At 39.0% G+C, this 68336-nt stretch overlaps 15 non-coding genes across 15 annotated transcripts; all 15 read left to right on the top strand.

Annotated features, from left to right (window-relative positions):
* Window positions 1-3035: 3035 nt before the first annotated feature.
* Window positions 3036-3117, top strand: TRNAS-GCU (transfer RNA serine (anticodon GCU)). Its single transcript has one exon. It is a non-coding gene; the product is annotated as a tRNA-Ser (tRNA).
* Window positions 3118-4642: 1525 nt separating this feature from the next.
* Window positions 4643-4724, top strand: TRNAS-GCU (transfer RNA serine (anticodon GCU)). Its single transcript has one exon. It is a non-coding gene; the product is annotated as a tRNA-Ser (tRNA).
* An 8700-nt stretch (window positions 4725-13424) lies between these two features.
* Window positions 13425-13506, top strand: TRNAS-GCU (transfer RNA serine (anticodon GCU)). Its single transcript has one exon. It is a non-coding gene; the product is annotated as a tRNA-Ser (tRNA).
* Window positions 13507-16780: 3274 nt separating this feature from the next.
* On the top strand, window positions 16781-16862 carry TRNAS-GCU (transfer RNA serine (anticodon GCU)). The gene has a single exon. It is a non-coding gene; the product is annotated as a tRNA-Ser (tRNA).
* A 599-nt stretch (window positions 16863-17461) lies between these two features.
* Window positions 17462-17543, top strand: TRNAS-GCU (transfer RNA serine (anticodon GCU)). Its single transcript has one exon. It is a non-coding gene; the product is annotated as a tRNA-Ser (tRNA).
* Window positions 17544-20571: 3028 nt separating this feature from the next.
* On the top strand, window positions 20572-20653 carry TRNAS-GCU (transfer RNA serine (anticodon GCU)). The gene has a single exon. It is a non-coding gene; the product is annotated as a tRNA-Ser (tRNA).
* Window positions 20654-21252: 599 nt separating this feature from the next.
* TRNAS-GCU (transfer RNA serine (anticodon GCU)) lies at window positions 21253-21334 on the top strand. Its single transcript has one exon. It is a non-coding gene; the product is annotated as a tRNA-Ser (tRNA).
* A 5162-nt stretch (window positions 21335-26496) lies between these two features.
* TRNAS-GCU (transfer RNA serine (anticodon GCU)) lies at window positions 26497-26578 on the top strand. Its single transcript has one exon. It is a non-coding gene; the product is annotated as a tRNA-Ser (tRNA).
* A 599-nt stretch (window positions 26579-27177) lies between these two features.
* TRNAS-GCU (transfer RNA serine (anticodon GCU)) lies at window positions 27178-27259 on the top strand. The gene has a single exon. It is a non-coding gene; the product is annotated as a tRNA-Ser (tRNA).
* Window positions 27260-29992: 2733 nt separating this feature from the next.
* On the top strand, window positions 29993-30074 carry TRNAS-GCU (transfer RNA serine (anticodon GCU)). Its single transcript has one exon. It is a non-coding gene; the product is annotated as a tRNA-Ser (tRNA).
* Window positions 30075-38927: 8853 nt separating this feature from the next.
* On the top strand, window positions 38928-39009 carry TRNAS-GCU (transfer RNA serine (anticodon GCU)). The gene has a single exon. It is a non-coding gene; the product is annotated as a tRNA-Ser (tRNA).
* Window positions 39010-42566: 3557 nt separating this feature from the next.
* On the top strand, window positions 42567-42648 carry TRNAS-GCU (transfer RNA serine (anticodon GCU)). The gene has a single exon. It is a non-coding gene; the product is annotated as a tRNA-Ser (tRNA).
* A 1771-nt stretch (window positions 42649-44419) lies between these two features.
* TRNAS-GCU (transfer RNA serine (anticodon GCU)) lies at window positions 44420-44501 on the top strand. The gene has a single exon. It is a non-coding gene; the product is annotated as a tRNA-Ser (tRNA).
* Window positions 44502-45732: 1231 nt separating this feature from the next.
* Window positions 45733-45814, top strand: TRNAS-GCU (transfer RNA serine (anticodon GCU)). Its single transcript has one exon. It is a non-coding gene; the product is annotated as a tRNA-Ser (tRNA).
* Window positions 45815-51502: 5688 nt separating this feature from the next.
* TRNAS-GCU (transfer RNA serine (anticodon GCU)) lies at window positions 51503-51584 on the top strand. Its single transcript has one exon. It is a non-coding gene; the product is annotated as a tRNA-Ser (tRNA).
* Window positions 51585-68336: the final 16752 nt, after the last annotated feature.

Here is a 68336-nt window from a genome sequence, read left to right on the forward strand (position 1 = left end):
TCTTCGTCGACTTTTCTACAAAACTCTGTTCCTCAGAGAACTTTGTAAACTCACGTTACTGTCTGTGTTAGTCAACTGTCATTTATTTGCAAGGATATTTTAATGGAGGGTCCAGGGAATTTTTACACCATAAATAGGCACAGAGTCGCATTCATGGCAGTTCCACAAGTTGGAAATAAGCACCATTTTTCCCATTGATACCTATAGCATAACAATAATGCTTGTCTTCAAACAACTTATTCAAACAAAAATTCACATTATTATCATCCCCAATCTGTAACTGTAAAAATAACGCAAATTAGAGCTCAAATCAAAATTATTTTGATTGAGTCCAGAAAACAAGAGCACACCCTGTCTTTTCCTCACCTCGGCAAAGAGAACCAATTTGCCCTGACACTTGACGGCAAAATCGACAGGAAAAAAGCACACATTTTTCCCCCCGATGTGTAGTGCATAACACTAAGGCTTGTCTTAAAAACAACTAACACAAACAAAAATTCACATTATTATCATCCCCAATCTGTAACTGTAAAAATAACACAAATTAGAGATACGGCCACCGTGCACTTCACCGACTGCGTCTAACAGCATGCGTGCGCCACTGTCAGACGAGGTGACCGAGTGGTTAAGGCGATGGACTGCTAATCCATTGTGCTCTGCACGCATCGGTTCGAATCCCATCTTCGTCGACTTTTCTACAAAACTCTGTTCCTCAGAGAACTTTGTAAACTCACGTTACTGTCTGTGTTAGTCAACCGTCATTTATTTGCAAGGCTATTTTAATGGAGGTTCCAGGGAATTTTTACACCATAAATAGGCACAGAGTCGCATTCATGGCAGTTCCACAAGTTGGAAATAAGCACCATTTTTCCCATTGATACCTATAGCATAACAATAATGCTTGTCTTAAAAACAACTTATTCAAACAAAAATTCACATTATTATCATCCCCAATCTGTAACTGTAAAAATAACGCAAATTAGAACTCAAATCAAAATTATTTTGATTGAGTCCAGAAAACAAGAGCACACCCTGTCTTTTCCTCACCTCGGCAAAGAGAACCAATTTGCCCTGACACTTGACGGCAAAATCGACAGGAAAAAAGCACACATTTTTCCCCCCGATGTGTAGTGCATAACACTAAGGCTTGTCTTAAAAACAACTAACACAAACAAAAATTCACATTATTATCATCCCCAATCTGTAACTGTAAAAATAACACAAATTAGAGATACGGCCACCGTGCACTTCACCGACTGCGTCTAACAGCATGCGTGCGCCACTGTCAGACGAGGTGACCGAGTGGTTAAGGCGATGGACTGCTAATCCATTGTGCTCTGCACGCATCGGTTCGAATCCCATCTTCGTCGACTTTTCTACAAAACTCTGTTCCTCAGAGAACTTTGTAAACTCACGTTACTGTCTGTGTTAGTCAACTGTCATTTATTTGCAAGGATATTTTAATGGAGGGTCCAGGGAATTTTTACACCATAAATAGGCACAGAGTCGCATTCATGGCAGTTCCACAAGTTGGAAATAAGCACCATTTTTCCCATTGATACCTATAGCATAACAATAATGCTTGTCTTCAAACAACTTATTCAAACAAAAATTCACATTATTATCATCCCCAATCTGTAACTGTAAAAATAACGCAAATTAGAGCTCAAATCAAAATTATTTTGATTGAGTCCAGAAAACAAGAGCACACCCTGTCTTTTCCTCACCTCGGCAAAGAGAACCAATTTGCCCTGACACTTGACGGCAAAATCGACAGGAAAAAAGCACACATTTTTCCCCCCGATGTGTAGTGCATAACACTAAGGCTTGTCTTAAAAACAACTAACACAAACAAAAATTCACATTATTATCATCCCCAATCTGTAACTGTAAAAATAACACAAATTAGAGATACGGCCACCGTGCACTTCACCGACTGCGTCTAACAGCATGCGTGCGCCACTGTCAGACGAGGTGACCGAGTGGTTAAGGCGATGGACTGCTAATCCATTGTGCTCTGCACGCATCGGTTCGAATCCCATCTTCGTCGACTTTTCTACAAAACTCTGTTCCTCAGAGAACTTTGTAAACTCACGTTACTGTCTGTGTTAGTCAACCGTCATTTATTTGCAAGGCTATTTTAATGGAGGTTCCAGGGAATTTTTACACCATAAATAGGCACAGAGTCGCATTCATGGCAGTTCCACAAGTTGGAAATAAGCACCATTTTTCCCATTGATACCTATAGCATAACAATAATGCTTGTCTTAAAAACAACTTATTCAAACAAAAATTCACATTATTATCATCCCCAATCTGTAACTGTAAAAATAACGCAAATTAGAACTCAAATCAAAATTATTTTGATTGAGTCCAGAAAACAAGAGCACACCCTGTCTTTTCCTCACCTCTGCAAAGAGAATCCCATCTTCGTCGACTTTTCTACAAAACTCTGTTCCTCAGAGAACTTTGTAAACTCACGTTACTGTCTGTGTTAGTCAACCGTCATTTATTTGCAAGGCTATTTTAATGGAGGGTCCAGGGAATTTTTACACCATAAATAGGCACAGAGTCGCATTCATGGCAGTTCCACAAGTTGGAAATAAGCACCATTTTTCCCATTGATACCTATAGCATAACAATAATGCTTGTCTTAAAAACAACTTATTCAAACAAAAATTCACATTATTATCATCCCCAATCTGTAACTGTAAAAATAACGCAAATTAGAGCTCAAATCAAAATTATTTTGATTGAGTCCAGAAAACAAGAGCACACCCTGTCTTTTCCTCACCTCGGCAAAGAGAACCAATTTGCCCTGACACTTGACGGCAAAATCGACAGGAAAAAAGCACACATTTTTCCCCCCGATGTGTAGTGCATAACACTAAGGCTTGTCTTAAAAACAACTAACACAAACAAAAATTCACATTATTATCATCCCCAATCTGTAACTGTAAAAATAACACAAATTAGAGATACGGCCACCGTGCACTTCACCGACTGCGTCTAACAGCATGCGTGCGCCACTGTCAGACGAGGTGGCCGAGTGGTTAAGGCGATGGACTGCTAATCCATTGTGCTCTGCACGCATGGGTTCGAATCCCATCTTCGTCGACTTTTCTACAAAACTCTGTTCCTCAGAGAACTTTGTAAACTCACGTTACTGTCTGTGTTAGTCAACTGTCATTTATTTGCAAGGCTATTTTAATGGAGGGTCCAGGGAATTTTTACACCATAAATAGGCACAGAGTCACATTCATGGCAGTTCCACAAGTTGGAAATAAGCACCATTTTTCCCATTGATACCTATAGCATAACAATAATGCTTGTCTTAAAAACAACTTATTCAAACAAAAATTCACATTATTATCATCCCCAATTTTTAACTGTAAAAATAATGCAAATTAGAGCTCAAATCAAAATTATTTTGATTGAGTCCAGAAAACAAGAGCACACCATGTCTTTTCCTCACCTCGGCAAAGAGAACCAATTTGCCCTGACACTTGACGGCAAAATCGACAGGAAAAAAGCACACATTTTCCCCCCCGATGTGTAGTGCATAACACTAAGGCTTGTCTTAAAAACAACTAACACAAACAAAAATTCACATTATTATCATCCCCAATCTGTAACTGTAAAAATAACGCAAATTAGAGCTCAAATCAAAATTATTTTGATTTAGTCCAGAAAACAAGAGCACACCCTGTCTTTTCCTCACCTCGGCAAAGAGAACCAATTTGCCCTGACACTTGACGGCAAAATCGACAGGAAAAAAGCACACATTTTTCCCCCCGATGTGTAGTGCATAACACTAAGGCTTGTCTTAAAAACAACTAACACAAACAAAAATTCACATTATTATCATCCCCAATCTGTAACTGTAAAAATAACACAAATTAGAGATACGGCCACCGTGCACTTCACCGACTGCGTCAAACAGCATGCGTGCGCCACTGTTAGACGAGGTGGCCGAGTGGTTAAGGCGATGGACTGCTAATCCATTATTCTCTGCACGCATGGGTTCGAATCCCATCTTCGTCGACTTTTCTACAAAACTCTGTTCCTCAGAGAACTTTGTAAACTCACGTTACTGTCTGTGTTAGTCAACCGTCATTTATTTGCAAGGCTATTTTAATGGAGGGTCCAGGGAATTTTTACACCATAAATAGGCACAGAGTCGCATTCATGGCAGTTCCACAAGTTGGAAATAAGCACCATTTTTCCCATTGATACCTATAGCATAACAATAATGCTTGTCTTAAAACAACTTATTCAAACAAAAATTCACATTATTATCATCCCCAATCTGTAACTGTAAAAATAACGCAAATTAGAGCTCAAATCAAAATTATTTTGATTGAGTCCAGAAAACAAGAGCACACCCTGTCTTTTCCTCACCTCGGCAAAGAGAACCAATTTGCCCTGACACTTGACGGCAAAATCGACAGGAAAAAAGCACACATTTTTCCCCCCGATGTGTAGTGCATAACACTAAGGCTTGTCTTAAAAACAACTAACACAAACAAAAATTCACATTATTATCATCCCCAATCTGTAACTGTAAAAATAACACAAATTAGAGATACGGCCACCGTGCACTTCACCGACTGCGTCTAACAGCATGCGTGCGCCACTGTCAGACGAGGTGGCCGAGTGGTTAAGGCGATGGACTGCTAATCCATTGTGCTCTGCACGCATGGGTTCGAATCCCATCTTCGTCGACTTTTCTACAAAACTCTGTTCCTCAGAGAACTTTGTAAATTCACGTTACTGTCTGTGTTAGTCAACTGTCATTTATTTGCAAGGCTATTTTAATGGAGGGTCCAGGGAATTTTTACACCATAAATAGGCACAGAGTCGCATTCATGGCAGTTCCACAAGTTGGAAATAAGCACCATTTTTCCCATTGATACCTATAGCATAACAATAATGCTTGTCTTAAAAACAACTTATTCAAACAAAAATTCACATTATTATCATCCCCAATCTGTAACTGTAAAAATAACGCAAATTAGAGCTCAAATCAAAATTATTTTGATTGAGTCCAGAAAACAAGAGCACACCATGTCTTTTCCTCACCTCGGCAAAGAGAACCAATTTGCCCTGACACTTGACGGCAAAATCGACAGGAAAAAAGCACACATTTTTCCCCCCGATGTGTAGTGCATAACACTAAGGCTTGTCTTAAAAACAACTAACACAAACAAAAATTCACATTATTATCATCCCCAATCTGTAACTGTAAAAATAACACAAATTAGAGATACGGCCACCGTGCACTTCACCGACTGCGTCTAACAGCATGCGTGCGCCGGTGACCGAGTGGTTAAGGCGATGGACTGCTAATCCATTGTGCTCTGCACGCATCGGTTCGAATCCCATCTTCGTCGACTTTTCTACAAAACTCTGTTCCTCAGAGAACTTTGTAAACTCACGTTACTGTCTGTGTTAGTCAACCGTCATTTATTTGCAAGGCTATTTTAATGGAGGGTCCAGGGAATTTTTACACCATAAATAGGCACAGAGTCGCATTCATGGCAGTTCCACAAGTTGGAAATAAGCACCATTTTTCCCATTGATACCAATAGCATAACAATAATGCTTGTCTTAAAAACAACTTATTCAAACAAAAATTCACATTATTATCATCCCCAATCTGTAACTGTAAAAATAACGCAAATTAGAGCTCAAATCAAAATTATTTTGATTGAGTCCAGAAAACAAGAGCACACCCTGTCTTTTCCTCACCTCGTCAAAGAGAACCAATTTGCCCTGACACTTGACGGCAAAATCGACAGGAAAAAAGCACACATTTTTCCCCCCGATGTGTAGTGCATAACACTAAGGCTTGTCTTAAAAACAACTAACACAAACAAAAATTCACATTATTATCATCCCCAATCTGTAACTGTAAAAATAACACAAATTAGAGATACGGCCACCGTGCACTTCACCGACTGCGTCTAACAGCATGCGTGCGCCACTGTCAGACGAGGTGACCGAGTGGTTAAGGCGATGGACTGCTAATCCATTGTGCTCTGCACGCATCGGTTCGAATCCCATCTTCGTCGACTTTTCTACAAAACTCTGTTCCTCAGAGAACTTTGTAAACTCACGTTACTGTCTGTGTTAGTCAACTGTCATTTATTTGCAAGGCTATTTTAATGGAGGGTCCAGGGAATTTTTACACCATAAATAGGCACAGAGTCGCATTCATGGCAGTTCCACAAGTTGGAAATAAGCACCATTTTTCCCATTGATACCTATAGCATAACAATAATGCTTGTCTTAAAAACAACTTATTCAAACAAAAATTCACATTATTATCATCCCCAATCTGTAACTGTAAAAATAACGCAAATTAGAGCTCAAATCAAAATTATTTTGATTGAGTCCAGAAAACAAGAGCACACCCTGTCTTTTCCTCACCTCGGCAAAGAGAACCAATTTGCCCTGACACTTGACGGCAAAATCGACAGGAAAAAAGCACACATTTTTCCCCCCGATGTGTAGTGCATAACACTAAGGCTTGTCTTAAAAACAACTAACACAAACAAAAATTCACATTATTATCATCCCCAATCTGTAACTGTAAAAATAACACAAATTAGAGATACGGCCACCGTGCACTTCACCGACTGCGTCTAACAGCATGCGTGCGCTACTGTCAGCCGAGGTGACCGAGTGGTTAAGGCGATGGACTGCTAATCCATTGTGCTCTGCACGCATCGGTTCGAATCCCATCTTCGTCGACTTTTCTACAAAACTCTGTTCCTCAGAGAACTTTGTAAACTCACGTTACTGTCTGTGTTAGTCAACTGTCATTTATTTGCAAGGCTATTTTAATGGAGGGTCCAGGGAATTTTTACACCATAAATAGGCACAGAGTCGCATTCATGGCAGTTCCACAAGTTGGAAATAAGCACCATTTTTCCCATTGATACCTATAGCATAACAATAATGCTTGTCTTCAAACAACTTATTCAAACAAAAATTCACATTATTATCATCCCCAATCTGTAACTGTAAAAATAACGCAAATTAGAGCTCAAATCAAAATTATTTTGATTGAGTCCAGAAAACAAGAGCACACCCTGTCTTTTCCTCACCTCGGCAAAGAGAACCAATTTGCCCTGACACTTGACGGCAAAATCGACAGGAAAAAAGCACACATTTTTCCCCCCGATGTGTAGTGCATAACACTAAGGCTTGTCTTAAAAACAACTAACACAAACAAAAATTCACATTATTATCATCCCCAATCTGTAACTGTAAAAATAACACAAATTAGAGATACGGCCACCGTGCACTTCACCGACTGCGTCTAACAGCATGCGTGCGCCACTGTCAGACGAGGTGACCGAGTGGTTAAGGCGATGGACTGCTAATCCATTGTGCTCTGCACGCATCGGTTCGAATCCCATCTTCGTCGACTTTTCTACAAAACTCTGTTCCTCAGAGAACTTTGTAAACTCACGTTACTGTCTGTGTTAGTCAACTGTCATTTATTTGCAAGGATATTTTAATGGAGGGTCCAGGGAATTTTTACACCATAAATAGGCACAGAGTCGCATTCATGGCAGTTCCACAAGTTGGAAATAAGCACCATTTTTCCCATTGATACCTATAGCATAACAATAATGCTTGTCTTCAAACAACTTATTCAAACAAAAATTCACATTATTATCATCCCCAATCTGTAACTGTAAAAATAACGCAAATTAGAGCTCAAATCAAAATTATTTTGATTGAGTCCAGAAAACAAGAGCACACCCTGTCTTTTCCTCACCTCGGCAAAGAGAACCAATTTGCCCTGACACTTGACGGCAAAATCGACAGGAAAAAAGCACACATTTTTCCCCCCGATGTGTAGTGCATAACACTAAGGCTTGTCTTAAAAACAACTAACACAAACAAAAATTCACATTATTATCATCCCCAATCTGTAACTGTAAAAATAACACAAATTAGAGATACGGCCACCGTGCACTTCACCGACTGCGTCTAACAGCATGCGTGCGCCACTGTCAGACGAGGTGACCGAGTGGTTAAGGCGATGGACTGCTAATCCATTGTGCTCTGCACGCATCGGTTCGAATCCCATCTTCGTCGACTTTTCTACAAAACTCTGTTCCTCAGAGAACTTTGTAAACTCACGTTACTGTCTGTGTTAGTCAACTGTCATTTATTTGCAAGGATATTTTAATGGAGGGTCCAGGGAATTTTTACACCATAAATAGGCACAGAGTCGCATTCATGGCAGTTCCACAAGTTGGAAATAAGCACCATTTTTCCCATTGATACCTATAGCATAACAATAATGCTTGTCTTAAAAACAACTTATTCAAACAAAAATTCACATTATTATCATCCCCAATCTGTAACTGTAAAAATAACGCAAATTAGAGCTCAAATCAAAATTATTTTGATTGAGTCCAGAAAACAAGAGCACACCCTGTCTTTTCCTCACCTCGGCAAAGAGAACCAATTTGCCCTGACACTTGACGGCAAAATCGACAGGAAAAAAGCACACATTTTTCCCCCCGATGTGTAGTGCATAACACTAAGGCTTGTCTTAAAAACAACTAACACAAACAAAAATTCACATTATTATCATCCCCAATCTGTAACTGTAAAAATAACACAAATTAGAGATACGGCCACCGTGCACTTCACCGACTGCGTCTAACAGCATGCGTGCGCCACTGTCAGACGAGGTGACCGAGTGGTTAAGGCGATGGACTGCTAATCCATTGTGCTCTGCACGCATCGGTTCGAATCCCATCTTCGTCGACTTTTCTACAAAACTCTGTTCCTCAGAGAACTTTGTAAACTCACGTTACTGTCTGTGTTAGTCAACTGTCATTTATTTGCAAGGATATTTTAATGGAGGGTCCAGGGAATTTTTACACCATAAATAGGCACAGAGTCGCATTCATGGCAGTTCCACAAGTTGGAAATAAGCACCATTTTTCCCATTGATACCTATAGCATAACAATAATGCTTGTCTTAAAAACAACTTATTCAAACAAAAATTCACATTATTATCATCCCCAATCTGTAACTGTAAAAATAACGCAAATTAGAGCTCAAATCAAAATTATTTTGATTGAGTCCAGAAAACAAGAGCACACCCTGTCTTTTCCTCACCTCGGCAAAGAGAACCAATTTGCCCTGACACTTGACGGCAAAATCGACAGGAAAAAAGCACACATTTTTCCCCCCGATGTGTAGTGCATAACACTAAGGCTTGTCTTAAAAACAACTAACACAAACAAAAATTCACATTATTATCATCCCCAATCTGTAACTGTAAAAATAACACAAATTAGAGATACGGCCACCGTGCACTTCACCGACTGCGTCTAACAGCATGCGTGCGCCACTGTCAGACGAGGTGGCCGAGGCGATGGACTGCTAATCCATTGTGCTCTGCACGCATGGGTTCGAATCCCATCTTCGTCGACTTTTCTACAAAACTCTGTTCCTCAGAGAACTTTGTAAACTCACGTTACTGTCTGTGTTAGTCAACTGTCATTTATTTGCAAGGCTATTTTAATGGAGGGTCCAGGGAATTTTTACACCATAAATAGGCACAGAGTCGCATTCATGGCAGTTCCACAAGTTGGAAATAAGCACCATTTTTCCCATTGATACCTATAGCATAACAATAATGCTTGTCTTAAAAACAACTTATTCAAACAAAAATTCACATTATTATCATCCCCAATCTGTAACTGTAAAAATAACGCAAATTAGAGCTTTAATCAAAATTATTTTGATTGAGTCCAGAAAACAAGAGCACACCATGTCTTTTCCTCACCTCGGCAAAGAGAACCAATTTGCCCTGACACTTGACGGCAAAATCGACAGGAAAAAAGCACACATTTTTCCCCCCGATGTGTAGTGCATAACACTAAGACTTGTCTTAAAACAACTTATTCAAACAAAAATTCACATTATTATCATCCCCAATCTGTAACTGTAAAAATAACGCAAATTAGAGCTCAAATCAAAATTATTTTGATTGAGTCCAGAAAACAAGAGCACACCCTGTCTTTTCCTCACCTCGGCAAAGAGAACCAATTTGCCCTGACACTTGACGGCAAAATCGACAGGAAAAAAGCACACATTTTTCCCTCTGATGTGTAGTGCATAACACTAAGGCTTGTCTTAAAAACAACTAACACAAACAAAAATTCACATTATTATCATCCCCAATCTGTAACTGTAAAAATAACACAAGTTAGAGATACGGCCACCGTGCACTTCACCGACTGCGTCTAACAGCATGCGTGCGCCACTGTCAGACGAGGTGACCGAGTGGTTAAGGCGATGGACTGCTAATCCATTGTGCTCTGCACGCATCGGTTCGAATCCCATCTTCGTCGACTTTTCTACAAAACTCTGTTCCTCAGAGAACTTTGTAAACTCACGTTACTGTCTGTGTTAGTCAACTGTCATTTATTTGCAAGGCTATTTTAATGGAGGGTCCAGGGAATTTTTACACCATAAATAGGCACAGAGTCGCATTCATGGCAGTTCCACAAGTTGGAAATAAGCACCATTTTTCCCATTGATACCTATAGCATAACAATAATGCTTGTCTTAAAAACAACTTATTCAAACAAAAATTCACATTATTATCATCCCCAATCTGTAACTGTAAAAATAACGCAAATTAGAGCTCAAATCAAAATTATTTTGATTGAGTCCAGAAAACAAGAGCACACCCTGTCTTTTCCTCACCTCGTCAAAGAGAACCAATTTGCCCTGACACTTGATGGCAAAATCGACAGGAAAAAAGCACACATTTTTTCCCCCGATGTGTAGTGCATAACTCTAAGGCTTGTCTTAAAAACAACTAACACAAACAAAAATTCACATTATTATCATCCCCAATCTGTAACTGTAAAAATAACACAAATTAGAGATACGGCCACCGTGCACTTCACCGACTGCGTCTAACAGCATGCGTGCGCCATTGTCAGACGAGGTGGCCGAGTAGTTAAGGCGATGGACTGCTAATCCATTGTGCTCTGCATGCATGGGTTAAAATCCCAACTTCGTCGACTTTTCTACAAAACTCTGTTCTTCAGAGAACTTTGTAAACTCACGTTACTGTCTGTGTTAGTCAACCGTCATTTATTTGCAAGGCTATTTTAATGGAGGGTCCAGGGAATTTTTACACCATAAATAGGCACAGAGTCGCATTCATGGCAGTTCCACAAGTTGGAAAAAAGCACCATTTTTCCCATTGATACCTATAGCATAACAATAATGCTTGTTTTAAAAACAACTTATTCAAACAAAAATTCACATTATTATCATCCCCAATTTTTAATTGTAAAAATAATGCAAATTAGAGCTCAAATCAAAATTATTTTGATTGAGTCCAGAAAACAAGAGCACACCCTGTCTTTTCCTCACCTCGGCAAAGAGAATCCCATCTTCGTCGACTTTTCTACAAAACTCTGTTCCTCAGAGAACTTTGTAAACTCACGTTACTGTCTGTGTTAGTCAACCGTCATTTATTTGCAAGGCTATTTTAATGGAGGGTCCAGGGAATTTTTACACCATAAATAGGCACAGAGTCGCATTCATGGCAGTTCCACAAGTTGGAAATAAGCACCATTTTTCCCATTGATACCTATAGCATAACAATAATGCTTGTCTTAAAAACAACTTATTCAAACAAAAATTCACATTATTATCATCCCCAATCTGTAACTGTAAAAATAACGCAAATTAGAGCTCAAATCAAAATTATTTTGATTGAGTCCAGAAAACAAGAGCACACCCTGTCTTTTCCTCACCTCGGCAAAGAGAACCAATTTGCCCTGACACTTGACGGCAAAATCGACAGGAAAAAAAGCACACATTTTCCCGCCCGATGTGTAGTGCATAACACTAAGGCTTGTCTTAAAAACAACTAACACAAACAAAAATTCACATTATTATCATCCCCAATCTGTAACTGTAAAAATAACACAAATTAGAGATACGGCCACCGTGCACTTCACCGACTGCGTCTAACAGCATGCGTGCGCCACTGTCAGACGAGGTGGCCGAGTGGTTAAGGCGATGGACTGCTAATCCATTGTGCTCTGCACGCATCGGTTCGAATCCCATCTTTGTCGACTTTTCTACAAAACTCTGTTCCTCAGAGAACTTTGTAAACTCACGTTACTGTCTGTGTTAGTCAACTGTCATTTATTTGCAAGGCTATTTTAATGGAGGGTCCAAGGAATTTTTACACCATAAATAGGCACAGAGTCGCATTCATGGCAGTTCCACAAGTTGGAAATAAGCACCATTTTTCCCATTGATACCTATAGCATAACAATAATGCTTGTCTTAAAAACAACTTATTCAAACAAAAATTCACATTATTATCATCCCCAATCTGTAACTGTAAAAATAACGCAAATTAGAGCTCAAATCAAAATTATTTTGATTGAGTCCAGAAAACAAGAGCACACCCTGTCTTTTCCTCACCTCGTCAAAGAGAACCAATTTGCCCTGACACTTGATGGCAAAATCGACAGGAAAAAAGCACACATTTTTCCCCCCGATGTGTAGTGCATAACACTAAGGCTTGTCTTAAAAACAACTAACACAAACAAAAATTCACATTATTATCATCCCCAATCTGTAACTGTAAAAATAACACAAATTAGAGATACGGCCACCGTGCACTTCACCGACTGCGTCTAACAGCATGCGTGCGCCATTGTCAGACGAGGTGGCCGAGTGGTTAAGGCGATGGACTGCTAATCCATTGTGCTCTGCATGCATGGGTTAGAATCCCAACTTCGTCGACTTTTCTACAAAACTCTGTTCTTCAGAGAACTTTGTAAACTCACGTTACTGTCTGTGTTAGTCAACCGTCATTTATTTGCAAGGCTATTTTAATGGAGGTTCCAGGGAATTTTTACACCATAAATAGGCACAGAGTCGCATTCATGGCAGTTCCACAAGTTGGAAATAAGCACCATTTTTCCCATTGATACTTATAGCATAACAATAATGCTTGTCTTAAAAACAACTTATTCAAACAAAAATTCACATTATTATCATCCCCAATCTGTAAATGTAAAAATAACGCAAATTAGAGCTCAAATCAAAATTATTTTGATTGAGTCCAGAAAACAAGAGCACACCCTGTCTTTTCCTCACCTCGGCAAAGAGAACCAATTTGCCCTGACACTTGACGGCAAAATCGACAGGAAAAAAGCACACATTTTTCCCCCCGATGTGTAGTGCATAACACTAAGGCTTGTCTTAAAAACAACTAACACAAACAAAAATTCACATTATTATCATCCCCAATCTGTAACTGTAAAAATAACACAAATTAGAGATACGGCCACCGTGCACTTCACCGACTGCGTCAAACAGCATGCGTGCGCCACTGTTAGACGAGGTGGCCGAGTGGTTAAGGCGATGGACTGCTAATCCATTGTGCTCTGCACGCATGGGTTCGAATCCCATCTTCGTCGACTTTTCTACAAAACTCTGTTCCTCAGAGAACTTTGTAAACTCACGTTACTGTCTGTGTTAGTCAACTGTCATTTATTTGCAAGGCTATTTTAATGGAGGGTCCAGGGAATTTTTACACCATAAATAGGCACAGAGTCGCATTCATGGCAGTTCCACAAGTTGGAAATAAGCACCATTTTTCCCATTGATACCTATAGCATAACAATAATGATTGTCTTAAAAACAACTTATTCAAACAAAAATTCACATTATTATCATCCCCAATTTTTAACTGTAAAAATAATGCAAATTAGAGCTCAAATCAAAATTATTTTGATTGAGTCCAGAAAACAAGAGCACACCATGTCTTTTCCTCACCTCGGCAAAGAGAACCAATTTGCCCTGACACTTGACGGCAAAATCGACAGGAAAAAAGCACACATTTTCCCCCCCGATGTGTAGTGCATAACACTAAGGCTTGTCTTAAAAACAACTAACACAAACAAAAATTCACATTATTATCATCCCCAATCTGTAACTGTAAAAATAACGCAAATTAGAGCTCAAATCAAAATTATTTTGATTGAGTCCAGAAAACAAGAGCACACCCTGTCTTTTCCTCACCTCGGCAAAGAGAACCAATTTGCCCTGACACTTGACGGCAAAATCGACAGGAAAAAAGCACACATTTTTCCCCCCGATGTGTAGTGCATAACACTAAGGCTTGTCTTAAAAACAACTAACACAAACAAAAATTCACATTATTATCATCCCCAATCTGTAACTGTAAAAATAACACAAATTAGAGATACGGCCACCGTGCACTTCACCGACTGCGTCAAACAGCATGCGTGCGCCACTGTTAGACGAGGTGGGCGAGTGGTTAAGGCGATGGACTGCTAATCCATTGTGCTCTGCACGCATGGGTTCGAATCCCATCTTCGTCGACTTTTCTACAAAACTCTGTTCCTCAGAGAACTTTGTAAACTCACGTTACTGTCTGTGTTAGTCAACCGTCATTTATTTGCAAGGCTATCTTAATGGAGGTTCCAGGGAATTTTTACACCATAAATAGGCACAGAGTCGCATTCATGGCAGTTCCACAAGTTGGAAATAAGCACCATTTTTCCCATTGATACCTATAGCATAACAATAATGCTTGTCTTAAAAACAACTTATTCAAACAAAAATTCACATTATTATCATCCCCAATCTGTAACTGTAAAAATAACGCAAATTAGAGCTCAAATCAAAATTATTTTGATTGAGTCCAGAAAACAAGAGCACACCCTGTCTTTTCCTCACCTCGGCAAAGAGAACCAATTTGCCCTGACACTTGACGGCAAAATCGACAGGAAAAAAGCACACATTTTTCCCCCCGATGTGTAGTGCATAACACTAAGGCTTGTCTTAAAAACAACTAACACAAACAAAAATTCACATTATTATCATCCCCAATCTGTAACTGTAAAAATAACACAAATTAGAGATACGGCCACCGTGCACTTCACCGACTGCGTCTAACAGCATGCGTGCGCCATTGTCAGACGAGGTGGCCGAGTAGTTAAGGCGATGGACTGCTAATCCATTGTGCTCTGCATGCATGGGTTAAAATCCCAACTTCGTCGACTTTTCTACAAAACTCTGTTCTTCAGAGAACTTTGTAAACTCACGTTACTGTCTGTGTTAGTCAACCGTCATTTATTTGCAAGGCTATTTTAATGGAGGGTCCAGGGAATTTTTACACCATAAATAGGCACAGAGTCGCATTCATGGCAGTTCCACAAGTTGGAAAAAAGCACCATTTTTCCCATTGATACCTATAGCATAACAATAATGCTTGTTTTAAAAACAACTTATTCAAACAAAAATTCACATTATTATCATCCCCAATTTTTAACTGTAAAAATAATGCAAATTAGAGCTCAAATCAAAATTATTTTGATTGAGTCCAGAAAACAAGAGCACACCCTGTCTTTTCCTCACCTCGGCAAAGAGAATCCCATCTTCGTCGACTTTTCTACAAAACTCTGTTCCTCAGAGAACTTTGTAAACTCACGTTACTGTCTGTGTTAGTCAACCGTCATTTATTTGCAAGGCTATTTTAATGGAGGGTCCAGGGAATTTTTACACCATAAATAGGCACAGAGTCGCATTCATGGCAGTTCCACAAGTTGGAAATAAGCACCATTTTTCCCATTGATACCTATAGCATAACAATAATGCTTGTCTTAAAAACAACTTATTCAAACAAAAATTCACATTATTATCATCCCCAATCTGTAACTGTAAAAATAACGCAAATTAGAGCTCAAATCAAAATTATTTTGATTGAGTCCAGAAAACAAGAGCACACCCTGTCTTTTCCTCACCTCGGCAAAGAGAACCAATTTGCCCTGACACTTGATGGCAAAATCGACAGGAAAAAAGCACACATTTTTCCCCCCGATGTGTAGTGCATAACACTAAGGCTTGTCTTAAAAACAACTAACACAAACAAAAATTCACATTATTATCATCCCCAATCTGTAACTGTAAAAATAACACAAATTAGAGATACGGCCACCGTGCACTTCACCGACTGCGTCTAACAGCATGCGTGCGCCACTGTCAGACGAGGTGGCCGAGTGGTTAAGGCGATGGACTGCTAATCCATTGTGCTCTGCACGCATCGGTTCGAATCCCATCTTCGTCGACTTTTCTACAAAACTCTGTTCCTCAGAGAACTTTGTAAACTCACGTTACTGTCTGTGTTAGTCAACTGTCATTTATTTGCAAGGCTATTTTAATGGAGGTTCCAGGGAATTTTTACACCATAAATAGGCACAGAGTCGCATTCATGGCAGTTCCACAAGTTGGAAATAAGCACCATTTTTCCCATTGATACCTATAGCATAACAATAATGCTTGTCTTAAATACAACTTATTCAAACAAAAATTCACATTATTATCATCCCCAATCTGTAACTGTAAAAATAACGCAAATTAGAGCTCAAATCAAAATTATTTTGATTGAGTCCAGAAAACAAGAGCACACCCTGTCTTTTCCTCACCTCGTCAAAGAGAACCAATTTGCCCTGACACTTGACGGCAAAATCGACAGGAAAAAAGCACACATTTTTTCCCCCGATGTGTAGTGCATAACACTAAGGCTTGTCTTAAAAACAACTAACACAAACAAAAATTCACATTATTATCATCCCCAATCTGTAACTGTAAAAATAACACAAATTAGAGATACGGCCACCGTGCACTTCACCGACTGCGTCAAACAGCATGCGTGTGCCACTGTTAGACGAGGTGGCCGAGTGGTTAAGGCGATGGACTGCTAATCCATTGTGCTCTGCACGCATGGGTTCGAATCCCATCTTCGTCGACTTTTCTACAAAACTCTGTTCCTCAGAGAACTTTGTAAACTCACGTTACTGTCTGTGTTAGTCAACCGTCATTTATTTGCAAGGCTATTTTAATGGAGGTTCCAGGGAATTTTTACACCATAAATAGGCACAGAGTCGCATTCATGGCAGTTCCACAAGTTGGAAATAAGCACCATTTTTCCCATTGATACCTATAGCATAACAATAATGCTTGTCTTAAAAACAACTTATTCAAACAAAAATTCACATTATTATCATCCCCAATCTGTAACTGTAAAAATAACGCAAATTAGAGCTCAAATCAAAATTATTTTGATTGAGTCCAGAAAACAAGAGCACACCCTGTCTTTTCCTCACCTCGGCAAAGAGAACCAATTTGCCCTGACACTTGACGGCAAAATCGACAGGAAAAAAGCACACATTTTTCCCCCCGATGTGTAGTGCATAACACTAAGGCTTGTCTTAAAAACAACTAACACAAACAAAAATTCACATTATTATCATCCCCAATCTGTAACTGTAAAAATAACACAAATTAGAGATACGGCCACCGTGCACTTCACCGACTGCGTCAAACAGCATGCGTGTGCCACTGTTAGACGAGGTGGCCGAGTGGTTAAGGCGATGGACTGCTAATCCATTGTGCTCTGCACGCATGGGTTCGAATCCCATCTTCGTCGACTTTTCTACAAAACTCTGTTCCTCAGAGAACTTTGTAAACTCACGTTACTGTCTGTGTTAGTCAACCGTCATTTATTTGCAAGGCTATTTTAATGGAGGGTCCAGGGAGTTTTTACACCATAAATAGGCACAGAGTCGCATTCATGGCAGTTCCACAAGTTGGAAATAAGCACCATTTTTCCCATTGATACCTATAGCATAACAATAATGCTTGTCTTAAATACAACTTATTCAAACAAAAATTCACATTATTATCATCCCCAATCTGTAACTGTAAAAATAACGCAAATTAGAGCTCAAATCAAAATTATTTTGATTGAGTCCAGAAAACAAGAGCACACCCTGTCTTTTCCTCACCTCGTCAAAGAGAACCAATTTGCCCTGACACTTGACGGCAAAATCGACAGGAAAAAAGCACACATTTTTTCCCCCGATGTGTAGTGCATAACACTAAGGCTTGTCTTAAAAACAACTAACACAAACAAAAATTCACATTATTATCATCCCCAATCTGTAACTGTAAAAATAACACAAATTAGAGATACGGCCACCGTGCACTTCACCGACTGCGTCTAACAGCATGCGTGCGCCATTGTCAGACGAGGTGGCCGAGTAGTTAAGGCGATGGACTGCTAATCCATTGTGCTCTGCATGCATGGGTTAGAATCCCAACTTCGTCGACTTTTCTACAAAACTCTGTTCTTCAGAGAACTTTGTAAACTCACGTTACTGTCTGTGTTAGTCAACCGTCATTTATTTGCAAGGCTATTTTAATGGAGGGTCCAGGGAATTTTTACACCATAAATAGGCACAGAGTCGCATTCATGGCAGTTCCACAAGTTGGAAAAAAGCACCATTTTTCCCATTGATACCTATAGCATAACAATAATGCTTGTTTTAAAAACAACTTATTCAAACAAAAATTCACATTATTATCATCCCCAATTTTTAACTGTAAAAATAATGCAAATTAGAGCTCAAATCAAAATTATTTTGATTGAGTCCAGAAAACAAGAGCACACCCTGTCTTTTCCTCACCTCGGCAAAGAGAATCCCATCTTCGTCGACTTTTCTACAAAACTCTGTTCCTCAGAGAACTTTGTAAACTCACGTTACTGTCTGTGTTAGTCAACTGTCATTTATTTGCAAGGCTATTTTAATGGAGGGTCCAGGGAATTTTTACACCATAAATAGGCACAGAGTCGCATTCATGGCAGTTCCACAAGTTGGAAATAAGCACCATTTTTCCCATTGATACCTATAGCATAACAATAATGCTTGTCTTAAAAACAACTTATTCAAACAAAAATTCACATTATTATCATCCCCAATCTGTAACTGTAAAAATAACGCAAATTAGAGCTCAAATCAAAATTATTTTGATTGAGTCCAGAAAACAAGAGCACACCCTGTCTTTTCCTCACCTCGGCAAAGAGAACCAATTTGCCCTGACACTTGACGGCAAAATCGACAGGAAAAAAGCACACATTTTTCCCCCCGATGTGTAGTGCATAACACTAAGGCTTGTCTTAAAAACAACTAACACAAACAAAAATTCACATTATTATCATCCCCAATCTGTAACTGTAAAAATAACACAAATTAGAGATACGGCCACCGTGCACTTCACCGACTGCGTCAAACAGCATGCGTGCGCCACTGTTAGACGAGGTGGGCGAGTGGTTAAGGCGATGGACTGCTAATCCATTGTGCTCTGCACGCATGGGTTCGAATCCCATCTTCGTCGACTTTTCTACAAAACTCTGTTCCTCAGAGAACTTTGTAAACTCACGTTACTGTCTGTGTTAGTCAACCGTCATTTATTTGCAAGGCTATTTTAATGGAGGTTCCAGGGAATTTTTACACCATAAATAGGCACAGAGTCGCATTCATGGCAGTTCCACAAGTTGGAAATAAGCACCATTTTTCCCATTGATACCTATAGCATAACAATAATGCTTGTCTTAAAAACAACTTATTCAAACAAAAATTCACATTATTATCATCCCCAATCTGTAACTGTAAAAATAACGCAAATTAGAGCTCAAATCAAAATTATTTTGATTGAGTCCAGAAAACAAGAGCACACCCTGTCTTTTCCTCACCTCGGCAAAGAGAACCAATTTGCCCTGACACTTGACGGCAAAATCGACAGGAAAAAAGCACACATTTTTCCCCCCGATGTGTAGTGCATAACACTAAGGCTTGTCTTAAAAACAACTAACACAAACAAAAATTCACATTATTATCATCCCCAATCTGTAACTGTAAAAATAACACAAATTAGAGATACGGCCACCGTGCACTTCACCGACTGCGTCTAACAGCATGCGTGCGCCACTGTCAGACGAGGTGGCCGAGTGGTTAAGGCGATGGACTGCTAATCCATTGTGCTCTGCACGCATCGGTTCGAATCCCATCTTCGTCGACTTTTCTACAAAACTCTGTTCCTCAGAGAACTTTGTAAACTCACGTTACTGTCTGTGTTAGTCAACTGTCATTTATTTGCAAGGCTATTTTAATGGAGGGTCCAGGGAATTTTTACACCATAAATAGGCACAGAGTCGCATTCATGGCAGTTCCACAAGTTGGAAATAAGCACCATTTTTCCCATTGATACCTATAGCATAACAATAATGCTTGTCTTAAAAACAACTTATTCAAACAAAAATTCACATTATTATCATCCCCAATCTGTAACTGTAAAAATAACGCAAATTAGAGCTCAAATCAAAATTATTTTGATTGAGTCCAGAAAACAAGAGCACACCCTGTCTTTTCCTCACCTCGTCAAAGAGAACCAATTTGCCCTGACACTTGACGGCAAAATCGACAGGAAAAAAGCACACATTTTTTCCCCCGATGTGTAGTGCATAACACTAAGGCTTGTCTTAAAAACAACTAACACAAACAAAAATTCACATTATTATCATCCCCAATCTGTAACTGTAAAAATAACACAAATTAGAGATACGGCCACCGTGCACTTCACCGACTGCGTCAAACAGCATGCGTGTGCCACTGTTAGACGAGGTGGCCGAGTGGTTAAGGCGATGGACTGCTAATCCATTGTGCTCTGCACGCATGGGTTCGAATCCCATCTTCGTCGACTTTTCTACAAAACTCTGTTCCTCAGAGAACTTTGTAAACTCACGTTACTGTCTGTGTTAGTCAACCGTCATTTATTTGCAAGGCTATTTTAATGGAGGTTCCAGGGAATTTTTACACCATAAATAGGCACAGAGTCGCATTCATGGCAGTTCCACAAGTTGGAAATAAGCACCATTTTTCCCATTGATACCTATAGCATAACAATAATGCTTGTCTTAAAAACAACTTATTCAAACAAAAATTCACATTATTATCATCCCCAATCTGTAACTGTAAAAATAACGCAAATTAGAGCTCAAATCAAAATTATTTTGATTGAGTCCAGAAAACAAGAGCACACCCTGTCTTTTCCTCACCTCGGCAAAGAGAACCAATTTGCCCTGACACTTGACGGCAAAATCGACAGGAAAAAAGCACACATTTTTCCCCCCGATGTGTAGTGCATAACACTAAGGCTTGTCTTAAAAACAACTAACACAAACAAAAATTCACATTATTATCATCCCCAATCTGTAACTGTAAAAATAACACAAATTAGAGATACGGCCACCGTGCACTTCACCGACTGCGTCAAACAGCATGCGTGTGCCACTGTTAGACGAGGTGGCCGAGTGGTTAAGGCGATGGACTGCTAATCCATTGTGCTCTGCACGCATGGGTTCGAATCCCATCTTCGTCGACTTTTCTACAAAACTCTGTTCCTCAGAGAACTTTGTAAACTCACGTTACTGTCTGTGTTAGTCAACCGTCATTTATTTGCAAGGCTATTTTAATGGAGGGTCCAGGGAGTTTTTACACCATAAATAGGCACAGAGTCGCATTCATGGCAGTTCCACAAGTTGGAAATAAGCACCATTTTTCCCATTGATACCTATAGCATAACAATAATGCTTGTCTTAAATACAACTTATTCAAACAAAAATTCACATTATTATCATCCCCAATCTGTAACTGTAAAAATAACGCAAATTAGAGCTCAAATCAAAATTATTTTGATTGAGTCCAGAAAACAAGAGCACACCCTGTCTTTTCCTCACCTCGTCAAAGAGAACCAATTTGCCCTGACACTTGACGGCAAAATCGACAGGAAAAAAGCACACATTTTTTCCCCCGATGTGTAGTGCATAACACTAAGGCTTGTCTTAAAAACAACTAACACAAACAAAAATTCACATTATTATCATCCCCAATCTGTAACTGTAAAAATAACACAAATTAGAGATACGGCCACCGTGCACTTCACCGACTGCGTCTAACAGCATGCGTGCGCCATTGTCAGACGAGGTGGCCGAGTAGTTAAGGCGATGGACTGCTAATCCATTGTGCTCTGCATGCATGGGTTAGAATCCCAACTTCGTCGACTTTTCTACAAAACTCTGTTCTTCAGAGAACTTTGTAAACTCACGTTACTGTCTGTGTTAGTCAACCGTCATTTATTTGCAAGGCTATTTTAATGGAGGGTCCAGGGAATTTTTACACCATAAATAGGCACAGAGTCGCATTCATGGCAGTTCCACAAGTTGGAAAAAAGCACCATTTTTCCCATTGATACCTATAGCATAACAATAATGCTTGTTTTAAAAACAACTTATTCAAACAAAAATTCACATTATTATCATCCCCAATTTTTAACTGTAAAAATAATGCAAATTAGAGCTCAAATCAAAATTATTTTGATTGAGTCCAGAAAACAAGAGCACACCCTGTCTTTTCCTCACCTCGGCAAAGAGAATCCCATCTTCGTCGACTTTTCTACAAAACTCTGTTCCTCAGAGAACTTTGTAAACTCACGTTACTGTCTGTGTTAGTCAACTGTCATTTATTTGCAAGGCTATTTTAATGGAGGGTCCAGGGAATTTTTACACCATAAATAGGCACAGAGTCGCATTCATGGCAGTTCCACAAGTTGGAAATAAGCACCATTTTTCCCATTGATACCTATAGCATAACAATAATGCTTGTCTTAAAAACAACTTATTCAAACAAAAATTCACATTATTATCATCCCCAATCTGTAACTGTAAAAATAACGCAAATTAGAGCTCAAATCAAAATTATTTTGATTGAGTCCAGAAAACAAGAGCACACCCTGTCTTTTCCTCACCTCGGCAAAGAGAACCAATTTGCCCTGACACTTGACGGCAAAATCGACAGGAAAAAAGCACACATTTTTCCCCCCGATGTGTAGTGCATAACACTAAGGCTTGTCTTAAAAACAACTAACACAAACAAAAATTCACATTATTATCATCCCCAATCTGTAACTGTAAAAATAACACAAATTAGAGATACGGCCACCGTGCACTTCACCGACTGCGTCAAACAGCATGCGTGCGCCACTGTTAGACGAGGTGGGCGAGTGGTTAAGGCGATGGACTGCTAATCCATTGTGCTCTGCACGCATGGGTTCGAATCCCATCTTCGTCGACTTTTCTACAAAACTCTGTTCCTCAGAGAACTTTGTAAACTCACGTTACTGTCTGTGTTAGTCAACCGTCATTTATTTGCAAGGCTATTTTAATGGAGGTTCCAGGGAATTTTTACACCATAAATAGGCACAGAGTCGCATTCATGGCAGTTCCACAAGTTGGAAATAAGCACCATTTTTCCCATTGATACCTATAGCATAACAATAATGCTTGTCTTAAAAACAACTTATTCAAACAAAAATTCACATTATTATCATCCCCAATCTGTAACTGTAAAAATAACGCAAATTAGAGCTCAAATCAAAATTATTTTGATTGAGTCCAGAAAACAAGAGCACACCCTGTCTTTTCCTCACCTCGGCAAAGAGAACCAATTTGCCCTGACACTTGACGGCAAAATCGACAGGAAAAAAGCACACATTTTTCCCCCCGATGTGTAGTGCATAACACTAAGGCTTGTCTTAAAAACAACTAACACAAACAAAAATTCACATTATTATCATCCCCAATCTGTAACTGTAAAAATAACACAAATTAGAGATACGGCCACCGTGCACTTCACCGACTGCGTCTAACAGCATGCGTGCGCCACTGTCAGACGAGGTGGCCGAGTGGTTAAGGCGATGGACTGCTAATCCATTGTGCTCTGCACGCATCGGTTCGAATCCCATCTTCGTCGACTTTTCTACAAAACTCTGTTCCTCAGAGAACTTTGTAAACTCACGTTACTGTCTGTGTTAGTCAACTGTCATTTATTTGCAAGGCTATTTTAATGGAGGGTCCAGGGAATTTTTACACCATAAATAGGCACAGAGTCGCATTCATGGCAGTTCCACAAGTTGGAAATAAGCACCATTTTTCCCATTGATACCTATAGCATAACAATAATGCTTGTCTTAAAAACAACTTATTCAAACAAAAATTCACATTATTATCATCCCCAATCTGTAACTGTAAAAATAACGCAAATTAGAGCTCAAATCAAAATTATTTTGATTGAGTCCAGAAAACAAGAGCACACCCTGTCTTTTCCTCACCTCGTCAAAGAGAACCAATTTGCCCTGACACTTGACGGCAAAATCGACAGGAAAAAAGCACACATTTTTTCCCCCGATGTGTAGTGCATAACACTAAGGCTTGTCTTAAAAACAACTAACACAAACAAAAATTCACATTATTATCATCCCCAATCTGTAACTGTAAAAATAACACAAATTAGAGATACGGCCACCGTGCACTTCACCGACTGCGTCTAACAGCATGCGTGCGCCATTGTCAGACGAGGTGGCCGAGTAGTTAAGGCGATGGACTGCTAATCCATTGTGCTCTGCATGCATGGGTTAGAATCCCAACTTCGTCGACTTTTCTACAAAACTCTGTTCTTCAGAGAACTTTGTAAACTCACGTTACTGTCTGTGTTAGTCAACCGTCATTTATTTGCAAGGCTATTTTAATGGAGGGTCCAGGGAATTTTTACACCATAAATAGGCACAGAGTCGCATTCATGGCAGTTCCACAAGTTGGAAAAAAGCACCATTTTTCCCATTGATACCTATAGCATAACAATAATGCTTGTTTTAAAAACAACTTATTCAAACAAAAATTCACATTATTATCATCCCCAATTTTTAACTGTAAAAATAATGCAAATTAGAGCTCAAATCAAAATTATTTTGATTGAGTCCAGAAAACAAGAGCACACCCTGTCTTTTCCTCACCTCGGCAAAGAGAATCCCATCTTCGTCGACTTTTCTACAAAACTCTGTTCCTCAGAGAACTTTGTAAACTCACGTTACTGTCTGTGTTAGTCAACTGTCATTTATTTGCAAGGCTATTTTAATGGAGGGTCCAGGGAATTTTTACACCATAAATAGGCACAGAGTCGCATTCATGGCAGTTCCACAAGTTGGAAATAAGCACAATTTTTCCCATTGATACCTATAGCATAACAATAATGCTTGTCTTAAAAACAACTTATTCAAACAAAAATTCACATTATTATCATCCCCAATCTGTAACTGTAAAAATAACGCAAATTAGAGCTCAAATCAAAATTATTTTGATTGAGTCCAGAAAACAAGAGCACACCCTGTCTTTTCCTCACCTCGTCAAAGAGAACCAATTTGCCCTGACACTTGACGGCAAAATCGACAGGAAAAAAGCACACATTTTTTCCCCCGATGTGTAGTGCATAACACTAAGGCTTGTCTTAAAAACAACTAACACAAACAAAAATTCACATTATTATCATCCCCAATCTGTAACTGTAAAAATAACACAAATTAGAGATACGGCCACCGTGCACTTCACCGACTGCGTCTAACAGCATGCGTGCGCCATTGTCAGACGAGGTGGCCGAGTAGTTAAGGCGATGGACTGCTAATCCATTGTGCTCTGCATGCATGGGTTAGAATCCCAACTTCGTCGACTTTTCTACAAAACTCTGTTCTTCAGAGAACTTTGTAAACTCACGTTACTGTCTGTGTTAGTCAACCGTCATTTATTTGAAAGGCTATTTTAATGGATGGTCCAGGGAATTTTTACACCATAAATAGGCACAGAGTCGCATTCATGGCAGTTCCACAAGTTGGAAAAAAGCACCATTTTTCCCATTGATACCTATAGCATAACAATAATGCTTGTTTTAAAAACAACTTATTCAAACAAAAATTCACATTATTATCATCCCCAATTTTTAACTGTAAAAATAATGCAAATTAGAGCTCAAATCAAAATTATTTTGATTGAGTCCAGAAAACAAGAGCACACCCTGTCTTTTCCTCACCTCGGCAAAGAGAATCCCATCTTCGTCGACTTTTCTACAAAACTCTGTTCCTCAGAGAACTTTGTAAACTCACGTTACTGTCTGTGTTAGTCAACCGTCATTTATTTGCAAGGCTATTTTAATGGAGGGTCCAGGGAATTTTTACACCATAAATAGGCACAGAGTCGCATTCATGGCAGTTCCACAAGTTGGAAATAAGCACCATTTTTCCCATTGATACCTATAGCATAACAATAATGCTTGTCTTAAAAACAACTTATTCAAACAAAAATTCACATTATTATCATCCCCAATCTGTAACTGTAAAAATAACGCAAATTAGAGCTCAAATCAAAATTATTTTGATTGAGTCCAGAAAACAAGAGCACACCCTGTCTTTTCCTCACCTCGGCAAAGAGAACCAATTTGCCCTGACACTTGACGGCAAAATCGACAGGAAAAAAGCACACATTTTTCCCCCCGATGTGTAGTGCATAACACTAAGGCTTGTCTTAAAAACAACTAACACAAACAAAAATTCACATTATTATCATCCCCAATCTGTAACTGTAAAAATAACACAAATTAGAGATACGGCCACCGTGCACTTCACCGACTGCGTCAAACAGCATGCGTGTGCCACTGTTAGACGAGGTGGCCGAGTGGTTAAGGCGATGGACTGCTAATCCATTGTGCTCTGCACGCATGGGTTCGAATCCCATCTTCGTCGACTTTTCTACAAAACTCTGTTCCTCAGAGAACTTTGTAAACTCACGTTACTGTCTGTGTTAGTCAACCGTCATTTATTTGCAAGGCTATTTTAATGGAGGGTCCAGGGAGTTTTTACACCATAAATAGGCACAGAGTCGCATTCATGGCAGTTCCACAAGTTGGAAATAAGCACCATTTTTCCCATTGATACCTATAGCATAACAATAATGATTGTCTTAAAAACAACTTATTCAAACAAAAATTCACATTATTATCATCCCCAATTTTTAACTGTAAAAATAATGCAAATTAGAGCTCAAATCAAAATTATTTTGATTGAGTCCAGAAAACAAGAGCACACCCTGTCTTTTCCTCACCTCGGCAAAGAGAACCAATTTGCCCTGACACTTGACGGCAAAATCGACAGGAAAAAAGCACACATTTCCCCCCCCGATGTGTAGTGCATAACACTAAGGCTTGTCTTAAAAACAACTAACACAAACAAAAATTCACATTATTATCATCCCCAATCTGTAACTGTAAAAATAACACAAATTAGAGATACGGCCACCGTGCACTTCACCGACTGCGTCTAACAGCATGCGTGCACCACTGTCAGACGAGGTGGCCGAGTGGTTAAGGCGATGGACTGCTAATCCATTGTGCTCTGCACGCATGGGTTCGAATCCCATCTTCGTCGACTTTTCTACAAAACTCTGTTCCTCAGAGAACTTTGTAAACTCACGTTACTGTCTGTGTTAGTCAACTGTCATTTATTTGCAAGGCTATTTTAATGGAGGGTCCAGGGAATTTTTACACCATAAATAGGCACAGAGTCGCATTCATGGCAGTTCCACAAGTTGGAAATAAGCACCATTTTTCCCATTGATACCTATAGCATAACAATAATGCTTGTCTTAAAAACAACTTATTCAAACAAAAATTCACATTATTATCATCCCCAATCTGTAACTGTAAAAATAACGCAAATTAGAGCTCAAATCAAAATTATTTTGATTGAGTCCAGAAAACAAGAGCACACCCTGTCTTTTCCTCACCTCGTCAAAGAGAACCAATTTGCCCTGACACTTGACGGCAAAATCGACAGTAAAAAAGCACACATTTTTTCCCCCGATGTGTAGTGCATAACACTAAGGCTTGTCTTAAAAACAACTAACACAAACAAAAATTCACATTATTATCATCCCCAATCTGTAACTGTAAAAATAACACAAATTAGAGATACGGCCACCGTGCACTTCACCGACTGCGTCTAACAGCATGCGTGCGCCATTGTCAGACGAGGTGGCCGAGTAGTTAAGGCGATGGACTGCTAATCCATTGTGCTCTGCATGCATGGGTTAGAATCCCAACTTCGTCGACTTTTCTACAAAACTCTGTTCTTCAGATAACTTTGTAAACTCACATTACTGTCTGTGTTAGTCAACCGTCATTTATTTGCAAGGCTATTTTAATGGAGGGTCCAGGGAATTTTTACACCATAAATAGGCACAGAGTCGCATTCATGGCAGTTCCACAAGTTGGAAAAAAGCACCATTTTTCCCATTGATACCTATAGCATAACAATAATGCTTGTTTTAAAAACAACTTATTCAAACAAAAATTCACATTATTATCATCCCCAATTTTTAACTGTAAAAATAATGCAAATTAGAGCTCAAATCAAAATTATTTTGATTGAGTCCAGAAAACAAGAGCACACCCTGTCTTTTCCTCACCTCGGCAAAGAGAATCCCATCTTCGTCGACTTTTCTACAAAACTCTGTTCCTCAGAGAACTTTGTAAACTCACGTTACTGTCTGTGTTAGTCAACTGTCATTTATTTGCAAGGCTATTTTAATGGAGGGTCCAGGGAATTTTTACACCATAAATAGGCACAGAGTCGCATTCATGGCAGTTCCACAAGTTGGAAATAAGCACAATTTTTCCCATTGATACCTATAGCATAACAATAATGCTTGTCTTAAAAACAACTTATTCAAACAAAAATTCACATTATTATCATCCCCAATCTGTAACTGTAAAAATAACGCAAATTAGAGCTCAAATCAAAATTATTTTGATTGAGTCCAGAAAACAAGAGCACACCCTGTCTTTTCCTCACCTCGTCAAAGAGAACCAATTTGCCCTGACACTTGACGGCAAAATCGACAGGAAAAAAGCACACATTTTTTCCCCCGATGTGTAGTGCATAACACTAAGGCTTGTCTTAAAAACAACTAACACAAACAAAAATTCACATTATTATCATCCCCAATCTGTAACTGTAAAAATAACACAAATTAGAGATACGGCCACCGTGCACTTCACCGACTGCGTCTAACAGCATGCGTGCGCCATTGTCAGACGAGGTGGCCGAGTAGTTAAGGCGATGGACTGCTAATCCATTGTGCTCTGCATGCATGGGTTAGAATCCCAACTTCGTCGACTTTTCTACAAAACTCTGTTCTTCAGAGAACTTTGTAAACTCACGTTACTGTCTGTGTTAGTCAACCGTCATTTATTTGAAAGGCTATTTTAATGGAGGGTCCAGGGAATTTTTACACCATAAATAGGCACAGAGTCGCATTCATGGCAGTTCCACAAGTTGGAAAAAAGCACCATTTTTCCCATTGATACCTATAGCATAACAATAATGCTTGTTTTAAAAACAACTTATTCAAACAAAAATTCACATTATTATCATCCCCAATTTTTAACTGTAAAAATAATGCAAATTAGAGCTCAAATCAAAATTATTTTGATTGAGTCCAGAAAACAAGAGCACACCCTGTCTTTTCCTCACCTCGGCAAAGAGAATCCCATCTTCGTCGACTTTTCTACAAAACTCTGTTCCTCAGAGAACTTTGTAAACTCACGTTACTGTCTGTGTTAGTCAACCGTCATTTATTTGCAAGGCTATTTTAATGGAGGGTCCAGGGAATTTTTACACCATAAATAGGCACAGAGTCGCATTCATGGCAGTTCCACAAGTTGGAAATAAGCACCATTTTTCCCATTGATACCTATAGCATAACAATAATGCTTGTCTTAAAAACAACTTATTCAAACAAAAATTCACATTATTATCATCCCCAATCTGTAACTGTAAAAATAACGCAAATTAGAGCTCAAATCAAAATTATTTTGATTGAGTCCAGAAAACAAGAGCACACCCTGTCTTTTCCTCACCTCGGCAAAGAGAACCAATTTGCCCTGACACTTGACGGCAAAATCGACAGGAAAAAAGCACACATTTTTCCCCCCGATGTGTAGTGCATAACACTAAGGCTTGTCTTAAAAACAACTAACACAAACAAAAATTCACATTATTATCATCCCCAATCTGTAACTGTAAAAATAACACAAATTAGAGATACGGCCACCGTGCACTTCACCGACTGCGTCAAACAGCATGCGTGTGCCACTGTTAGACGAGGTGGCCGAGTGGTTAAGGCGATGGACTGCTAATCCATTGTGCTCTGCACGCATGGGTTCGAATCCCATCTTCGTCGACTTTTCTACAAAACTCTGTTCCTCAGAGAACTTTGTAAACTCACGTTACTGTCTGTGTTAGTCAACCGTCATTTATTTGCAAGGCTATTTTAATGGAGGGTCCAGGGAGTTTTTACACCATAAATAGGCACAGAGTCGCATTCATGGCAGTTCCACAAGCACCATTTTTCCCATTGATACCTATAGCATAACAATAATGATTGTCTTAAAAACAACTTATTCAAACAAAAATTCACATTATTATCATCCCCAATTTTTAACTGTAAAAATAATGCAAATTAGAGCTCAAATCAAAATTATTTTGATTGAGTCCAGAAAACAAGAGCACACCATGTCTTTTCCTCACCTCGGCAAAGAGAACCAATTTGCCCTGACACTTGACGGCAAAATCGACAGGAAAAAAGCACACATTTCCCCCCCCGATGTGTAGTGCATAACACTAAGGCTTGTCTTAAAAACAACTAACACAAACAAAAATTCACATTATTATCATCCCCAATCTGTAACTGTAAAAATAATGCAAATTAGAGCTCAAATCAAAATTATTTTGATTGAGTCCAGAAAACAAGAGCACACCCTGTCTTTTCCTCACCTCGGCAAAGAGAACCAATTTGCCCTGACACTTGACGGCAAAATCGACAGGAAAAAAGCACACATTTTTCCCCCCGATGTGTAGTGCATAACACTAAGGCTTGTCTTAAAAACAACTAACACAAACAAAAATTCACATTATTATCATCCCCAATCTGTAACTGTAAAAATAACACAAATTAGAGATACGGCCACCGTGCACTTCACCGACTGCATCAAACAGCATGCGTGCGCCACTGTTAGACGAGGTGGCCGAGTGGTTAAGGCGATGGACTGCTAATCCATTGTGCTCTGCACGCATGGGTTTGAATCCCATCTTCGTCGACTTTTCTACAAAACTCTGTTCCTCAGAGAACTTTGTAAACTCACGTTACTGTCTGTGTTAGTCAACCGTCATTTATTTGCAAGGCTATTTTAATGGAGGTTCCAGGGAATTTTTACACCATAAATAGGCACAGAGTCGCATTCATGGCAGTTCCACAAGTTGGAAATAAGCACCATTTTTCCCATTGATACCTATAGCATAACAATAATGCTTGTCTTAAAAACAACTTATTCAAACAAAAATTCACATTATTATCATCCCCAATCTGTAACTGTAAAAATAACGCAAATTAGAGCTCAAATCAAAATTATTTTGATTGAGTCCAGAAAACAAGAGCACACCCTGTCTTTTCCTCACCTCGGCAAAGAGAATCCCATCTTCGTCGACTTTTCTACAAAACTCTGTTCCTCAGAGAACTTTGTAAACTCACGTTACTGTCTGTGTTAGTCAACCGTCATTTATTTGCAAGGCTATTTTAATGGAGGGTCCAGGGAATTTTTACACCATAAATAGGCACAGAGTCGCATTCATGGCAGTTCCACAAGTTGGAAATAAGCACCATTTTTCCCATTGATACCTATAGCATAACAATAATGCTTGTCTTAAAAACAACTTATTCAAACAAAAATTCACATTATTATCATCCCCAATCTTTAACTGTAAAAATAACGCAAATTAGAGCTCAAATCAAAATTATTTTGATTGAGTCCAGAAAACAAGAGCACACCATGTCTTTTCCTCACCTCGGCAAAGAGAACCAATTTGCCCTGACACTTGACGGCAAAATCGACAGGAAAAAAGCACACATTTTCCCCCCCGATGTGTAGTGCATAACACTAAGGCTTGTCTTAAAAACAACTAACACAAACAAAAATTCACATTATTATCATCCCCAATCTGTAACTGTAAAAATAACGCAAATTAGAGCTCAAATCAAAATTATTTTGATTTAGTCCAGAAAACAAGAGCACACCCTGTCTTTTCCTCACCTCAGCAAAGAGAACCAATTTGCCCTGACACTTGACGGCAAAATCGACAGGAAAAAAGCACACATTTTTCCCCCCGATGTGTAGTGCATAACACTAAGGCTTGTCTTAAAAACAACTAACACAAACAAAAATTCACATTATTATCATCCCCAATCTGTAACTGTAAAAATAACACAAATTAGAGATACGGCCACCGTGCACTTCACCGACTGCGTCAAACAGCATGCGTGCGCCACTGTTAGACGAGGTGGCCGAGTGGTTAAGGCGATGGACTGCTAATCCATTATTCTCTGCACGAATGGGTTCGAATCCCATCTTCGTCGACTTTTCTACAAAACTCTGTTCCTCAGAGAACTTTGTAAACTCACGTTACTGTCTGTGTTAGTCAACCGTCATTTATTTGCAAGGCTATTTTAATGGAGGGTCCAGGGAATTTTTACACCATAAATAGGCACAGAGTCGCATTCATGGCAGTTCCACAAGTTGGAAATAAGCACCATTTTTCCCATTGATACCTATAGCATAACAATAATGCTTGTCTTAAAACAACTTATTCAAACAAAAATTCACATTATTATCATCCCCAATCTGTAACTGTAAAAATAACGCAAATTAGAGCTCAAATCAAAATTATTTTGATTGAGTCCAGAAAACAAGAGCACACCCTGTCTTTTCCTCACCTTGGCAAAGAGAACCAATTTGCCCTGACACTTGACGGCAAAATCGACAGGAAAAAAGCACACATTTTCCCCCCCGATGTGTAGTGCATAACACTAAGGCTTGTCTTAAAAACAACTAACACAAACAAAAATTCACATTATTATCATCCCCAATCTGTAACTGTAAAAATAACACAAATTAGAGATACGGCCACCGTGCACTTCACCGACTGCGTCTAACAGCATGCGTGCGCTACTGTCAGACGAGGTGACCGAGTGGTTAAGGCGATGGACTGCTAATCCATTGTGCTCTGCACGCATCGGTTCGAATCCCATCTTTGTCGACTTTTCTACAAAACTCTGTTCCTCAGAGAACTTTGTAAACTCACGTTACTGTCTGTGTTAGTCAACTGTCATTTATTTGCAAGGCTATTTTAATGGAGGGTCCAGGGAATTTTTACACCATAAATAGGCACAGAGTCGCATTCATGGCAGTTCCACAAGTTGGAAATAAGCACAATTTTTCCCATTGATACCTATAGCATAACAATAATGCTTGTCTTCAAACAACTTATTCAAACAAAAATTCACATTATTATCATCCCCAATCTGTAACTGTAAAAATAACGCAAATTAGAGCTCAAATCAAAATTATTTTGATTGAGTCCAGAAAACAAGAGCACACCCTGTCTTTTCCTCACCTCGGCAAAGAGAACCAATTTGCCCTGACACTTGACGGCAAAATCGACAGGAAAAAAGCACACATTTTTCCCCCCGATGTGTAGTGCATAACACTAAGGCTTGTCTTAAAAACAACTAACACAAACAAAAATTCACATTATTATCATCCCCAATCTGTAACTGTAAAAATAACACAAATTAGAGATACGGCCACCGTGCACTTCACCGACTGCGTCTAACAGCATGCGTGCGCCACTGTCAGACGAGGTGACCGAGTGGTTAAGGCGATGGACTGCTAATCCATTGTGCTCTGCACGCATCGGTTCGAATCCCATCTTCGTCGACTTTTCTACAAAACTCTGTTCCTCAGAGAACTTTGTAAACTCACGTTACTGTCTGTGTTAGTCAACTGTCATTTATTTGCAAGGATATTTTAATGGAGGGTCCAGGGAATTTTTACACCATAAATAGGCACAGAGTCGCATTCATGGCAGTTCCACAAGTTGGAAATAAGCACCATTTTTCCCATTGATACCTATAGCATAACAATAATGCTTGTCTTCAAACAACTTATTCAAACAAAAATTCACATTATTATCATCCCCAATCTGTAACTGTAAAAATAACGCAAATTAGAGCTCAAATCAAAATTATTTTGATTGAGTCCAGAAAACAAGAGCACACCCTGTCTTTTCCTCACCTCGGCAAAGAGAACCAATTTGCCCTGACACTTGACGGCAAAATCGACAGGAAAAAAGCACACATTTTTCCCCCCGATGTGTAGTGCATAACACTAAGGCTTGTCTTAAAAACAACTAACACAAACAAAAATTCACATTATTATCATCCCCAATCTGTAACTGTAAAAATAACACAAATTAGAGATACGGCCACCGTGCACTTCACCGACTGCATCAAACAGCATGCGTGCGCCACTGTTAGACGAGGTGGCCGAGTGGTTAAGGCGATGGACTGCTAATCCATTGTGCTCTGCACGCATGGGTTTGAATCCCATCTTCGTCGACTTTTCTACAAAACTCTGTTCCTCAGAGAACTTTGTAAACTCACGTTACTGTCTGTGTTAGTCAACCGTCATTTATTTGCAAGGCTATTTTAATGGAGGTTCCAGGGAATTTTTACACCATAAATAGGCACAGAGTCGCATTCATGGCAGTTCCACAAGTTGGAAATAAGCACCATTTTTCCCATTGATACCTATAGCATAACAATAATGCTTGTCTTAAAAACAACTTATTCAAACAAAAATTCACATTATTATCATCCCCAATCTGTAACTGTAAAAATAACGCAAATTAGAGCTCAAATCAAAATTATTTTGATTGAGTCCAGAAAACAAGAGCACACCCTGTCTTTTCCTCACCTCGGCAAAGAGAATCCCATCTTCGTCGACTTTTCTACAAAACTCTGTTCCTCAGAGAACTTTGTAAACTCACGTTACTGTCTGTGTTAGTCAACCGTCATTTATTTGCAAGGCTATTTTAATGGAGGGTCCAGGGAATTTTTACACCATAAATAGGCACAGAGTCGCATTCATGGCAGTTCCACAAGTTGGAAATAAGCACCATTTTTCCCATTGATACCTATAGCATAACAATAATGCTTGTCTTAAAAACGACTTATTCAAACAAAAATTCACATTATTATCATCCCCAATCTTTAACTGTAAAAATAACGCAAATTAGAGCTCAAATCAAAATTATTTTGATTGAGTCAAGAAAACAAGAGCACACCATGTCTTTTCCTCACCTCGGCAAAGAGAACCAATTTGCCCTGACACTTGACGGCAAAATCGACAGGAAAAAAGCACACATTTTCCCCCCCGATGTGTAGTGCATAACACTAAGGCTTGTCTTAAAAACAACTAACACAAACAAAAATTCACATTATTATCATCCCCAATCTGTAACTGTAAAAATAACGCAAATTAGAGCTCAAATCAAAATTATTTTGATTTAGTCCAGAAAACAAGAGCACACCCTGTCTTTTCCTCACCTCAGCAAAGAGAACCAATTTGCCCTGACACTTGACGGCAAAATCGACAGGAAAAAAGCACACATTTTTCCCCCCGATGTGTAGTGCATAACACTAAGGCTTGTCTTAAAAACAACTAACACAAACAAAAATTCACATTATTATCATCCCCAATCTGTAACTGTAAAAATAACACAAATTAGAGATACGGCCACCGTGCACTTCACCGACTGCGTCAAACAGCATGCGTGCGCCACTGTTAGACGAGGTGGCCGAGTGGTTAAGGCGATGGACTGCTAATCCATTATTCTCTGCACGCATGGGTTCGAATCCCATCTTCGTCGACTTTTCTACAAAACTCTGTTCCTCAGAGAACTTTGTAAACTCACGTTACTGTCTGTGTTAGTCAACCGTCATTTATTTGCAAGGCTATTTTATTGGAGGGTCCAGGGAATTTTTACACCATAAATAGGCACAGAGTCGCATTCATGGCAGTTCCACAAGTTGGAAATAAGCACCATTTTTCCCATTGATACCTATAGCATAACAATAATGCTTGTCTTAAAACAACTTATTCAAACAAAAATTCACATTATTATCATCCCCAATCTGTAACTGTAAAAATAACGCAAATTAGAGCTCAAATCAAAATTATTTTGATTGAGTCCAGAAAACAAGAGCACACCCTGTCTTTTCCTCACCTTGGCAAAGAGAACCAATTTGCCCTGACACTTGACGGCAAAATCGACAGGAAAAAAGCACACATTTTCCCCCCCGATGTGTAGTGCATAACACTAAGGCTTGTCTTAAAAACAACTAACACAAACAAAAATTCACATTATTATCATCCCCAATCTGTAACTGTAAAAATAACACAAATTAGAGATACGGCCACCGTGCACTTCACCGACTGCGTCTAACAGCATGCGTGCGCTACTGTCAGACGAGGTGACCGAGTGGTTAAGGCGATGGACTGCTAATCCATTGTGCTCTGCACGCATCGGTTCGAATCCCATCTTTGTCGACTTTTCTACAAAACTCTGTTCCTCAGAGAACTTTGTAAACTCACGTTACTGTCTGTGTTAGTCAACTGTCATTTATTTGCAAGGCTATTTTAATGGAGGGTCCAGGGAATTTTTACACCATAAATAGGCACAGAGTCGCATTCATGGCAGTTCCACAAGTTGGAAATAAGCACCATTTTTCCCATTGATACCTATAGCATAACAATAATGCTTGTCTTCAAACAACTTATTCAAACAAAAATTCACATTATTATCATCCCCAATCTGTAACTGTAAAAATAACGCAAATTAGAGCTCAAATCAAAATTATTTTGATTGAGTCCAGAAAACAAGAGCACACCCTGTCTTTTCCTCACCTCGGCAAAGAGAACCAATTTGCCCTGACACTTGACGGCAAAATCGACAGGAAAAAAGCACACATTTTTCCCCCCGATGTGTAGTGCATAACACTAAGGCTTGTCTTAAAAACAACTAACACAAACAAAAATTCACATTATTATCATCCCCAATCTGTAACTGTAAAAATAACACAAATTAGAGATACGGCCACCGTGCACTTCACCGACTGCGTCTAACAGCATGCGTGCGCCACTGTCAGACGAGGTGACCGAGTGGTTAAGGCGATGGACTGCTAATCCATTGTGCTCTGCACGCATCGGTTCGAATCCCATCTTCGTCGACTTTTCTACAAAACTCTGTTCCTCAGAGAACTTTGTAAACTCACGTTACTGTCTGTGTTAGTCAACTGTCATTTATTTGCAAGGATATTTTAATGGAGGGTCCAGGGAATTTTTACACCATAAATAGGCACAGAGTCGCATTCATGGCAGTTCCACAAGTTGGAAATAAGCACCATTTTTCCCATTGATACCTATAGCATAACAATAATGCTTGTCTTAAAAACAACTTATTCAAACAAAAATTCACATTATTATCATCCCCAATCTGTAACTGTAAAAATAACGCAAATTAGAGCTCAAATCAAAATTATTTTGATTGAGTCCAGAAAACAAGAGCACACCATGTCTTTTCCTCACCTCGGCAAAGAGAACCAATTTGCCCTGACACTTGACGGCAAAATCGACAGGAAAAAAGCACACATTTTCCCCCCCGATGTGTAGTGCATAACACTAAGGCTTGTCTTAAAAACAACTAACACAAACAAAAATTCACATTATTATCATCCCCAATCTGTAACTGTAAAAATAACGCAAATTAGAGCTCAAATCAAAATTATTTTGATTGAGTCCAGAAAACAAGAGCACACCCTGTCTTTTCCTCACCTCGGCAAAGAGAACCAATTTGCCCTGACACTTGACGGCAAAATCGACAGGAAAAAAGCACACATTTTTCCCCCCGATGTGTAGTGCATAACACTAAGGCTTGTCTTAAAAACAACTAACACAAACAAAAATTCACATATTATCATCCCCAATCTGTAACTGTAAAAATAACACAAATTAGAGATACGGCCACCGTGCACTTCACCGACTGCATCAAACAGCATGCGTGCGCCACTTTTAGACGAGGTGGCCGAGTGGTTAAGGCGATGGACTGCTAATCCATTGTGCTCTGCACGCATGGGTTTGAATCCCATCTTCGTCGACTTTTCTACAAAACTCTGTTCCTCAGAGAACTTTGTAAACTCACGTTACTGTCTGTGTTAGTCAACCGTCATTTATTTGCAAGGCTATTTTAATGGAGGTTCCAGGGAATTTTTACACCATAAATAGGCACAGAGTCGCATTCATGGCAGTTCCACAAGTTGGAAATAAGCACCATTTTTCCCATTGATACCTATAGCATAACAATAATGCTTGTCTTAAAAACAACTTATTCAAACAAAAATTCACATTATTATCATCCCCAATCTGTAACTGTAAAAATAACGCAAATTAGAGCTCAAATCAAAATTATTTTGATTGAGTCCAGAAAACAAGAGCACACCCTGTCTTTTCCTCACCTCGGCAAAGAGAATCCCATCTTCGTCGACTTTTCTACAAAACTCTGTTCCTCAGAGAACTTTGTAAACTCACGTTACTGTCTGTGTTAGTCAACCGTCATTTATTTGCAAGGCTATTTTAATGGAGGGTCCAGGGAATTTTTACACCATAAATAGGCACAGAGTCGCATTCATGGCAGTTCCACAAGTTGGAAATAAGCACCATTTTTCCCATTGATACCTATAGCATAACAATAATGCTTGTCTTAAAAACAACTTATTCAAACAAAAATTCACATTATTATCATCCCCAATCTGTAACTGTAAAAATAACGCAAATTAGAGCTCAAATCAAAATTATTTTGATTGAGTCCAGAAAACAAGAGCACACCCTGTCTTTTCCTCACCTCGGCAAAGAGAACCAATTTGCCCTGACACTTGACGGCAAAATCGACAGGAAAAAAGCACACATTTTTCCCCCCGATGTGTAGTGCATAACACTAAGGCTTGTCTTAAAAACAACTAACACAAACAAAAATTCACATTATTATCATCCCCAATCTGTAACTGTAAAAATAACACAAATTAGAGATACGGCCACCGTGCACTTCACCGACTGCGTCTAACAGCATGCGTGCGCCACTGTCAGACGAGGTGGCCGAGTGGTTAAGGCGATGGACTGCTAATCCATTGTGCTCTGCACGCATGGGTTCGAATCCCATCTTCGTCGACTTTTCTACAAAACTCTGTTCCTCAGAGAACTTTGTAAACTCACGTTACTGTCTGTGTTAGTCAACTGTCATTTATTTGCAAGGCTATTTTAATGGAGGGTCCAGGGAATTTTTACACCATAAATAGGCACAGAGTCGCATTCATGGCAGTTCCACAAGTTGGAAATAAGCACCATTTTTCCCATTGATACCTATAGCATAACAATAATGCTTGTCTTAAAAACAACTTATTCAAACAAAAATTCACATTATTATCATCCCCAATTTTTAACTGTAAAAATAATGCAAATTAGAGCTCAAATCAAAATTATTTTGATTGAGTCCAGAAAACAAGAGCACACCATGTCTTTTCCTCACCTCGGCAAAGAGAACCAATTTGCCCTGACACTTGACGGCAAAATCGACAGGAAAAAAGCACACATTTTCCCCCCCGATGTGTAGTGCATAACACTAAGGCTTGTCTTAAAAACAACTAACACAAACAAAAATTCACATTATTATCATCCCCAATCTCTAACTGTAAAAATAACGCAAATTAGAGCTCAAATCAAAATTATTTTGATTTAGTCCAGAAAACAAGAGCACACCCTGTCTTTTCCTCACCTCGGCAAAGAGAACCAATTTGCCCTGACACTTGACGGCAAAATCGACAGGAAAAAAGCACACATTTTTCCCCCCGATGTGTAGTGCATAACACTAAGGCTTGTCTTAAAAACAACTAACACAAACAAAAATTCACATTATTATCATCCCCAATCTGTAACTGTAAAAATAACACAAATTAGAGATACGGCCACCGTGCACTTCACCGACTGCGTCAAACAGCATGCGTGCGCCACTGTTAGACGAGGTGGCCGAGTGGTTAAGGCGATGGACTGCTAATCCATTATTCTCTGCACGCATGGGTTCGAATCCCATCTTCGTCGACTTTTCTACAAAACTCTGTTCCTCAGAGAACTTTGTAAACTCACGTTACTGTCTGTGTTAGTCAACCGTCATTTATTTGCAAGGCTATTTTAATGGAGGGTCCAGGGAATTTTTACACCATAAATAGGCACAGAGTCGCATTCATGGCAGTTCCACAAGTTGGAAATAAGCACCATTTTTCCCATTGATACCTATAGCATAACAATAATGCTTGTCTTAAAACAACTTATTCAAACAAAAATTCACATTATTATCATCCCCAATCTGTAACTGTAAAAATAACGCAAATTAGAGCTCAAATCAAAATTATTTTGATTGAGTCCAGAAAACAAGAGCACACCCTGTCTTTTCCTCACCTCGGCAAAGAGAACCAATTTGCCCTGACACTTGACGGCAAAATCGACAGGAAAAAAGCACACATTTTCCCCCCCGATGTGTAGTGCATAACACTAAGGCTTGTCTTAAAAACAACTAACACAAACAAAAATTCACATTATTATCATCCCCAATCTGTAACTGTAAAAATAACACAAATTAGAGATACGGCCACCGTGCACTTCACCGACTGCGTCTAACAGCATGCGTGCGCCACTGTCAGACGAGGTGACCGAGTGGTTAAGGCGATGGACTGCTAATCCATTGTGCTCTGCACGCATGGGTTCGAATCCCATCTTCGTCGACTTTTCTACAAAACTCTGTTCCTCAGAGAACTTTGTAAACTCACGTTACTGTCTGTGTTAGTCAACTGTCATTTATTTGCAAGGCTATTTTAATGGAGGGTCCAGGGAATTTTTACACCATAAATAGGCACAGAGTCGCATTCATGGCAGTTCCACAAGTTGGAAATAAGCACCATTTTTCCCATTGATACCTATAGCATAACAATAATGCTTGTCTTAAAAACAACTTATTCAAACAAAAATTCACATTATTATCATCCCCAATCTGTAACTGTAAAAATAACGCAAATTAGAGCTCAAATCAAAATTATTTTGATTGAGTCCAGAAAACAAGAGCACACCCTGTCTTTTCCTCACCTCGGCAAAGAGAACCAATTTGCCCTGACACTTGACGGCAAAATCGACAGGAAAAAAGCACACATTTTTCCCCCCGATGTGTAGTGCATAACACTAAGGCTTGTCTTAAAAACAACTAACACAAACAAAAATTCACATTATTATCATCCCCAATCTGTAACTGTAAAAATAACACAAATTAGAGATACGGCCACCGTGCACTTCACCGACTGCGTCTAACAGCATGCGTGCGCCACTGTCAGACGAGGTGGCCGAGTGGTTAAGGCGATGGACTGCTAATCCATTGTGCTCTGCACGCATGGGTTCGTAATCCCATCTTCGTCGACTTTTCTACAAAACTCTGTTCCTCAGAGAACTTTGTAAACTCACGTTACTGTCTGTGTTAGTCAACTGTCATTTATTTGCAAGGCTATTTTAATGGAGGGTCCAGGGAATTTTTACACCATAAATAGGCACAGAGTCGCATTCATGGCAGTTCCACAAGTTGGAAATAAGCACCATTTTTCCCATTGATACCTATAGCATAACAATAATGCTTGTCTTAAAAACAACTTATTCAAACAAAAATTCACATTATTATCATCCCCAATCTGTAACTGTAAAAATAACGCAAATTAGAGCTCAAATCAAAATTATTTTGATTGAGTCCAGAAAACAAGAGCACACCATGTCTTTTCCTCACCTCGGCAAAGAGAACCAATTTGCCCTGACACTTGACGGCAAAATCGACAGGAAAAAAGCACACATTTTTCCCCCCGATGTGTAGTGCATAACACTAAGGCTTGTCTTAAAAACAACTAACACAAACAAAAATTCACATTATTATCATCCCCAATCTGTAACTGTAAAAATAACACAAATTAGAGATACGGCCACCGTGCACTTCACCGACTGCGTCTAACAGCATGCGTGCGCCGGTGACCGAGTGGTTAAGGCGATGGACTGCTAATCCATTGTGCTCTGCACGCATCGGTTCGAATCCCATCTTCGTCGACTTTTCTACAAAACTCTGTTCCTCAGAGAACTTTGTAAACTCACGTTACTGTCTGTGTTAGTCAACTGTCATTTATTTGCAAGGCTATTTTAATGGAGGGTCCAGGGAATTTTTACACCATAAATAGGCACAGAGTCGCATTCATGGCAGTTCCACAAGTTGGAAATAAGCACCATTTTTCCCATTGATACCTATAGCATAACAATAATGCTTGTCTTAAAAACAACTTATTCAAACAAAAATTCACATTATTATCATCCCCAATCTGTAACTGTAAAAATAACGCAAATTAGAGCTCAAATCAAAATTATTTTGATTGAGTCCAGAAAACAAGAGCACATCCTGTCTTTTCCTCACCTCGGCAAAGAGAACCAATTTGCCCTGACACTTGACGGCAAAATCGACAGGAAAAAAGCACACATTTTTCCCCCCGATGTGTAGTGCATAACACTAAGGCTTGTCTTAAAAACAACTAACACAAACAAAAATTCACATTATTATCATCCCCAATCTGTAACTGTAAAAATAACACAAATTAGAGATACGGCCACCGTGCACTTCACCGACTGCGTCTAACAGCATGCGTGCGCCACTGTCAGACGAGGTGGCCGAGTGGTTAAGGCGATGGACTGCTAATCCATTGTGCTCTGCACGCATGGGTTCGAATCCCATCTTCGTCGACTTTTCTACAAAACTCTGTTCCTCAGAGAACTTTGTAAACTCACGTTACTGTCTGTGTTAGTCAACTGTCATTTATTTGCAAGGCTATTTTAATGGAGGGTCCAGGGAATTTTTACACCATAAATCGGCACAGAGTCGCATTCATGGCAGTTCCACAAGTTGGAAATAAGCACCATTTTTCCCATTGATACCTATAGCATAACAATAATGCTTGTCTTAAAAACAACTTATTCAAACAAAAATTCACATTATTATCATCCCCAATCTGTAACTGTAAAAATAACGCAAATTAGAGCTTTAATCAAAATTATTTTGATTGAGTCCAGAAAACAAGAGCACACCATGTCTTTTCCTCACCTCGGCAAAGAGAACCAATTTGCCCTGACACTTGACGGCAAAATCGACAGGAAAAAAGCACACATTTTTCCCCCCGATGTGTAGTGCATAACACTAAGACTTGTCTTAAAACAACTTATTCAAACAAAAATTCACATTATTATCATCCCCAATCTGTAACTGTAAAAATAACGCAAATTAGAGCTCAAATCAAAATTATTTTGATTGAGTCCAGAAAACAAGAGCACACCCTGTCTTTTCCTCACCTCGGCAAAGAGAACCAATTTGCCCTGACACTTGACGGCAAAATCGACAGGAAAAAAGCACACATTTTTCCCCCCGATGTGTAGTGCATAACACTAAGGCTTGTCTTAAAAACAACTAACACAAACAAAAATTCACATTATTATCATCCCCAATCTGTAACTGTAAAAATAACGCAAATTAGAGCTCAAATCAAAATTATTTTGATTGAGTCCAGAAAACAAGAGCACATCCTGTCTTTTCCTCACCTCGGCAAAGAGAACCAATTTGCCCTGACACTTGACGGCAAAATCGACAGGAAAAAAGCACACATTTTTCCCCCCGATGTGTAGTGCATAACACTAAGGCTTGTCTTAAAAACAACTAACACAAACAAAAATTCACATTATTATCATCCCCAATCTGTAACTGTAAAAATAACACAAATTAGAGATACGGCCACCGTGCACTTCACCGACTGCGTCTAACAGCATGCGTGCGCCACTGTCAGACGAGGTGACCGAGTGGTTAAGGCGATGGACTGCTAATCCATTGTGCTCTGCACGCATCGGTTCGAATCCCATCTTCGTCGACTTTTCTACAAAACTCTGTTCCTCAGAGAACTTTGTAAACTCACGTTACTGTCTGTGTTAGTCAACTGTCATTTATTTGCAAGGCTATTTTAATGGAGGGTCCAGGGAATTTTTACACCATAAATAGGCACAGAGTCGCATTCATGGCAGTTCCACAAGTTGGAAATAAGCACCATTTTTCCCATTGATACCTATAGCATAACAATAATGCTTGTCTTAAAAACAACTTATTCAAACAAAAATTCACATTATTATCATCCCCAATCTGTAACTGTAAAAATAACGCAAATTAGAGCTCAAATCAAAATTATTTTGATTGAGTCCAGAAAACAAGAGCACACCCTGTCTTTTCCTCACCTCGGCAAAGAGAACCAATTTGCCCTGACACTTGACGGCAAAATCGACAGGAAAAAAGCACACATTTTTCCCCCCGATGTGTAGTGCATAACACTAAGGCTTGTCTTAAAAACAACTAACACAAACAAAAATTCACATTATTATCATCCCCAATCTGTAACTGTAAAAATAACACAAATTAGAGATACGGCCACCGTGCACTTCACCGACTGCGTCTAACAGCATGCGTGCGCCACTGTCAGACGAGGTGGCCGAGTGGTTAAGGCGATGGACTGCTAATCCATTGTGCTCTGCACGCATGGGTTCGAATCCCATCTTCGTCGACTTTTCTACAAAACTCTGTTCCTCAGAGAACTTTGTAAACTCACGTTACTGTCTGTGTTAGTCAACTGTCATTTATTTGCAAGGCTATTTTAATGGAGGGTCCAGGTAATTTTTACACCATAAATAGGCACAGAGTCGCATTCATGGCAGTTCCACAAGTTGGAAATAAGCACCATTTTTCCCATTGATACCTATAGCATAACAATAATGCTTGTCTTAAAAACAACTTATTCAAACAAAAATTCACATTATTATCATCCCCAATTTTTAACTGTAAAAATAATGCAAATTAGAGCTCAAATCAAAATTATTTTGATTGAGTCCAGAAAACAAGAGCACACCCTGTCTTTTCCTCACCTCGGCAAAGAGAATCCCATCTTCGTCGACTTTTCTACAAAACTCTGTTCCTCAGAGAACTTTGTAAACTCACGTTACTGTCTGTGTTAGTCAACCGTCATTTATTTGCAAGGCTATTTTAATGGAGGGTCCAGGGAATTTTTACACCATAAATAGGCACAGAGTCGCATTCATGGCAGTTCCACAAGTTGGAAATAAGCACCATTTTTCCCATTGATACCTATAGCATAACAATAATGCTTGTCTTAAAAACAACTTATTCAAACAAAAATTCACATTATTATCATCCCCAATCTGTAACTGTAAAAATAACGCAAATTAGAGCTCAAATCAAAATTATTTTGATTGAGTCCAGAAAACAAGAGCACACCATGTCTTTTCCTCACCTCGGCAAAGAGAACCAATTTGCCCTGACACTTGACGGCAAAATCGACAGGAAAAAAGCACACATTTTTCCCCCCGATGTGTAGTGCATAACACTAAGGCTTGTCTTAAAAACAACTAACACAAACAAAAATTCACATTATTATCATCCCCAATCTGTAACTGTAAAAATAACGCAAATTAGAGCTCAAATGAAAATTATTTTGATTGAGTCCAGAAAACAAGAGCACACCCTGTCTTTTCCTCACCTCGGCAAAGAGAACCAATTTGCCCTGACACTTGACGGCAAAATCGACAGGAAAAAAGCACACATTTTTCCCCCCGATGTGTAGTGCATAACACTAAGGCTTGTCTTAAAAACAACTAACACAAACAAAAATTCACATTATTATCATCCCCAATCTGTAACTGTAAAAATAACACAAATTAGAGATACGGCCACCGTGCACTTCACCGACTGCGTCAAACAGCATGCGTGCGCCACTGTTAGACGAGGTGGCCGAGTGGTTAAGGCGATGGACTGCTAATCCATTGTGCTCTGCACGCATGGGTTCGAATCCCATCTTCGTCGACTTTTCTACAAAACTCTGTTCCTCAGAGAACTTTGTAAACTCACGTTACTGTCTGTGTTAGTCAACCGTCATTTATTTGCAAGGCTATTTTAATGGAGGGTCCAGGGAATTTTTACACCATAAATAGGCACAGAGTCGCATTCATGGCAGTTCCACAAGTTGGAAATAAGCACCATTTTTCCCATTGATACCTATAGCATAACAATAATGCTTGTCTTAAAAACAACTTATTCAAACAAAAATTCACATTATTATCATCCCCAATCTGTAACTGTAAAAATAACGCAAATTAGAGCTCAAATCAAAATTATTTTGATTGAGTCCAGAAAACAAGAGCACACCCTGTCTTTTCCTCACCTCGGCAAAGAGAACCAATTTGCCCTGACACTTGACGGCAAAATCGACAGGAAAAAAGCACACATTTTTCCCCCCGATGTGTAGTGCATAACACTAAGGCTTGTCTTAAAAACAACTAACACAAACAAAAATTCACATTATTATCATCCCCAATCTGTAACTGTAAAAATAACACAAATTAGAGATACGGCCACCGTGCACTTCACCGACTGCGTCTAACAGCATGCGTGCGCCACTGTCAGACGAGGTGACCGAGTGGTTAAGACGATGGACTGCTAATCCATTGTGCTCTGCACGCATGGGTTCGAATCCCATCTTCGTCGACTTTTCTACAAAACTCTGTTCCTCAGAGAACTTTGTAAACTCACGTTACTGTCTGTGTTAGTTAACTGTCATTTATTTGCAAGGCTATTTTAATGGAGGGTCCAGGGAGTTTTTACACCATAAATAGGCACAGAGTCGCATTCATGGCAGTTCCACAAGTTGGAAATAAGCACCATTTTTCCCATTGATACCTATAGCATAACAATAATGCTTGTCTTAAAAACAACTTATTCAAACAAAAATTCACATTATTATCATCCCCAATCTGTAACTGTAAAAATAACGCAAATTAGAGCTCAAATCAAAATTATTTTGATTGAGTCCAGAAAACAAGAGCACACCCTGTCTTTTCCTCACCTCGGCAAAGAGAACCAATTTGCCCTGACACTTGACGGCAAAATCGACAGGAAAAAAGCACACATTTTCCCCCCCGATGTGTAGTGCATAACACTAAGGCTTGTCTTAAAAATAACTAACACAAACAAAAATTCACATTATTATCATCCCCAATCTGTAACTGTCAAAATAACACAAATTAGAGATACGGCCACCGTGCACTTCACCGACTGCGTCTAACAGCATGCGTGCGCCACTGTCAGACGAGGTGACCGAGTGGTTAAGGCGATGGACTGCTAATCCATTGTGCTCTGCACGCATCGGTTCGAATCCCATCTTCGTCGACTTTTCTACAAAACTCTGTTCCTCAGAGAACTTTGTAAACTCACGTTACTGTCTGTGTTAGTTAACTGTCATTTATTTGCAAGGCTATTTTAATGGAGGGTCCAGGGAATTTTTACACCATAAATAGGCACAGAGTCGCATTCATGGCAGTTCCACAAGTTGGAAATAAGCACCATTTTTCCCATTGATACCTATAGCATAACAATAATGCTTGTCTTAAAAACAACTTATTCAAACAAAAATTCACATTATTATCATCCCCAATCTGTAACTGTAAAAATAACGCAAATTAGAGCTCAAATCAAAATTATTTTGATTGAGTCCAGAAAACAAGAGCACACCCTGTCTTTTCCTCACCTCGGCAAAGAGAACCAATTTGCCCTGACACTTGACGGCAAAATCGACAGGAAAAAAGCACACATTTTTCCCCCCGATGTGTAGTGCATAACACTAAGGCTTGTCTTAAAAATAACTAACACAAACAAAAATTCACATTATTATCATCCCCAATCTGTAACTGTAAAAATAACACAAATTAGAGATACGGCCACCGTGCACTTCACCGACTGCGTCTAACAGCATGCGTGCGCCACTGTCAGACGAGGTGGCCGAGTGGTTAAGGCGATTGTGCTCTGCACGCATGGGTTTGAATCCCATCTTCGTCGACTTTTCTACAAAACTCTGTTCCTCAGAGAACTTTGTAAACTCACGTTACTGTCTGTGTTAGTCAACTGTCATTTATTTGCAAGGCTATTTTAATGGAGGGTCCAGGGAATTTTTACACCATAAATAGGCACAGAGTCGCATTCATGGCAGTTCCACAAGTTGGAAATAAGCACCATTTTTCCCATTGATACCTATAGCATAACAATAATGCTTGTCTTAAAAACAACTTATTCAAACAAAAATTCACATTATTATCATCCCCAATTTTTAACTGTAAAAATAATGCAAATTAGAGCTCAAATCAAAATTATTTTGATTGAGTCCAGAAAACAAGAGCACACCCTGTCTTTTCCTCACCTCGGCAAAGAGAATCCCATCTTCGTCGACTTTTCTACAAAACTCTGTTCCTCAGAGAACTTTGTAAACTCACATTACTGTCTGTGTTAGTCAACCGTCATTTATTTGCAAGGCTATTTTAATGGAGGGTCCAGGGAATTTTTACACCATAAATAGGCACAGAGTCGCATTCATGGCAGTTCCACAAGTTGGAAATAAGCACCATTTTTCCCATTGATACCTATAGCATAACAATAATGCTTGTCTTAAAAACAACTTATTCAAACAAAAATTCACATTATTATAATCCCCAATCTGTAACAGTAAAAATAACGCAAATTAGAGCTCAAATCAAAATTATTTTTATTGAGTCCAGAAAACAAGAGCACACCCTGTCTTTTCCTCACCTCGGCAAAGAGAACCAATTTGCCCTGACACTTGACGGCAAAATCGACAGGAAAAAAGCACACATTTTTCCCCCCGATGTGTAGTGCATAACACTAAGGCTTGTCTTAAAAACAACTAACACAAACAAAAATTCACATTATTATCATCCCTAATCTGTAACTGTAAAAATAACACAAATTAGAGATACGGCCACCGTGCACTTCACCGACTGCGTCAAACAGCATGCGTGCGCCACTGTTAGACGAGGTGGCCGAGTGGTTAAGGCGATGGACTGCTAATCCATTATTCTCTGCACGCATGGGTTCGAATCCCATCTTCGTCGACTTTTCTACAAAACTCTGTTCCTCAGAGAACTTTGTAAACTCACGTTACTGTCTGTGTTAGTCAACCGTCATTTATTTGCAAGGCTATTTTAATGGAGGGTCCAGGGAATTTTTACACCATAAATAGGCACAGAGTCGCATTCATGGCAGTTCCACAAGTTGGAAATAAGCACCATTTTTCCCATTGATACCTATAGCATAACAATAATGCTTGTCTTAAAAACAACTTATTCAAACAAAAATTCACATTATTATCATCCCCAATCTGTAACTGTAAAAATAACGCAAATTAGAGCTCAAATCAAAATTATTTTGATTGAGTCCAGAAAACAAGAGCACACCCTGTCTTTTCCTCACCTCGGCAAAGAGAACCAATTTGCCCTGACACTTGACGGCAAAATCGACAGGAAAAAAGCACACATTTTTCCCCCCGATGTATAGTGCATAACACTAAGGCTTGTCTTAAAAACAACTAACACAAACAAAAATTCACATTATTATCATCCCCAATCTGTAACTGTAAAAATAACACAAATTAGAGATACGGCCACCGTGCACTTCACCGACTGCGTCTAACAGCATGCGTGCGCCACTGTCAGACGAGGTGACCGAGTGGTTAAGGCGATGGACTGCTAATCCATTGTGCTCTGCACGCATGGGTTCGAATCCCATCTTCGTCGACTTTTCTCCAAAACTCTGTTCCTCAGAGAACTTTGTAAACTCACGTTACTGTCTGTGTTAGTCAACTGTCATTTATTTGCAAGGCTATTTTAATGGAGGGTCCAGGGAATTTTTACACCATAAATAGGCACAGAGTCGCATTCATGGCAGTTCCACAAGTTGGAAATAAGCACCATTTTTCCCATTGATACCTATAGCATAACAATAATGCTTGTCTTAAAAACAACTTATTCAAACAAAAATTCACATTATTATCATCCCCAATCTGTAACTGTAAAAATAACGCAAATTAGAGCTCAAATCAAAATTATTTTGATTGAGTCCAGAAAACAAGAGCACACCCTGTCTTTTCCTCACCTCGGCAAAGAGAACCAATTTGCCCTGACACTTGACGGCAAAATCGACAGGAAAAAAGCACACATTTTTCCCCCCGATGTGTAGTGCATAACACTAAGGCTTGTCTTAAGAACAACTAACACAAACAAAAATTCACATTATTATCATCCCCAATCTGTAACTGTAAAAATAACACAAATTAGAGATACGGCCACTGTGCACTTCACCGACTGCGTCTAACAGCATGCGTGCGCCACTGTCAGACGAGGTGACCGAGTGGTTAAGGCGATGGACTGCTAATCCATTGTGCTCTGCACGCATGGGTTCGAATCCCATCTTCGTCGACTTTTCTACAAAACTCTGTTCCTCAGAGAACTTTGTAAACTCACGTTACTGTCTGTGTTAGTCAACTGTCATTTATTTGCAAGGCTATTTTAATGGAGGGTCCAGGTAATTTTTACACCATAAATAGGCACAGAGTCGCATTCATGGCAGTTCCACAAGTTGGAAATAAGCACCATTTTTCCCATTGATACCTATAGCATAACAATAATGCTTGTCTTAAAAACAACTTATTCAAACAAAAATTCACATTATTATCATCCCCAATTTTTAACTGTAAAAATAATGCAAATTAGAGCTCAAATCAAAATTATTTTGATTGAGTCCAGAAAACAAGAGCACACCCTGTCTTTTCCTCACCTCGGCAAAGAGAATCCCATCTTCGTCGACTTTTCTACAAAACTCTGTTCCTCAGAGAACTTTGTAAACTCACGTTACTGTCTGTGTTAGTCAACCGTCATTTATTTGCAAGGCTATTTTAATGGAGGGTCCAGGGAATTTTTACACCATAAATAGGCACAGAGTCGCATTCATGGCAGTTCCACAAGTTGGAAATAAGCACCATTTTTCCCATTGATACCTATAGCATAACAATAATGCTTGTCTTAAAAACAACTTATTCAAACAAAAATTCACATTATTATCATCCCCAATCTGTAACTGTAAAAATAACGCAAATTAGAGCTCAAATCAAAATTATTTTGATTGAGTCCAGAAAACAAGAGCACACCATGTCTTTTCCTCACCTCGGCAAAGAGAACCAATTTGCCCTGACACTTGACGGCAAAATCGACAGGAAAAAAGCACACATTTTTCCCCCCGATGTGTAGTGCATAACACTAAGGCTTGTCTTAAAAACAACTAACACAAACAAAAATTCACATTATTATCATCCCCAATCTGTAACTGTAAAAATAACGCAAATTAGAGCTCAAATGAAAATTATTTTGATTGAGTCCAGAAAACAAGAGCACACCCTGTCTTTTCCTCACCTCGGCAAAGAGAACCAATTTGCCCTGACACTTGACGGCAAAATCGACAGGAAAAAAGCACACATTTTTCCCCCCGATGTGTAGTGCATAACACTAAGGCTTGTCTTAAAAACAACTAACACAAACAAAAATTCACATTATTATCATCCCCAATCTGTAACTGTAAAAATAACACAAATTAGAGATACGGCCACCGTGCACTTCACCGACTGCGTCAAACAGCATGCGTGCGCCACTGTTAGACGAGGTGGCCGAGTGGTTAAGGCGATGGACTGCTAATCCATTGTGCTCTGCACGCATGGGTTCGAATCCCATCTTCGTCGACTTTTCTACAAAACTCTGTTCCTCAGAGAACTTTGTAAACTCACGTTACTGTCTGTGTTAGTCAACCGTCATTTATTTGCAAGGCTATTTTAATGGAGGGTCCAGGGAATTTTTACACCATAAATAGGCACAGAGTCGCATTCATGGCAGTTCCACAAGTTGGAAATAAGCACCATTTTTCCCATTGATACCTATAGCATAACAATAATGCTTGTCTTAAAAACAACTTATTCAAACAAAAATTCACATTATTATCATCCCCAATCTGTAACTGTAAAAATAACGCAAATTAGAGCTCAAATCAAAATTATTTTGATTGAGTCCAGAAAACAAGAGCACACCCTGTCTTTTCCTCACCTCGGCAAAGAGAACCAATTTGCCCTGACACTTGACGGCAAAATCGACAGGAAAAAAGCACACATTTTTCCCCCCGATGTGTAGTGCATAACACTAAGGCTTGTCTTAAAAACAACTAACACAAACAAAAATTCACATTATTATCATCCCCAATCTGTAACTGTAAAAATAACACAAATTAGAGATACGGCCACCGTGCACTTCACCGACTGCGTCTAACAGCATGCGTGCGCCACTGTCAGACGAGGTGACCGAGTGGTTAAGACGATGGACTGCTAATCCATTGTGCTCTGCACGCATGGGTTCGAATCCCATCTTCGTCGACTTTTCTACAAAACTCTGTTCCTCAGAGAACTTTGTAAACTCACGTTACTGTCTGTGTTAGTTAACTGTCATTTATTTGCAAGGCTATTTTAATGGAGGGTCCAGGGAGTTTTTACACCATAAATAGGCACAGAGTCGCATTCATGGCAGTTCCACAAGTTGGAAATAAGCACCATTTTTCCCATTGATACCTATAGCATAACAATAATGTTTGTCTTAAAAACAACTTATTCAAACAAAAATTCACATTATTATCATCCCCAATCTGTAACTGTAAAAATAACGCAAATTAGAGCTCAAATCAAAATTATTTTGATTGAGTCCAGAAAACAAGAGCACACCCTGTCTTTTCCTCACCTCGGCAAAGAGAACCAATTTGCCCTGACACTTGACGGCAAAATCGACAGGAAAAAAGCACACATTTTCCCCCCCGATGTGTAGTGCATAACACTAAGGCTTGTCTTAAAAATAACTAACACAAACAAAAATTCACATTATTATCATCCCCAATCTGTAACTGTCAAAATAACACAAATTAGAGATACGGCCACCGTGCACTTCACCGACTGCGTCTAACAGCATGCGTGCGCCACTGTCAGACGAGGTGACCGAGTGGTTAAGGCGATGGACTGCTAATCCATTGTGCTCTGCACGCATCGGTTCGAATCCCATCTTCGTCGACTTTTCTACAAAACTCTGTTCCTCAGAGAACTTTGTAAACTCACGTTACTGTCTGTGTTAGTTAACTGTCATTTATTTGCAAGGCTATTTTAATGGAGGGTCCAGGGAATTTTTACACCATAAATAGGCACAGAGTCGCATTCATGGCAGTTCCACAAGTTGGAAATAAGCACCATTTTTCCCATTGATACCTATAGCATAACAATAATGCTTGTCTTAAAAACAACTTATTCAAACAAAAATTCACATTATTATCATCCCCAATCTGTAACTGTAAAAATAACGCAAATTAGAGCTCAAATCAAAATTATTTTGATTGAGTCCAGAAAACAAGAGCACACCCTGTCTTTTCCTCACCTCGGCAAAGAGAACCAATTTGCCCTGACACTTGACGGCAAAATCGACAGGAAAAAAGCACACATTTTTCCCCCCGATGTGTAGTGCATAACACTAAGGCTTGTCTTAAAAATAACTAACACAAACAAAAATTCACATTATTATCATCCCCAATCTGTAACTGTAAAAATAACACAAATTAGAGATACGGCCACCGTGCACTTCACCGACTGCGTCTAACAGCATGCGTGCGCCACTGTCAGACGAGGTGGCCGAGTGGTTAAGGCGATTGTGCTCTGCACGCATGGGTTTGAATCCCATCTTCGTCGACTTTTCTACAAAACTCTGTTCCTCAGAGAACTTTGTAAACTCACGTTACTGTCTGTGTTAGTCAACTGTCATTTATTTGCAAGGCTATTTTAATGGAGGGTCCAGGGAATTTTTACACCATAAATAGGCACAGAGTCGCATTCATGGCAGTTCCACAAGTTGGAAATAAGCACCATTTTTCCCATTGATACCTATAGCATAACAATAATGCTTGTCTTAAAAACAACTTATTCAAACAAAAATTCACATTATTATCATCCCCAATTTTTAACTGTAAAAATAATGCAAATTAGAGCTCAAATCAAAATTATTTTGATTGAGTCCAGAAAACAAGAACACACCCTGTCTTTTCCTCACCTCGGCAAAGAGAATCCCATCTTCGTCGACTTTTCTACAAAACTCTGTTCCTCAGAGAACTTTGTAAACTCACATTACTGTCTGTGTTAGTCAACCGTCATTTATTTGCAAGGCTATTTTAATGGAGGGTCCAGGGAATTTTTACACCATAAATAGGCACAGAGTCGCATTCATGGCAGTTCCACAAGTTGGAAATAAGCACCATTTTTCCCATTGATACCTATAGCATAACAATAATGCTTGTCTTAAAAACAACTTATTCAAACAAAAATTCACATTATTATAATCCCCAATCTGTAACAGTAAAAATAACGCAAATTAGAGCTCAAATCAAAATTATTTTTATTGAGTCCAGAAAACAAGAGCACACCCTGTCTTTTCCTCACCTCGGCAAAGAGAACCAATTTGCCCTGACACTTGACGGCAAAATCGACAGGAAAAAAGCACACATTTTTCCCCCCGATGTGTAGTGCATAACACTAAGGCTTGTCTTAAAAACAACTAACACAAACAAAAATTCACATTATTATCATCCCTAATCTGTAACTGTAAAAATAACACAAATTAGAGATACGGCCACCGTGCACTTCACCGACTGCGTCAAACAGCATGCGTGCGCCACTGTTAGACGAGGTGGCCGAGTGGTTAAGGCGATGGACTGCTAATCCATTATTCTCTGCACGCATGGGTTCGAATCCCATCTTCGTCGACTTTTCTACAAAACTCTGTTCCTCAGAGAAATTTGTAAACTCACGTTACTGTCTGTGTTAGTCAACCGTCATTTATTTGCAAGGCTATTTTAATGGAGGGTCCAGGGAATTTTTACACCATAAATAGGCACAGAGTCGCATTCATGGCAGTTCCACAAGTTGGAAATAAGCACCATTTTTCCCATTGATACCTATAGCATAACAATAATGCTTGTCTTAAAAACAACTTATTCAAACAAAAATTCACATTATTATCATCCCCAATCTGTAACTGTAAAAATAACGCAAATTAGAGCTCAAATCAAAATTATTTTGATTGAGTCCAGAAAACAAGAGCACACCCTGTCTTTTCCTCACCTCGGCAAAGAGAACCAATTTGCCCTGACACTTGACGGCAAAATCGACAGGAAAAAAGCACACATTTTTCCCCCCGATGTATAGTGCATAACACTAAGGCTTGTCTTAAAAACAACTAACACAAACAAAAATTCACATTATTATCATCCCCAATCTGTAACTGTAAAAATAACACAAATTAGAGATATGGCCACCGTGCACTTCACCGACTGCGTCTAACAGCATGCGTGCGCCACTGTCAGACGAGGTGACCGAGTGGTTAAGGCGATGGACTGCTAATCCATTGTGCTCTGCACGCATGGGTTCGAATCCCATCTTCGTCGACTTTTCTCCAAAACTCTGTTCCTCAGAGAACTTTGTAAACTCACGTTACTGTCTGTGTTAGTCAACTGTCATTTATTTGCAAGGCTATTTTAATGGAGGGTCCAGGGAATTTTTACACCATAAATAGGCACAGAGTCGCATTCATGGCAGTTCCACAAGTTGGAAATAAGCACCATTTTTCCCATTGATACCTATAGCATAACAATAATGCTTGTCTTAAAAACAACTTATTCAAACAAAAATTCACATTATTATCATCCCCAATCTGTAACTGTAAAAATAACGCAAATTAGAGCTCAAATCAAAATTATTTTGATTGAGTCCAGAAAACAAGAGCACACCCTGTCTTTTCCTCACCTCGGCAAAGAGAACCAATTTGCCCTGACACTTGACGGCAAAATCGACAGGAAAAAAGCACACATTTTTCCCCCCGATGTGTAGTGCATAACACTAAGGCTTGTCTTAAGAACAACTAACACAAACAAAAATTCACATTATTATCATCCCCAATCTGTAACTGTAAAAATAACACAAATTAGAGATACGGCCACCGTGCACTTCACCGACTGCGTCTAACAGCATGCGTGCGCCACTGTCAGACGAGGTGACCGAGTGGTTAAGGCGATGGACTGCTAATCCATTGTGCTCTGCACGCATCGGTTCGAATCCCATCTTCGTCGACTTTTCTACAAAACTCTGTTCCTCAGAGAACTTTGTAAACTCACGTTACTGTATGTGTTAGTCAACTGTCATTTATTTGCAAGGCTATTTTAATGGAGGGTCCAGGGAATTTTTACACCATAAATAGGCACAGAGTCGCATTCATGGCAGTTCCACAAGTTGGAAATAAGCACCATTTTTCCCATTGATACCTATAGCATAACAATAATGCTTGTCTTAAAAACAACTTATTCAAACAAAAATTCACATTATTATCATCCCCAATCTGTAACTGTAAAAATAACGCAAATTAGAGCTCAAATCAAAATTATTTTGATTGAGTCCAGAAAACAAGAGCACACCCTGTCTTTTCCTCACCTCGGCAAAGAGAACCAATTTGCCCTGACACTTGACGGCAAAATCGACAGGAAAAAAGCACACATTTTTCCCCCCGATGTGTAGTGCATAACACTAAGGCTTGTCTTAAAAACAACTAACACAAACAAAAATTCACATTATTATCATCCCCAATCTGTAACTGTAAAAATAACACAAATTAGAGATACGGCCACCGTGCACTTCACCGACTGCGTCTATCAGCATGCGTGTGCCGCTGTCCGACGAGGTGGCCGAGTGGTTAAGGCGATGGACTGCTAATCCATTGTGCTCTGCACGCATGGGTTCAAATCCCATCTTTGTTGACTTTTCTACAAAACTCTGTTCCCCAGAGAATTATGTAAACTCACGTTACTGTCTGTGTTAGTCAACTGGCATTTATTTGCAAGGCTATTTTAATGGAGGGTCCAGGGAATTTTTACACCATAAATAGGCACAGAGTCGCATTCATGGCAGTTCCACAAGTTGGAAATAAGCACCATTTTTCCCATTGATACCTATAGCATAACAATAATGCTTGTCTTAAAAACAACTTATTCAAACAAAAATTCACATTATTATCATCCCCAGTCTGTAACTGTAAAAATAACGCAAATTAGAGCTCAAATCAAAATTCTTTTGATTAAGTCCAAAAACAAGAGCACACCATGTCTTTTCCTCACCTCGGCAAAGAGAACCAATTTGCCCTGACACTTGACGGCAAAATCGACAGGAAAAAAGCACACATTTTTTCCCCCGATGTGTTGTGCCTAATACTAAGGCTTGTCTTAAAAACAACTAAAACAAACAAAAATTCACATTATTATCATCCCCAATCTGTAACTGTAAAAATAACACAAATTAGAGCTCAAATCAAAATACTTTAGATTAAATCCGGAAAACAATAGCACACCTTTTCTTTTCACACTTGAAGGCAAAATGGAAAGGGAACTTTTACACCTTACATATGCCAAGAGACGCACTCATGCCTTTTCCTCACCTCGTCAAAGAGAACCATTTTGCCCTGACACTTGACAGCAAAATCAACAGGGAAAAAGCACCCTCCCCACTGCCCCCCGATATGCACAGCATAACACTAAGGCTTGTCTTAAAAACAACTAACACAAGCAAAAATTCCCATGATTAGCATCCCCAATCTGTAACCGAAGAACTAACACAAACCAGGACGCAAAACACAATTATTTATGATTCATTGAGAAAATGATAGGAGACCTATTCTAGACACACTTGTAGGCAAAATTGACAGGGAATTCATTTATTTCATGCGAGGTAAGGAGAACTAAGTATACATATCCAGCATTGGAGTGCATCAAGTTTAGCAAAGTTTTCAACATCCTTGGTTAATGTATCATTTACTACATCTCTTATTTCTAGGAGTTTATTGATATGATCCATAAAAATCATTCAAAATGATCATTGTAATTTCTGCTCTTCTTTCAAGTTTTAGATTTGTAAAATTTGAATATTAGCCTTTTGCTGAGTTGGTCGATACGGCCACCGTGTACTTCACCGACTGCGTCTAACAGCTTGCGTGCGCCACTGTCAGATGAGGTGGCCGAGTGGTTAAGACTGCTAATCCATTGTGCTCAGCACGCATGGGTTCGAATCCCATCTTCGTCGACTTTTCTACAAAACTCTGTTCCTCAGAGAATTTTGTAAACTCACGTTACTGTCTGTGTTAGTCAACTGTCCTTTATTTGCAAGGATATTTTAATGGAGGGTCCAGGGAATTTTTACACCATAAATAGGCACAGAGTCGCATTCATGGCAGTTCCACAAGTTGGAAATAAGCACAATTTTTCCCATTGATACCTATAGCATAACAATAATGCTTGTCTTAAAAACAACTAATTCAAACAAAAATTCACATTATTATCATCCCCAGTCTGTAACTGTAAAAATAACGCAAATTAGAGCTCAAATCAAAATTCTTTTGATTAAGTCCAAAAACAAGAGCACACCATGTCTTTTCCTCACCTCGGCAAAGAGAATTAATTTGCCCTGACACTTGACAGCAAAATCGACAGGAAAAAAGCACACATTTTTTCCCCCGATGTGTTGTGCCTAACACTAAGGCTTGTCTTAAAAACAACTAAAACAAACAAAAATTCACATTATTATCATCCCCAATCTGTAACTGTAAAAATAACACAAATTATAGCTCAAATCAAAATACTTTAGATTAAATCCGGAAAACAATAGCACACCTTTTCTTTTCACACTTGAAGGCAAAATGGAAAGGGAACTTTTACACCTTACATATGCCAAGAGACGCACTCATGCCTTTTCCTCACCTCGTCAAAGAGAACCATTTTGCCCTGACACTTGACAGCAAAATCAACAGGGAAAAAGCACCCTCCCCACTGTCCCCCAATATGCACAGCATAACACTAAGGCTTGTCTTAAAAACAACTAACACAAGCAAAAATTCCCATGATTAGCATCCCCAATCTGTAACCGAAGAACTAACACAAACCAGGACGCGAAACAAAAAAAATGATAGGAGACCTATTCTAGACACACTTGTAGGCAAAATTGACAGGGAATTCATTTATTTCATGCGAGGTAAGGAGAACTAAGTATACATATCCAGCATTGGAGTGCATCAAGTTTAGCAAAGTTTTCAACATCCTTGGTTAATGTATCATTTACTACATCTCTTATTTCTAGGAGTTTATTGATATGATCCATAAAAATCATTCAAAATGATCATTGTAATTTCTGCTCTTCTTTCAAGTTTTAGATTTGTAAAATTTGAATATTAGCCTTTTGCTGAGTTGGTCGATACGGCCACCGTGTACTTCACCGACTGCGTCTAACAGCTTGCGTGCGCCACTGTCAGACGAGGTGGCCGAGTGGTTAAGACAGCTAATCCATTGTGCTCTGCACGCATGGGTTCGAATCCCATCTTCGTCGACTTTTCTACAAAACTCTGTTCCTCAGAGAACTTTGTAAACTCAAGTTACTGTCTTTGTTAGTCAACTGTCCTTTATTTGCAAGGATATTTTAATGGAGGGTCCAGGGAATTTTTACACCATAAATTCATGGCAGTTCCACAAGTTGGAAATAAGCACCATTTTTCCCATTGATACCTATAGCATAACAATAATGCTTGTCTTAAAAACAACTAATTCAAACAAAAATTCACATTATTATCATCCCCAGTCTGTAACTGTAAAAATAACGCAAATTAGAGCTCAAATCAAAATTCTTTTGATTAAGTCCAGAAAACAAGAGCACACCATGTCTTTTCCTCACCTCGGCAAAGAGAACCAATTTGAACTGACACTTGACGGCAAAATCGACAGGAAAAAAGCACACATTTTTTCCCCCGATGTGTAGTGCCTAACACTAAGGCTTGTCTTAAAAACAACTAAAACAAACAAAAATTCACATTATTATCATCCCCAATCTGTAACTGTAAAAATAACACAAATTAGAGCTCAAATCAAAATACTTTAGATTAAATCCGGAAAACAATAGCACACCTTTTCTTTTCACACTTGAAGGCAAAATGGAAAGGGAACTTTTACACCTTACATATGCCAAGAGACACACTCATGCCTTTTCCTCACTTCGTCAAAGAGAACCATTTTGCCCTGGCACTTGACAGCAAAATCAACAGGGAAAAGCACCCTCACCCCCTGCCCCCCGATATGCACAGCATAACACTAAGGCTTGTCTTAAAAACAACTAACACAAGCAAAAATTCCCATGATTAGCATCCCCAATCTGTAACCGAAGAACTAACACAAACCAGGATGCAAAACACAATTATTTATGATTCATTGAGAAAATTATAGGAGACCTATTCTAGACACACTTGTAGGCAAAATTGACAGGGAATTAATTTATTCCATGCTAGGTAAGGAGAACTAAGTATACATATCCAGCATTGGAGTGCATCAAGTTTAGCAAAGTTTTCAACATCCTTGGTTAATGTATCATTTACTACATCTCTTATTTCTAGGAGTTTATTGATATGATCCATAAAAATCATTCAAAATGATCATTGTAATTTCTGCTCTTCTTTCAAGTTTTAGATTTGTAAAATTTGAATATTAGCCTTTTGCTGAGTTGGTCGATACGGCCACCGTGCACTTCACTGACTGCGTCTAACAGCTTACGTGCGCCACTATCAGACGAGGTGGCCTTGTGGTTAAGGCGATGGACTGCTAATCCATTGTGCTCTGCACGCATGGGTTCGAATCCCATTTTTGTCGACTTTTCTTCAAAACTCTGTTCCCCAGAGAATTATGTAAACTCACGTTACTGTCTGTGTTAGTCAACTGGCATTTATTTGCAAGGCTATTTTAATGGAGGGTCCAGGGAATTTTTACACCATAAATAGGCACAGAGTCGCATTCATGGCAGTTCCACAAGTTGGAAATAAGCACCATTTTTCCCATTGATACCTATAGCATAACAATAATGCTTGTCTTAAAAACAACTTATTCAAACAAAAATTCACATTATTATCATCCCCAGTCTGTAACTGTAAAAATAACGCAAATTAGAGCTCAAATCAAAATTCTTTTGATTAAGTCCAAAAACAAGAGCACACCATGTCTTTTCCTCACCTCGGCAAAGAGAACCAATTTGCCCTGACACTTGACGGCAAAATCGACAGGAAAAAAGCACACATTTTTTCCCCCGATGTGTTGTGCCTAATACTAAGGCTTGTCTTAAAAACAACTAAAACAAACAAAAATTCACATTATTATCATCCCCAATCTGTAACTGTAAAAATAACACAAATTAGAGCTCAAATCAAAATACTTTAGATTAAATCCGGAAAACAATAGCACACCTTTTCTTTTCACACTTGAAGGCAAAATGGAAAGGGAACTTTTACACCTTACATATGCCAAGAGACGCACTCATGCCTTTTCCTCACCTCGTCAAAGAGAACCATTTTGCCCTGACACTTGACAGCAAAATCAACAGGGAAAAAGCACCCTCCCCACTGCCCCCCGATATGCACAGCATAACACTAAGGCTTGTCTTAAAAACAACTAACACAAGCAAAAATTCCCATGATTAGCATCCCCAATCTGTAACCGAAGAACTAACACAAACCAGGACGCAAAACACAATTATTTATGATTCATTGAGAAAATGATAGGAGACCTATTCTAGACACACTTGTAGGCAAAATTGACAGGGAATTCATTTATTTCATGCGAGGTAAGGAGAACTAAGTATACATATCCAGCATTGGAGTGCATCAAGTTTAGCAAAGTTTTCAACATCCTTGGTTAATGTATCATTTACTACATCTCTTATTTCTAGGAGTTTATTGATATGATCCATAAAAATCATTCAAAATGATCATTGTAATTTCTGCTCTTCTTTCAAGTTTTAGATTTGTAAAATTTGAATATTAGCCTTTTGCTGAGTTGGTCGATACGGCCACCGTGTACTTCACCGACTGCGTCTAACAGCTTGCGTGCGCCACTGTCAGATGAGGTGGCCGAGTGGTTAAGACTGCTAATCCATTGTGCTCAGCACGCATGGGTTCGAATCCCATCTTCGTCGACTTTTCTACAAAACTCTGTTCCTCAGAGAATTTTGTAAACTCACGTTACTGTCTGTGTTAGTCAACTGTCCTTTATTTGCAAGGATATTTTAATGGAGGGTCCAGGGAATTTTTACACCATAAATAGGCACAGAGTCGCATTCATGGCAGTTCCACAAGTTGGAAATAAGCACAATTTTTCCCATTGATACCTATAGCATAACAATAATGCTTGTCTTAAAAACAACTAATTCAAACAAAAATTCACATTATTATCATCCCCAGTCTGTAACTGTAAAAATAACGCAAATTAGAGCTCAAATCAAAATTCTTTTGATTAAGTCCAAAAACAAGAGCACACCATGTCTTTTCCTCACCTCGGCAAAGAGAATTAATTTGCCCTGACACTTGACAGCAAAATCGACAGGAAAAAAGCACACATTTTTTCCCCCGATGTGTTGTGCCTAACACTAAGGCTTGTCTTAAAAACAACTAAAACAAACAAAAATTCACATTATTATCATCCCCAATCTGTAACTGTAAAAATAACACAAATTATAGCTCAAATCAAAATACTTTAGATTAAATCCGGAAAACAATAGCACACCTTTTCTTTTCACACTTGAAGGCAAAATGGAAAGGGAACTTTTACACCTTACATATGCCAAGAGACGCACTCATGCCTTTTCCTCACCTCGTCAAAGAGAACCATTTTGCCCTGACACTTGACAGCAAAATCAACAGGGAAAAAGCACCCTCCCCACTGTCCCCCAATATGCACAGCATAACACTAAGGCTTGTCTTAAAAACAACTAACACAAGCAAAAATTCCCATGATTAGCATCCCCAATCTGTAACCGAAGAACTAACACAAACCAGGACGCGAAACAAAAAAAATGATAGGAGACCTATTCTAGACACACTTGTAGGCAAAATTGACAGGGAATTCATTTATTTCATGCGAGGTAAGGAGAACTAAGTATACATATCCAGCATTGGAGTGCATCAAGTTTAGCAAAGTTTTCAACATCCTTGGTTAATGTATCATTTACTACATCTCTTATTTCTAGGAGTTTATTGATATGATCCATAAAAATCATTCAAAATGATCATTGTAATTTCTGCTCTTCTTTCAAGTTTTAGATTTGTAAAATTTGAATATTAGCCTTTTGCTGAGTTGGTCGATACGGCCACCGTGTACTTCACCGACTGCGTCTAACAGCTTGCGTGCGCCACTGTCAGACGAGGTGGCCGAGTGGTTAAGACAGCTAATCCATTGTGCTCTGCACGCATGGGTTCGAATCCCATCTTCGTCGACTTTTCTACAAAACTCTGTTCCTCAGAGAACTTTGTAAACTCAAGTTACTGTCTTTGTTAGTCAACTGTCCTTTATTTGCAAGGATATTTTAATGGAGGGTCCAGGGAATTTTTACACCATAAATTCATGGCAGTTCCACAAGTTGGAAATAAGCACCATTTTTCCCATTGATACCTATAGCATAACAATAATGCTTGTCTTAAAAACAACTAATTCAAACAAAAATTCACATTATTATCATCCCCAGTCTGTAACTGTAAAAATAACGCAAATTAGAGCTCAAATCAAAATTCTTTTGATTAAGTCCAGAAAACAAGAGCACACCATGTCTTTTCCTCACCTCGGCAAAGAGAACCAATTTGAACTGACACTTGACGGCAAAATCGACAGGAAAAAAGCACACATTTTTTCCCCCGATGTGTAGTGCCTAACACTAAGGCTTGTCTTAAAAACAACTAAAACAAACAAAAATTCACATTATTATCATCCCCAATCTGTAACTGTAAAAATAACACAAATTAGAGCTCAAATCAAAATACTTTAGATTAAATCCGGAAAACAATAGCACACCTTTTCTTTTCACACTTGAAGGCAAAATGGAAAGGGAACTTTTACACCTTACATATGCCAAGAGACACACTCATGCCTTTTCCTCACTTCGTCAAAGAGAACCATTTTGCCCTGGCACTTGACAGCAAAATCAACAGGGAAAAGCACCCTCACCCCCTGCCCCCCGATATGCACAGCATAACACTAAGGCTTGTCTTAAAAACAACTAACACAAGCAAAAATTCCCATGATTAGCATCCCCAATCTGTAACCGAAGAACTAACACAAACCAGGATGCAAAACACAATTATTTATGATTCATTGAGAAAATTATAGGAGACCTATTCTAGACACACTTGTAGGCAAAATTGACAGGGAATTAATTTATTCCATGCTAGGTAAGGAGAACTAAGTATACATATCCAGCATTGGAGTGCATCAAGTTTAGCAAAGTTTTCAACATCCTTGGTTAATGTATCATTTACTACATCTCTTATTTCTAGGAGTTTATTGATATGATCCATAAAAATCATTCAAAATGATCATTGTAATTTCTGCTCTTCTTTCAAGTTTTAGATTTGTAAAATTTGAATATTAGCCTTTTGCTGAGTTGGTCGATACGGCCACCGTGCACTTCACTGACTGCGTCTAACAGCTTACGTGCGCCACTATCAGACGAGGTGGCCTTGTGGTTAAGGCGATGGACTGCTAATCCATTGTGCTCTGCACGCATGGGTTCGAATCCCATTTTTGTCGACTTTTCTTCAAAACTCTGTTCCTCAGAGAACTTTGTAAACTCACGTTACTGTCTGTGTTAGTCAACTGTCATTTATTTGCAAGGATATTTTAATGGAGGGTCCAGGGAATTTTAACACCATAAATAGGCACAGAGTCGCATTCATGGCAGTTCCACAAGTTGGAAATAAGCACCATTTATCCCATTGATACCTATAGCATAACAATAATGATTGTCTTAAAAACAACTAATTCAAACAAAAATTCACATTATTATCATCCCCAGTCTGTAACTGTAAAAATAACGCAAATTATTGCTCAAATCAAAATTCTTTTGATTAAGTCCAGAAAACAAGAGCACACCAAGTCTTTTCCTCACCTCGGCAAAGAGAACCAATTTGCCCTGACACTTGACGGCAAAATCGACAGGAAAAAAGCACACATTTTTTCCCCCGATGTGTAGTGCCTAACACTAAGGCTTGTCTTAAAAACAACTAAAACAAACAAAAATTCACATTATTATCATCCCCAATCTGTAACTGTAAAAATAACACAAATTAGAGCTCAAATCAAAATACTTTAGATTAAATCCGGAAAACAATAGCACACCTTTTCTTTTCACACTTGAAGGCAAAATGGAAAGGGAACTTTTACACCTTACATATGCCAAGAGACACACTCATGCCTTTTCCTCACCTCGTCAAAGAGAACCATTTTGCCCTGGCACTTGACAGCAAAATCAACAGGGAAAAGCACCCTCACCCCCTGCCCCCCGATATGCACAGCATAACACTAAGGCTTGTCTTAAAAACAACTAACACAAGCAAAAATTCCCATGATTAGCATCCCCAATCTGTAACCGAAGAACTAACACAAACCAGGATGCAAAACACAATTATTTATGATTCATTGAGAAAATGATAGGAGACCTATTCTAGACACACTTGTAGGCAAAATTGACAGGGAATTCATTTATTCCATGCTAGGTAAGGAGAACTAAGTATACATATCCAGCATTGGAGTGCTTCACGTTTAGCAAAGTTTTCAACATCCTTGGTTAATGTATCATTTACTACATCTCTTATTTCTAGGAGTTTATTGATATGATCCATAAAAATCATTCAAAATGATCATTGTAATTTCTGCTCTTCTTTCAAGTTTTAGATTTGTAAAATTTGAATATTAACCTTTTGCTGAGTTGGTCGATACGGCCACCGTGCACTTCACCGACTGCGTCTAACAGCTTGCATGTGCCACTGTCTGATGAGGTGGCCGAGTGGTTAAGGCGATGGACTGCTAATCCATTGTGCTCTGCACGCATGGGTTCGAATCCCATTTTTGTCGACTTTTCTACAAAACTCTGTTCCTCAGAGAACTTTGTAAACTCACGTTACTGTCTGTGTTAGTCAACTGTCATTTATTTGCAAGGATATTTTAATGGAGGGTCCAGGGAATTTTAACACCATAAATAGGCACAGAGTCGCATTCATGGCAGTTCCACAAGTTGGAAATAAGCACCATTTATCCCATTGATACCTATAGCATAACAATAATGATTGTCTTAAAAACAACTAATTCAAACAAAAATTCACATTATTATCATCCCCAGTCTGTAACTGTAAAAATAACGCAAATTATTGCTCAAATCAAAATTCTTTTGATTAAGTCCAGAAAACAAGAGCACACCAAGTCTTTTCCTCACCTCGGCAAAGAGAACCAATTTGCCCTGACACTTGACGGCAAAATCGACAGGAAAAAAGCACACATTTTTTCCCCCGATGTGTAGTGCCTAACACTAAGGCTTGTCTTAAAAACAACTAAAACAAACAAAAATTCACATTATTATCATCCCCAATCTGTAACTGTAAAAATAACACAAATTAGAGCTCAAATCAAAATACTTTAGATTAAATCCGGAAAACAATAGCACACCTTTTCTTTTCACACTTGAAGGCAAAATGGAAAGGGAACTTTTACACCTTACATATGCCAAGAGACACACTCATGCCTTTTCCTCACCTCGTCAAAGAGAACCATTTTGCCCTGGCACTTGACAGCAAAATCAACAGGGAAAAGCACCCTCACCCCCTGCCCCCCGATATGCACAGCATAACACTAAGGCTTGTCTTAAAAACAACTAACACAAGCAAAAATTCCCATGATTAGCATCCCCAATCTGTAACCGAAGAACTAACACAAACCAGGATGCAAAACACAATTATTTATGATTCATTGAGAAAATGATAGGAGACCTATTCTAGACACACTTGTAGGCAAAATTGACAGGGAATTCATTTATTCCATGCTAGGTAAGGAGAACTAAGTATACATATCCAGCATTGGAGTGCTTCACGTTTAGCAAAGTTTTCAACATCCTTGGTTAATGTATCATTTACTACATCTCTTATTTCTAGGAGTTTATTGATATGATCCATAAAAATCATTCAAAATGATCATTGTAATTTCTGCTCTTCTTTCAAGTTTTAGATTTGTAAAATTTGAATATTAACCTTTTGCTGAGTTGGTCGATACGGCCACCGTGCACTTCACCGACTGCGTCTAACAGCTTGCATGTGCCACTGTCTGATGAGGTGGCCGAGTGGTTAAGGCGATGGACTGCTAATCCATTGTGCTCTGCACGCATGGGTTCGAATCCCATTTTTGTCGACTTTTCTACAAAACTCTGTTCCTCAGAGAACTTTGTAAACTCACGTTACTGTCTGTGTTAGTCAACTGTCATTTATTTGCAAGGATATTTTAATGGAGGGTCCAGGGAATTTTAACACCATAAATAGGCACAGAGTCGCATTCATGGCAGTTCCACAAGTTGGAAATAAGCACCATTTATCCCATTGATACCTATAGCATAACAATAATGCTTGTCTTAAAAACAACTAATTCAAACAAAAATTCACATTATTATCATCCCCAGTCTGTAACTGTAAAAATAACGCAAATTAGAGCTCAAATCAAAATTCTTTTGATGAAGTCCAGAAAACAAGAGCACACCATGTCTTTTCCTCACCTCGGCAAAGAGAACCAATTTGCCCTGACACTTGACGGCAAAATCGACAGGAAAAAAGCACACATTTTCCCCCCCGATGTGTAGTGCCTAACACTAAGGCTTGTCTTAAAAACAACTAAAACAAAAAAAATTCACATTATTATCATCCCCAATCTGTAACTGTAAAAATAACACAACTTAGAGCTCAAATCAAAATACTTTAGATTAAATCCGGAAAACAATAGCACACCTTTTCTTTTCACACTTGAAGGCAAAATGGAAAGGGAACTTTTACATCTTACATATGCCAAGAGACACACTCATGCCTTTTCCTCACCTCGGCAAAGAGAACCAATTTGCCCTGACACTTGACGGCAAAATCGACAGGAAAAAAGCACACATTTTTTCCCCCGATGTGTAGTGCCTAACACTAAGGCTTGTCTTAAAAACAACTAAAACAAACAAAAATTCACATTATTATTATCCCCAATCTGTAACTGTAAAAATAACACAAATTAGAGATACGGCCACCGTGCACTTCACCGACTGCGTCTAACAGCTTGCGTGCGCCACTTTCAGACGAGGTGGCCGAGTGGTTAAGGCGATGGACTGCTAATCCATTGTGCTCTGCATGCATGGTTTCAAATCCCATTTTTGTCGACTTTTCTACAAAACTCTGTTCCTCAGAGAAATTTGTAAACTCACGTTACTGTCTGTGTTAGTCAACTGTCATTTATTTGCAAGGATATTTTAATGGAGGGTCCAGGGAATTTTAACATCATAAATAGGCACAGA

The sequence above is a fragment of the Pelobates fuscus genome, chromosome 1 (assembly GCF_036172605.1).
Source record: "Pelobates fuscus isolate aPelFus1 chromosome 1, aPelFus1.pri, whole genome shotgun sequence".
NCBI classification, from domain to species: domain Eukaryota; kingdom Metazoa; phylum Chordata; class Amphibia; order Anura; family Pelobatidae; genus Pelobates; species Pelobates fuscus.